A 72,089-nucleotide genomic window follows, 5' to 3' on the forward strand; every position below is an offset into this window, starting at 1 on the left:
GCTGAAGTCCCGTAGACACAATCCCACACTGCTGAAGTCTTGCAGACTCAACCCCAGCTGCTGGCTGACAGATTCCCGAACTGTCAACACCAAAATAACACCCAATTAATAATTGGGTTCCACTATATAACCATGAGTACATACTTGGATAATTACTACATTACCCCAAGCTTGGCTTTATTCAAGCCCAAGGCCCAATCCATAGGCCCAAAGTCAATTAGAAATCAAAGCCCAACACATGGCCCAATTTTCCAAATTGGGCCTAGGCCTATACATGGTCTCATTCTAAGGCCCAACATCATATAATCATTAAAGCCCCGACTATGGCCCATCTATGGCCCAATTTTCTAAATTGGGCCCAAACCCCTTACATGGGCCTTACCCTAGGCCCATTAAATTATTCTAGACCATTTGCTTGATCTCGGATAGCCCATTTAATAACGCAATCATCAAGGCCCAATAGAAGGCCCAATAATACACCCATGTGAAATTAGGGTTTCACATAAAATGACGATTAGGGTTAAGTGTTTCTCACTTAACCCATTAAGGACTTAATCCATTAAGGACTTAATCCATTAAGTCCATCATTCATCTAAATAAGTCATATGGTGTGATTGGGCTTAATCACACATTCCATTATTCCAATGGCCCAAAAGTGGGTCCCAATAAGTTCAAGCCCATAAATCCAATATTAGGGTTTCCAACCCCATCTTAGTCCATTAGGCCAAATTGATATGTCTTTTAACCAATTAAGGTTTACTAGACTTATTAAGGTTTCACTAGGCCCATTAGTCATCTGTTTGGGCTTTTAGGTCCATTAATCTTCATTATGCCCATTAGGGTTTATTAGACCCATTAAGCCTCATTGGGCCCATTAGGGTTTGTTAGTCCCTTTGTCCAAACATCCAAACAAGTCACGATCCAACAAGGCACACCGCCACCCGACACGGCGGCCGGTGGCGGCAGCCACCACCCTAAGGTGGTGGTTTTCAATTCCTTTTCATTATACTTTAGCTAATTACTCTTTACAATGCCTTAACCAAAATAAATAAACACACACTAACTACATTAAACACACACAATGGTGGTTCATGGTGGCAGCCACCACTTCACGGTGGTGGCAGTGGCGGTTCTTGGTTTTCCAGCCACGCAAACCCAACTCCACATCACTGAAATAAACAAACACAAGCACTCTTGTCCGGAACAGCAACACAGCCACCCACCTGGTGGCGTACATGGCGGTGATGGCACGAGATGGAGGCAGCAGCGGCAATTTTGCTTCGACAGCCACCACCTCGCGGTGGTGGCGGCGTTTCCTCACGTTCCACAACCCATCAACACTTCAGCCCACGTGAGTATAACACATGAACGCAAGCCCGGTCGTAAGCCACGCATCCTCCGTGCTCACTTTGGGTGACAGCATCAGGCAATCGGAGAAGAAATAACGACGATGGAACATCACAGGAGCTGAACGACGTCGAGAAGGAGATTGGCGGTGCGAAACCCACCGAGCGAAGCAGCAGCAGCAGCGGCGGAGAGACTTCACGGTCCTCGCCGACGATTGGAGTGACGACAGTGTATGGAGGCTGTTCGACGGCGCTAGGTGGTCGGAGAATGGACGTAATGAACGTTAGCGCCGCCCATTCAACTCCCATAGCCCCATCATCCGACGTCTTTAACCCGTTGAAGTCATCCTCGCCGGCCGCAAGCACGATGGAAGTCCCGTGGTCACGGTGGTTGCTTGGCTGATCGGAGATAGGATGGTAGTGGCGCCGGTGGGGAGCTATAAGGTTGGGAGGCGGCTGTAACATTCTCTTTTAGGGTTAGGTTTCGCATTGTATAAATACCCGACACCCCCTTCAAACTTTATTCCATAATGCCATAAATAGCCCCTCCCCACAAGATTCTTTTCACAGAAAGTCCATAATTTACTCTTTCCACCCCTGCTTACATAATTCCTTACATATGTAGTCCCATAGTTACCATTCGGCCCCTCCAGCCAGAATTTATTTCAAAGTAAATCCCATATTTACCTTTTTAGCCCTCAACCTTAAAATTCCTTACAAATTGCGTATAATACTTACCAAACAGCCCCCTTCTCTTCAAGATGTTTTCAAATATGGTCCATTTGTTACTCTTTTAACCCCCAATCTCTTAAAGTGTGACAATTAACTCCTCGAGACCAACCTTTGACCTATAATTATTTATTTTAGGGCTACTATTCGTTCATTAATTAAATAAATAAACAGGGTGTTACAACTCTCCCCCACTTAAATTAGATTTCGTCCTCGAAATCATTCCTTACCATTCCTTACTCTCCCAACCACTCTAGTAGCATGGTCACCAACTTAGGCACACCCTAGCCTTCCCAGGGTAGCCATGACCAATCCTCGTAAAGCCCTAAAATCCACAGGTAAACGAATTCCTCGCAACAAGATCTCATTTACCCCGTCTGAAATCTGTTGTCTCGAGATGATCTAAATCCCTGACAGATCACTCTTAATGAATCATCATCGTCGAATCTAGCCCACTTATCTTTCATCTGATTACTCAGTCCCTGATAACTCGAGGTTCCTACTGAAAATCGGGACCACAAGCCCAATTACCTTTGCAGGTCACTTATACTCGGCTAAGGCTCAAATAACCCCGCTGTGAGTGACTTGCCACTTCCCAATCAACCAGCTATTTCGTCCGTATTTGCAACCTGAAACGCAAATACTAACACTGCCCAAACGCAGAAACTGCCCGAACACTGAAATGCCTGAAGCAGTATGCTGCTACATAGTTGCTTCCCAAAATCTATCGAGACCTCTTGGGTCTCAATTCGCATGCCAATCATCTGAAATATCGGGTTTCTGCCCGGCTGTAGAGCCAAAGGACTCCCACTTAATCGTCTCACACGACTTCTGAACGTGATCCTTCTCTGAAACTAGTTGCGACTAGTTATCCTGCCACTGTGGCTATAACAACCTCCTGATCTAACCGATCGGGTCCATGCGTCGCATCCTGTCATCATCCAATCCAAGACTAAAAGTGATTGCTACCTAACCAATGGTAGCCTTACATCACAAACGCCCTTAAGCAGTCCATTACTTCCCTGATCTCATAACTGTAGTGGCGTTCCTACAGTCTTATCACTGGCTCAACCAGATCTAATCCATCTAGGTAATACCGAAATCCAATATGTGGATTTCCATATCCTCACTGCTGCACCCGAACTGGTGGGTACTACTGTTCCTCCCTTGTTCTAACAACACGCTCATGCCATCTACCAACCTAGTGAATGCTACGGCTACACCCGCAGTCTTACAACACTCTAATACTATCTGGCTGCTAGTGAATGCTACGGCTACACCCGCAGACTTACAACACTCTAATACTACCTGGCTGCTAGTGAATGCTACGGCTACACCCGCAGACTTACAACACTCTAACACTATCTGGCAACCTGGTGAATGCTACGGCTACACCCGCAGACTTACAACACCCTAACACTATCTGCCAACCTGGTGAATGCTACGGCTACACCCGCAGACTTACAACACCCTAACACTATCTGCCAACCTGGTGAATGCTACGGCTACACCCGTAGACTTACAACACCCTAACACTATCTGCCAACATGGTGAATGTTACGGCTACACCCGCAGACTTTCAACACCCTAACACTATCTGCCAACCTGGTGAATGCTACGGCTACACCCTCAGACTTACAACACCCCTCACACTATCTGCTGACCTAGTGAATGCTACGGCTACACCCGCAGACTTACAACACCTCTCACACCGGGTCGAACACGCACTCGACCTAACCCTCAACTGAACTTGAGTCCTAACCGGAACTCTAACCTGGTTCCCGAAACCTGCTATCACGTGACCCCACTGTACCAGTACCGCACCCATGCCCGTGATCAAAGTGTCACCGTAAACCACAAAATCATCTACACCCTCTGGCAGGGTGAGAATCGGTGCCTCGCACAACCGTTGTCTGAGAGTCTCGAAGGCTGCCTGCTGCTCAGGCCCCCAACGAAAGGCCATCGACTTCTTGGTCCGTCGGGCAAAAGGAACCACAATCTCGAAGAAGACCCGTATAAATCTCTGGTAATAACCTGCTAAACCCAGGGAACTCCGAATCTCAGATGGAGACCTCGGAATCTCCCATTGCATCACGGCCTCTATCTTGGCCGGATCAACTAGAATACCCTTCTGGTTGACAAGGTGGCCAAGAGATTGCACCCCGCGCAACCAGAACTCACATTTGGAGAACCTTATAAAAAGTCTCTCCCCCACTTAGATTCAACTAAGTCTTCACGGCCTGCGAGAATTGAGGGATTCCCAATCCCTCTCGCTTTCTAATATCCCACTGATGACAACCTGTGCTTACCAATGCTAGCGTTTAATCACCAATTAAACCTTAAGATCTTCCATCCTCTGAAATCTTGAAGAGTACTCTTGAAATCTGGTCCAATCTGACACCTCAATCCATATCCCATGCTGTCAATTGAAGGTCTCAATCTTTACTCTGGCTGACGAATCCTCGTTCCCACTTCCAATCTTGCAGTACCACTGAACTCTAACCGAACACAGCCCATGCGAAAATACAATTCTTTTGAACATGCGATGACCAACCACTTATACATCTAACACCCGCGACTGACACTACCCTTTTCATGTCACCAGCTCTGTCCTACCAACAGTAGTGCCTTGGACTCCAAAGTTCATCCATAGACAGTTACCGACCATACTTGAACAATGATAGAACCCCTGAACGCCGACTTCACTGGAGAACAATCACTCCAACCCTGATCGAGTATCCTCTAAACAATATTCCTGCACAGATCTCGACAAAGATCCGGAATAATAACGGTACGCGCGGAACCCACTCCGCAAGATGTGTCCCTCTGTGGGTTCATCAAGGACCTTTCGGCATGCAGGATGGCATATATGATCCTTGGTAACCCAAACACTAGCAGAAAAACCGACCCGAGGTCTGACTTATCCAAACTCACTCACAATTCCCAAGCGGTACGTATTCCAAACATCCACCTAATAGCATAGAAGTTGACATACCCGCAACATCTGGAGGAATAGTGATCCCCTTCTGCTGACATGACCAACCCGCTACCCTGTAGCAGCCTAAACCCTTGGAGTGACAAACTCCCTCGTGTACTTCTCATACGCGCTGCACTGACTCAGGCCCTGCTGGCCTTTCACCCGATGATCAGAAGTCATGGGTCTCTTCCCGGGACCCTCTACTATACGCACCTGGCACGCACCTCTCTTTCCAGGGTGCACCCAAATCGATCCCGCATCTGCAACTCTTGGAAATCATAACCTTCAGGGTCTGACACCCTGTCACGCTCACTAACTCGCTTGCCAATAGCTAAGCTGCAACACTGGAACATCCTCTGTCCCCAAACCGGGTCACAAACTTCTCCCCGAAGCTTCTCAGATTCACCGAGACTCTCACCGATTCGAGTATGGATCTTGTGTTTTCAGTAGTACGGGCCCAATACTACCTTCCACACCTATCCATACTTTCCTCAGCAATCCTCCCGAATCCTCCAAGTTACTTCCTCAAACTGGGAAACCCAAGTCTAACTGAGCCTCACTACTAACCCACTGAAACATATCCTAGGCTTTCCTAGGTTCCCGTACCTACCCAATCCTCAGCTGCTGAAAGATTTCCAGTAATGTCAACTAGCTACCTCATGCATATAGCCACATGCAACAGAGATCAGATAATCCTTCGAGTAATAGACCCATCCCTAGAACGGTTGGACTCAAACAAGAGCTGTGCAATAGGATCAAATCTATCACTCTGAGATTATCCAGCCTGTGCCACATGTGACTTAGCATATTCACTTAATAGTTAGCTCACATTACTAAAAGTCCCACAAAGCACAAAGCACGCAGCATTCAGATAATGGAAAATCTAACCCTTATATTCCAATCAAAATCATTCTATCCTCTAATCAGGAATCTGTACATGCAATTCAAAGGCTCATAAAATCAGGCATAACCTAAACAGACTATCCTATCACTGACTGATCAGTACTAGCATGCAAGTCTACAAGCACATACAATAGGCATATAAGGCATCCTCCTAGATCCTTAGCCCTAATCTAGCATGCAATTCTCATAATCATACCATAACATGTATGGGTATCTTGGGGAAAACTTACTTGAGCTCGGCTGATTGCACGCATCACACACTTTGTTCTTTTCAAATTCCTGTTCTCTTTTCAAACATCTTTTATAAAAGATTTTACTTTTAAAAATTTTCATACCGAGTCCTTAGTTTGAGTTCATACACACCCGGGAGTGTGCCCGAATCCCTCAAACCAAGGCTCTGATACCAACTTGTAACATCCCAAAATTCAAGGCCAAAAATTTCATTTTTAAATAAGTTATTACATAAAACCATCAGTATAAAAACATTCATAATAATATCTCGTGTCAAGCCTACGCGTCAGTAATCAAAACATATTATCATAAAACCATATCAGAGTGTAATCCCAAAGATCTCATGTGCGGAAAAACATAGTGTGATGCGCTGCGATCAAGCCAGCTCCTTTCCTTTGAAAACGAGTACCTGAAACCAAAACTGTAAACCGTAAGCACGAAGCTTAGTGAGTTCCCCCATCATACCACATACCATACAATCACATAGCATACATACTGCCGGGCAATTCTGGGGTGCCCGACCTACCCGATACGGCCATCCTGGGGTGCCGACCTACCCGGTACGGCCATTCTGGGGTGCCGACCTACCCATGTCAAGCCATTCTGGGGTGCTGACCTACCCATGTCAAGCCATTCTGGGGTGCTGACCTACCCGTCGGTCCTAACAACCGACCCTCGGGGACTATTCCACCCCCTACTGCTACTATCACATATATCATAACATAAACATACTATCAGACATATCTGGGGTGTCCGAACTACCCTTCGGTCCTAACAACCGAACTTGGGGACTATTCCCCTCCTACTACCACTATCACATATAACATATCATGCCAGCATATAAACATATCATCACATACGGTCAGACATATCTGGGGTGTCTGACCTACCCTTCGGTCCTAACAACCGAACTCTACTACTATCACATATAACATATCCTGCCAGCATATAACATATCAGGTAGTAGCAAAACTAGATGATATCACAAAGACAGTCATCTAACATACAACTCCTACTGGTGGGCCGACATTGTGGCCGTAGACCCACCGCTACTGGAAGGTAACTCACCTCACACTGCTGAAGTCCCGTAGACACAATCCCACACTGCTGAAGTCTTGCAGACTCAACCCCAGCTGCTGGCTGACAGATTCCCGAACTGTCAACACCAAAATAACACCCAATTAATAATTGGGTTCCACTATATAACCATGAGTACATACTTGGATAATTACTACATTACCCCAAGCTTGGCTTTATTCAAGCCCAAGGCCCAATCCATAGGCCCAAAGTCAATTAGAAATCAAAGCCCAACACATGGCCCAATTTTCCAAATTGGGCCTAGGCCTATACATGGTCTCATTCTAAGGCCCAACATCATATAATCATTAAAGCCCCGACTATGGCCCATCTATGGCCCAATTTTCTAAATTGGGCCCAAACCCCTTACATGGGCCTTACCCTAGGCCCATTAAATTATTCTAGACCATTTGCTTGATCTCGGATAGCCCATTTAATAACGCAATCATCAAGGCCCAATAGAAGGCCCAATAATACACCCATGTGAAATTAGGGTTTCACATAAAATGACGATTAGGGTTAAGTGTTTCTCACTTAACCCATTAAGGACTTAATCCATTAAGGACTTAATCCATTAAGTCCATCATTCTTCTAAATAAGTCATATGGTGTGATTGGGCTTAATCACACAATTCCATTATTCCAATGGCCCAAAAGTGGGTCCCAATAAGTTCAAGCCCATAAATCCAATATTAGGGTTTCCAACCCCATCTTAGTCCATTAGGCCCAATTGATATGTCTTTTAACCAATTAAGGTTCACTAGACTCATTAAGGTTTCACTAGGCCCATTAGTCATCTGTTTGGGCTTTTAGGTCCATTAATCTTCATTATGCCCATTAGGGTTTATTAGACCCATTAAGCCTCATTGGGCCCATTAGGGTTTGTTAGTCCCTTTGTCCAAACATCCAAACAAGTCACGATCCAACAAGGCACACCGCCACCCGACACGGCGGCCAGTGGCGGCAAGAGGCGGCAGCCACCACCCTAAGGTGGTGGTTTTCAATTCCTTTTCATTACACTTTAGCTAATTATGCTTTACAATGCCTTAACAAAAAAAAAAGCACACACTAACTACATTAAACACATACAATGGTGGTTTGTGGTGGCAGTGGCGGTTCTTGGTTTTCCAGCCACGCAAACCCAACTCCACATCACTGAAATAAACAAACACAAGCACTCTTGTCCGGAACAGCAACATAGCCACCCACCTGGTGGCGTACATGGCGGTGATGGCACGAGATGGAGGCAGCAGCGGCAATTTTGCTTCGACAGCCACCACCTCGCGGTGGTGGCGGCGTTTCCTCACGTTCCACAACCCATCAGCACTTCAGCCTACGCGAGTAGAACACATGAACGCAAGCCCGGTCGTAAGCCACACATCCTCCATGCTCACTTTGGGTGACAGCATCAGGCAATCGGAGAAGAAATAACGACGATGGAACATCACAGGAGCTGAACGACGTCGAGAAGGAGATTGGCGGTGCGAAACCCACCGAGCGAAGCAGCAGCAGCAGCGGCGGAGAGACATCACGGTCCTCGCCGGCGATTGGAGTGACGACAGTGTATGGAGGCTATTCGACGGCGCTAGGTGGTCGGAGAATGGACGTAATGAACGTTAGCGCCGCCCATTCAACTCCCACAGCCCCATCATCCGACGTCTTTAACCCGTTGAAGTCATCCTCGCCGACCGCAAGCACGATGGAAGTCCGGTGGTCACAGTGGTTGCTTGGCTGATCGGAGATAGGATGGTAGCGGTGCCGGTGGGGAGCTATAAGGTTGGGAGGCGGCTGTAACATTCTCTTTTAGGGTTAGGGTTCGCATTGTATAAATACCCGACACCCCCTTCAAACTTTATTCCATAATGCCATAAATAGCCCCTCCCCACAAGATTTTTTTCACAGAAAGTCCATAATTTACTCTTTCCACCCCTGCTCACATAATTCCTTACATATGTAGTCCCATAGTTACCATTCGGCCCCTCCAGCCAGAAATTATTTCAAAATAAATCCCATATTTACCTTTTTAGCCCTCAACCTTAAAATTCCTTACAAATTGCGTATAATACTTACCAAACAGCCCCCTTCTCTTCAAGATCTTTTCAAATAAGGTCCATTTGTTACTCTTTTAACCCCCAATCTCTTAAAGTGTGACAATTAACTCCTCGAGACCAACCTTTGACCTATAATTATTTATTTTAGGGCTACTATTCGTTCATTAATTAATTTATTCATTAATTAAATAAACAGGGTGTTACAAAGTTTTTTTTTAGTACAATGTAACGATGTGTCATATTCTAATGACCTATCATCGTATGTTGCCACGCTTAGACTCATGTCTCTTAGAGTCTTCCAGAACAGACTATATTTTCGTTCATGTTCTAATCTCATCTTAAAAGGTAGCATTTCTAGCTACAAGCAACTTTTCGCGATACTTCTACTGATCGCTTTTTATTTCAATCTTCCGTCTTAAGTCAGATGCTACATCGAACTTGATTCTCTGAACCACATAACATACTCAGCGTAGTCGGACTCAATTTGATATGACCACTAGGGTCGGAATAACAATCATCTTCTTAGTCATTACCGAAACGATGGTAACGACATAATTGAATAAAACAAAATCAATTACAAGCTCCTTCGTAACCTTGTGACTTTCCCTGATCCAAGTGTGAGTCCTGTGCTTCCGATAGTATAGGCCTCTACTACCATTCACACCTACTCATACTCGTCCCAAGTATTATCTCGCAGTTCTCCAAGTCATTATCACAAAAACAATTTTAACACATACAAATGTGTCCAAACAATCATATAATTTTCCCTAGACTCTACTAGGACTTCTTCCATGCGTATCTTCAATCATCAATTCTGCTTCAACTCAGTTGGTGATGGAAATGTCAGACGATGGGATAACTTCATGGATAATCTTTCTTTCTACTAATCGAAAGTGTGCTTCTCCCGTACTAGACGTATTATTTATTAAACTCATTCTAAAGGAATGATATCACTCTTACGATATCTTCCGATAGGTACCATTCAATATCGTAAGCCTTCTCATTTCCTCCATTTACTCAATTCACTACGAGTCTTCACCATGATGTTCTACATACCAAAGCAGTTGTTTGGTGTATCGAGACGAGAGTATAGATAGAGGAAGTTTTAGACGCGTATACCTCCTTATTACTTCGAAAAGTTACATGTCAGTTCTAATATCGTAATTAAACGTTTAGAAATCTGAACACACAAAGTTTCCAGATCCGGTCGGCAACAGACCATAGATCCGATCAAACGATAGCATCATAAAGCATCACAAATCATTTAGCACATAAAAGCAATTTAGACATCTTCCCTAAATGAGCTAGTGCTCGCCTAAATGAGCTAGTGCTCGTGTCTATTTATGTGTACTTCCTAAAATATATTAGACACACTCCTCACGATCATCGCTTAGCATTCTAAGTTTAAGTCTAGAAATAAATCCTTATTCCTAGTTCGCTTAAACTAATGCTCTGATACCAACTGTGACATCCCCATTTTCACGGCCAGAAAAGACCGATTTTGTTTATGCTTTATAAAAATCAAAGTACCTCTTTTAATAAAAGATGAAAGGGACTATGCACTCACTTGATAAGGTGGTGACTCGGTACTCGGACAACGCTTCGTTTACTTTAAAGTAATTTCCTTCGACGAAACCTAGTATTATTACCACTAGATTTTAGTCTAATATTTACCGTGACTAATTATTAGTCTTATTATTATTATTATTATTATATAAGCGTTTAAACAATATTTTCCAACCACTATGTACAGACAGGGGCCAGACATAAAACACCGGAGGGCAGGATCATTTTGGCATATAGCACTTTTGAAATCCAACAACCCAGGCGGACCTTCAAACCGGATTCCCCGTACCGCGAGTGGTTAAAAAGATATTATAACGACACTTATAGAACTCATAATAATAGCTAAAATAATTATTATAAGGTCCTAATAACGTTACTATATTTAAATAAAAGCTATATTAAAAATTAGGTAGGCATATCTTACCTACGAGGGGGTTTGGCTCGAAGCCGCGCTCTGCAGGGGCAGAACTTCCGGGCCGAAAGCTCTTCTTCTCGGAGCCGTCGAGCGCTCTGGGGCTTTCTTCTAGCGCTAGGGGAGTTTTGGGAGGTTTAGAGAGAGAGTAGAGAGAGAAGAGTGGAGGTGTGAAGAAATGATGGTGGAAGGGGTTGTATTTATAGGGTGAAATATGGCTGAAATTAGTGTCACATGTCACCACCTAGTGGCAAGCCTTGGGGAGAAAGCAATGGCCAAGATTGTGCCACGTCACCCCTTTTGCAGCAGCACCCTGCCGACTTCTAAACCCCGTAACTTTCACATACGAGCTCCGTTTTCGACCGATCTTAAATTTAACAGTACGAGGAGATTATACTGTTAAATGTCCGCGTAAAATTCATAACTTCTACATACGGACTCCATTTTCGTCTGTCTTTTTACCGTGGAGTTCCTATTAATGATATCTTCAACTATCATTTAGGTCGCGTAGGCCAAAAACCGCTCGATCTAAAATTCGAGTTTCAAGTCGTGCACTGTTATGCCAAATCTTAGAAAATTCATAACTTTCTCATACGAAGTCAGATTTGGGTGTTCTTTTTTTTGTACGTTATCTGTTTAACGTATACTATAACTTTTGTTTAGATTTCTAAGGCTAAAAAGTCATCCATCGTAAATTCACTATTTACGTCTCCCGGTGCCGTGCCGGTTTTGCCGAAAAACTTCGACGAGCCATATCTTCTTCGTTATAACTCGGATTTCGGCGTTCTTTATATGTACGGAACCCTTGTAACATATACTATGACTTGGTTAAGATTATTCATTCTAAATAATCTTCTATTAAAAAGTCATTTTTGACGCTTATCGTCTCTAAATAGATTAGCTCGAATCTACGGGCGTTACATGAGTCAACCCAGTCGAGTCAACCCAGCCGAGTCAACTCAACCGAGTCGACACAAAACACGTACACGGGGCGTACTACAAGGGTACGCGGGGCGTACACAGATCTTGACCGCAAACGAGGGAGTTGACCACGTACGAGCTACATACTCAGATTACGCAGGGCATACACCCTGACTCCACAAACTTCATTAAGGGCTTAATGCCTTAAGCTCCTACGTCCAAATTTCAAATCTACGGCTAAATCATCCTCAAGATTCATAAAGTTTCCAACTTTATGACTTTGTATGTCCATTAAGTGCTTAACTCAACATCTTAATACATTAAGACCTTATAAAGAGTGCATGGAGAAAAACCAACCATTAAGACCTCATTTTTATGACTCAAGACCCTTCCAAATGTCTGAAAGGACGACTTAATGGGTCAAGAACATGTCATGCTCAAGATTCACCATTTTGGGACCAAAAAGTGTCATAAAAGAACAAGAATCTAGATCTACAAGATGGCGTGGTAAAGTTGCAAGCTTTATACCTACGGGAGGTTGCAATCAAGGTAGAAATCACAGATCCAATGTGCTTCCCAACTCCAAGCTCTTCACACTTCACTATTCACCTTCAAGAACTCCTCTAAACACTCTAATGGGCTCCAAAAAAGGCACTTTTTCACTTAGGGTGGCTTGGGGGTCGTTCTCATAGAGGGTGGTTGAAGAAGGAAGGGGACATGAGGTTATAATGACGTTTATATAGGGCCAAAACCATAAAAATTAGGGTTTGCATTATCTTCACGTACGCCCTGCGTACGAGGTGTATGCCCAGCGTACTAAGGCGCACCTTAGTATGCTTAGTGTACACACGTACACTCATCGTACTCCCCAAAATATGAAATTACCAAGATGCCACTATGGGCCCTTTTTCACTCCTTCTTTTACTTAGGGACCAAAATGAGATAAATTTCAATAGAAGGATCAAATATGAAAGTACCTCAAAACAAGATGTTACAATTCTCCCCCACTTGACTTAGACTTTGTCCTCGAAGTCTGCTACAACGAATAACTTAGGATAATGCTTTCTCATCTCAGCCTTCGGCTCCCTGGTCCACTCGGAGCCCCTCCGATATTGCCAATGACCCTTTACCAAAGGTATTTCCTTTTTGCGTAGGACCTTCATCTTCCTTTCCAAAGGAATCACTATCTCTCTTTCCAACACACACTTCCACAACTGAGAGACATGGAAATTGTTGTGGATCTAACTGAGCTCACTCGACAAATCCAACCAGTAAGTCATTATGCCTACCGTGCCGATCACACAGAAAGGTCCAACATACCGGGGACCCAATTTCCCCTCTTCCTGAAGCGAATCACACCCTTCCAAGGTGAGACCTTCAGTAATACCATATCTCCGACCTGAAACTCGAACTCTACTCGGAACCGTTCAGCATAGCTCTCCTGCCAACTCTGAGCGATCTGCAGTTTCTGCCTGATCTGCTGAATAAGCTCCATGGTCTAAAGGAGTACTTCGGTCCTTCTCATGACCCTATGACCAACCTCTCCCCAACATACTGGGATACAATATCTTAGACTATACAAGATGTTAAAAGGTGGGGCGCCAATGCTGGAGTGATAACTATTATTGTAGGAGAACTCCACAAGAGGTAGGTAGGAATCCCAAATTCTACCGAAATCAATAACACAGGCCCACAACATATCCTCAAGGGTCTGGACGGTCCGTTCACTCTGACCGTCGGTCTGCAGATGATAAGCAGTGCTGAAATGCAACCTTGTGCCCAGTTCCTCGTGGAACTTCTGCCAGAATCGGGAAGTGAACCGAACATCCAGGTCTGAAACAATGGAGACCGAAACCCCCTGACGAGCAATAATCTCCCGAACATACACATCGGCCAAATTTTCGGCCGAAGAGCTCTCCCGGATGGCCAAAAAGTGGGCACTCTTGGTCAATCGATCCATGATGACCCATATAACATCAAAACCCTTGGCCATCTTCGGCAACTTGGTGATAAAATCCATGGTGATCTGTTCCCACTTCTATATGGGAACCTCCAACGGCTACAGCTTGCCATGCGGCCTCTGATGCTCGACCTTGACCATCCTACATGTCAATCACCTCTCGACATACCAGGCTATCTCCCTCTTCATACACGACCACTAGTAACTCAATCTCATATCCTGGTACATCTTGGTGGCCCCTGGGTATATAGAAAAGCAAGACTTATGAGCCTCCTCCAACACTGTCTGCCTGATCCCACCAGAAACCGGAACCCAAACCCGACCACACCGGGTCAACAACCCTCGACTATCAGTGAAAAACCTGTCGATCTTGCCCCTGATCCTCTCCTGTTTCCAGTTCTCCTTCCGAACTCCCTATGCCTAAGCCTCCCTGATCAAACCCAAAAGCGTAGAATCAACGGATATCCTCATACACACCTCCCCAACTGAATACCCAGCTGACTTACGGCTCAATGCATCCGCTACTACATTTGCTTTACCCGGATGGTAAAGGATCTCGCTGTCATAATCCTTGACCACAGCTAGCCACCTGCGCCGCCTCATGTTCAGGTTCGGCTGATCCATAAGATATCTCAAACTCTTGTGATCCGTGTACACAGTCCAACGGACCCTATAAAGATAATGCCTCTAAATCTTGAGGGAAAACACCACTGCCCCCAAATCCAGGTCCTGAGTAGGATATCGCGTCTCATGCGGCTTCAGCTGCTGCGAAGAATAAGCAATCACGCGTCCGCTCTGCATAAGAACCGCCCCCAAACTGGTGATGGATGCATCAGAAAATACCACAAAATCCTTGACATCCTCTGGAACGGTCAATACCGGGGCCTCACATAACCTCTGCCTAAGAGTCTCAAATGTCGAGTGTTGTTTAGGGCCCCATCGGAAATCCACTCCCTTCCTCTTCAGACGAGTGAGGGGTACCGCAATCCTGGAGAATCCTAAATAAATCTCTAATAGTATCCCCCCAAATCCAAGGAACTCCTGATCTCTAAGTCAGATTTCGGAACCTCCTGCTGCATCACAACCTCGATCTTGGCCGGATCGACCAAAATCCCATCCTGCTTAACGAGGTTCCCCAGGAACTGGACCTCTCGTAACCAAAACTCACACTTCGAGAACTTGGCATACAGTCGTTCTCATCTCAATACTCCCAAAATCTCTTGAAGGTGCTCCTCATGCTACTCTTGGGGCTTGGAATACTAAGATATCATCAATGAATACTATAACAGATCGGTCGAGCATCAGACTACACACCCGATTCATCAAATCCATAAACACCGCAGGCGCATTGGTGAGCCCACATGGTATCACCACGAAATCATAATGCCCACAACGAGTTCAGAACACGGTCTTCTCCACGTCCTCCTCTATTACTCTCACCTGATGATACCCGGACCTCAGATCGATCTTGGAGAACCAAGATGCACCCTACAACTGATCAAATAGGTCATCAACCCATGGAAGGGGATAACGGTTCTTCATCGTTAACTTGTTCAACTCCCGGTAATCAATGCACATCCAGTGTGAACCATCCTTCTCCTTAACAAACAGTATCGACACTCCCCACGGTGAACTGCTCGATCTGATGAACTGCTTGCCTAACATATCCTAAAGCTGAGAGGACAAATCCTGCATCTCAGGCGGCGCCAAGTGGTACTACGCCTTGGAGATCGGATCCGCACCTGGCACTAGATCAATCCGGAACTTAACCTGCCTCTCGGGGAGGCACACAGGGTAACTCCTCCAGGAAGACATCGGCAAACTCCCTGACAACTGGCACCTCTAAAACTGAAGTCTTCTCCCCAATACGAGTATCAACCACATAAGCCAGGTAACCCGCACACCCATGCTGAATATACTGCCAATCCTAGGCTGCAGAACAAAACCCTGAACCAACCCTGGTGCCCTCTTCATAGATAACCAGTTCTCCCCCACTTTGGGTTCGAACTACCACTCGTTGGCCCTTGCAATCTATCATGGCACCAAAACTGTTCAGCCAGTCCATACCCACTATCACACATCTCCAATACACAACCCTGGTACACACTGGATGCAGAAACCCCGTTTTCGTTGGCGATAGAAACCTGCAACGGACACTCTAACTCCCTAATAGGCATGTCAAACGCCCTACTGAATGATCGATACATAAAGGACCGACTCGCAACCGAGTCAAATAACACAAGAGCAGCCAAAGAGTTCACTAATAACGTACCTATTATGAGCATAAAAATGAGCATACGATAAATATAATCAACTGAATAATAACGAGAAACATATCAGCCACGACGTCTGGTGCCGCCATGGCCTCCTCTGCCATGAGTAGAAAATCGCAACCGCGAGCCCTCAGGGTGTAGTTGTTATTAATCGAGTGCAAGAAACGGAATCAAAGTATATAAAGAATCATGAACACACGGAGTAAATATGATCTGGTTGGCTCGATTATGCTTTTGAAAGATACAGAGAAAATATAGAGTACAAGTAGCGAAGACTCCAAAAGATTACTCTAACTCTAGTACCTATCCCCTATTTATAGGGATGCAAAAAGCATATAAAAAATACATAATGGATTAAACATTAACGCTTCGACATACAAATACCCTTATGCAAAACATACAAGACAACTTCGATACTAATACAGAACAAAGGACGCTTCGACACCTTACAACTATTTCGACCCCAACATTCTCCCCCTTTGTAAGCAGTGCCGAACCCTAAGTCATCAACATCTGGGCTGCTTGATGTATAACCCTCCTTATCTCAACATACCAGTTGATTGTTTTTCGAATTTCTGCTTTGTCACAATCATTGTTCTTTTTGCAGCTATTCATACGAACAAGAAGATTCGTATACTAAGAACTTGTATATCTTTCCACATCACAAGCTTGAAAAAGGAGCTTAGTGTTTTTCTCTTTCTTGTTTTTCCCCATAAAAACAATTCCAAATGGCTTCATACAGATCTCTCCATCTTCATAACTTTTCAGACTTCCTTTACCCTTTAACATAGATTGGGGCACTGTTACTTGTTTTCCCACTGCCAAATCCAATTCCACATTAGTTTGTGCAAGACAATCAAAGTAATTGTCAATGAACAACTTAATGTGAGCAAACCCAATCAAGAAGTATTATTTGTTTTTCATTTGTAGCTTCGAAACACCTACTCCTTTAAAAAATTTTGCTACACTGATGAGATCATTAAGATTCATCAATGGAAAGTCTGCTACCGAGAAGGCGAATGCAACACTGTTAGCTCGAACAACATAATAACGAAAATTTTGCAACATCCCTTCGAACAAGACATCCTTGGAAATGTTGAGAACTCTGACAATCTTAACCAATGACCATATCTCTTCTTCTCTTTTTGCAAGAACAACATGCAATCGAAGCTTCAACCTCTTGTATTAATCTTTATATTCAAACTTGTCAACTATCTGATACTGAGCAGACATGAACATCATCTCGTTATATGAAAGTCCAACTGATTAAAATCAGTTTTCTCGGTATCGTAGCTTTTCTTGGGAACTTTTTCAAATTCGTGCATCACTCCACTGAAGACTGATGCTTCGATGGTCTCATAACAGTAGGGCTTTGTTGGATCACCCTTCTCTAGACTAGGAGGGTCTATTTGTCTTTGTCGAAGAATGCTTTGTGTTTGCCTTTTCCTTTCCATTTCTTTTTCTAAGGCCTTCTTCTTCTCTTCAGTAGTTGGTTCGTTTAGGACCCCCTTTCCTTTCCCTTTCAATTGTTCTGTTGTCAAAAATGGCTTCGAACCTGATCCACCTGTAGATGAACCAATAACTACTCCTTTTGTCAAGGGCCTTGTTGTTGTTGTTGTTGTAGATGTTATTGGAACAGTGGTCTTGAGTAACGAAGTGGGAATTTGTGTTGACATAACTTTCCCAATAACTTTTGCATCATCTCCATCTTTTGATGATCCACTTCCAGCAACTTTTTACGAACTCATGCCAACATTTGTCCTCCTTTCTCCCCCTTGCACCCCTGTGTGAATAGGTGGGGCATTAGATGGCATGAGATTGATTAACTTCATCAATGGTACTAAATCAGCTTTGATCGAAGTCTCCAATGATGAGAACATTGTAGACAACGAATCTGAAGAAATTGAAGATTATTGTAAAGAACCAAGCTTCGAAACAAGCTCTTTCAAATTCCCCAAAAGCTTTTCAAGTTTTGCAAAACTTTGACCATCAGACTCAGACTTCGAATCCACCTTAGGAACTAAAGAGTTGTAGAACTCAACAACCCTGGTCATAGCATCAACAATAATATCTACCTTCCTGTTGAGAGATGAATAATTGTGATTAAGCTGTGTAACCTCCTTTGTCATGTCAGTTCGAAGTTCTTTAAGCTTGAAATTGTCATCTTCACGAACTTTCTTGACATCTTGAACAAACAGGGCATGTCTTTCTCTGGCAACAGCTTGCAACTCTTTAACTTCATGATTAAAGGAGTCAGATTGAGATTTCACCCGCAACTCATTATTATTATCCACTTGATCTATCATATTTTTCAATCGAATCTCCTGAGCCTTAAGCATCACATCAACTTCAATTCCCGAAACATGATTGCTACTACCAGCATATGCGTGAAGTTGTAACAAGGAATTGAGCTTTCTGTTGAGAATCTTGAATTGCTTACTAGACATCAGCATGCTATCGGGTATGTTCTCCTCTTCTGGATCAAACTGTATTTCAGAAAAAGACACCATGTCATCCTCGTCTTTTGTGGTATCATCCGGAATAGATTTATGTCCTTCAGTAGATTTAGAAGGAAGTAAAGAGGTGATTGGTTACTCCAGGATGTTTTGAAAAGTGGGTGAATTTGTGGACTGAGGTAATGTTGTAGAGATGGGCGAATGAAATGGTGGTAGCAAAGTAGATGTGTCAATACCAGATGTTTCGAAGGTAGATGAAACAACAATAGTATCCGAATCTCCTTGGGCTTGAGAAGTCGATAGCCCATCACCCTTATTGACATTTGCGTCCATATCATATATGTTCGCAGGGATGCCTGAAGTTCGCACCTCCTCCATATTGGACTCAACAAGCGAAACTTCGAGTGATATGACCATAGTCTGCTCAGGGATGGATATATGCGAAGGATCATCCAGATTAGTGGTTGTGTCAACATGAGATGTGTCCACATTGCCACCAAGACTTCCAGTCACCTCGAAAGTCGACTTGACTGGAGAGTCCCTCTGGAATGAATCGAAGCCCATATCATCATAACGAAGTGGTGATTGAGACTTACCACTGTCCTCAAAGTCGGTTTCGATAACTACCTCATCCAAATTATTCTCCACTTGTTTGCACTTTTTGTTGATTTTCTTCACCATATCTTTAGCTCTTCGTTTCTTGGATGATGGAGAAATAGGAGCCGAAATTTCTCTAATAAACACCCCCTTGCGATTGAGCTGAGGTTTGCGAATTTTTTTGACCTTTGATGTGAAAGTATCTTTAGGAGAAGAAATAGATTGCTCAAGAACTGGTTCGATAATAGGGTAGAAGATCCACAAGTACGACACTAGAGAGACACTCGGGAGTCATTGGCATGAATTTTTAAGAGAGAGAGAGAGATGTGTTGAGGTGTGAGAAAGGATCAGCCGAGACTTTCTATTTATATGGGTTTTGAGTTGCATGCCGCATAAATACGCGCAAACCGCACAATGTTGCCACGTGTCATCTCCTCAGTGTGCCACATCACTTCGTATCTAAATGTATCAAGTGTCAGGTGCGCGCACGGCATTACGCGAGCACGTGTGGCGAAAATATTAAACTTTGAAATTCCGTAACTCTCACGTACGAACTCCGTTTTCTACGACTTTTATATATCCTTGTAGATCTCATCGTTCTCTACAACTTTTCCTTTTGGTCGTTTTTGCTGGTTTTGACTTTCGTTTTTCGACTAGTTTTTATTACTGTTAAAAATCATATCTTCCTCATATGATTTCCGTTTTTGGCGTTCTTTGTTCCATAATTCCTACTTTATGTAGTGCTACGTTTGCCTAGTTTGCGACTTTTCCCAAAAGTCGACCATCTCCTTGTAGTTTCCGTTGTTGTAACTTTTTAAGTATGACAGACATTTATTTACTATAAATGTCATATCTCACCCATACTGTGTCGGATTCTTGCGAAATCTATATTTCTATAATCACGGTAACGTGTAGAATCTAAATGTGTTAACATACTCGCAAAGTGGCGCGATTTTTTGGACACTTATTTTTGAGCCTATGGTTTGATGTTAATAAGAGTGATGTTTAAAAATTTAGGCGTTCACAAGATTGTATTATCGTGTTTTGACATTTGTTGTCGATGGGGGCTAATGATGTATTCTCTAGGTTGTCACATGCATGGGGCTATTGATTCTTATCGTCACTGCGCCCTCGACTGTTTGGTTTCTTTGGACTTGTACTTTGGATAGGTCTTGTGTTCTAAATGTCGTAACTTCTTTATACGATCTCGGATTTTAACGATCTTTATATCCAGGCGTTCGTTTTTTTGTATAGAATACTAAAAAATGAACGCATGGATATAAAGACCGTTAAAATCCGAGATCGTATGAAGTTACGACGTCCAGAACACAAGACCTATCCAAAGCACAAGTCCTAAGCATACAAGCATCTGAGGATGTGGTGGCGATAAGCATCAACAACCCTGAACACATCATTAATGATTGTCTCACGTATGATACCGTAAGTAAAACTTGAAGAAACTGGTTATAAGTACTGAATGTGTACAAATACAACAAGAACTTATTTTGCAACAAAAAAGTATTAAGGACTAAATATGAAAAAAGATGTTAATGACAAAATGTGTAAAATGAGAAATATATTACCCTATTAAGTTATTTTTCCGACTTATATGAAGTAGCCGGTCATAAAGATTGAATGTGTACAGTTAAATAAATTAAAGGGACAAATATAGACGAAAAAAACTAAATGAACAAATATATACAGATCGAAAAATATGTTATCCTTTTAAGTAATTATCCCTTTTTACATTCCAATAAATACACATACATTATATATATATATATATATATATATATATATATATATATATATATATATATATATATATATATATATATATATATATAGGGTTAGGTTATAATGTGGATGAACAACTATTGTGTGGACGTGTGGACAATGATATTCTATGAGAATTATTAGGAGAATAGGTTGTTTAGTAATGTGAATATGTTCAACCTCACACAACTATCGTCATTTTCATGCATTCTCACTAATTCTTATTTATTTTTGTTCTCACGCATCGTTTTTCACTCATTTTTATTCTTCCAGAATACGACTCAATAAATATTCTGACAACATTCTGACATAATGAGAATAATAATAAAAAGTCTATAATAACCTCATAGACGATTTAATTAGTGAGAATGTGTGATAATGACAATAGTTATGTAAGATTGAACGTATTCATATTATCAAACAACATATTTTCTTTATCGTTCTCACATAATAACATTGTCCACACGTCCGCACAATAGATGTCAATCCACATTTGAACCTAGCTCTCTCTCTCTCTCTCTCTCTCTCTTTTTCTCTCTCTCTCTCTCTCTCTCTCTCTATATATATATATATATATATATATATATATATATATATATATATATATATATATATATATATATATATATATGAGAAAAGTGAATATACCCTTAAGAGTATATAAGATTAGGTACCCAATGCTTAAAACTATGTAGTTTTGATTGGTGGTTTAATTTTATTGAAAAAAATTACAATTTCCTTAAACACTATTGTTTCCTTATTGAAAAAAAAAATAACAACTAAAGTCGATCCCTCTTGATTTTCTGCTTCCATAATCGCCTTCTTCCTTTAGCCGGTTGTGAATTTTTTTTTTCCATACTATCACTAATAGGTAGCCGTCATTCTTGCATCACAGGTTCGTTCCACTTCATTCATTATCTTTTTCTCTATTATGAAATTCCATTCATTGTTAATTAGTTATTGTTATCAATTTGAGTATTTAACTTCTTGAATATAACATTCTTAAATTCCCTTCGCATGCACTATTCATCCAATATATTGCAGGTGTTTTTTTTATTCTTTTATTAGTTACATAAATCATTATCAAAAGGATTTAGTCATAAATTATGTAATTTACACCCTTCTAAATCTTTAACTAGTTGATATAAAAAATTTATATTTATATTGTGATGATGGTATCTAACTATTAAATGTAAAATTTCAGATTCTTCAAAAACGATTTCAAAGAAATCGAAATTCATAGGCAAAGCAATTTATAGAAAAATTTTGGTGTTAATTTTTTGGTGTATCAAATTAGTCGAAAAATTTTGGTGTTAATTTTTTCGTTGAAATTCATAGGCAAAGCAATTTATAATTCACCAATGATTTCACTTTTAACTATTAATATTGCATATGTTTCTAGTTTCGATTGTCAAAACCAAAGTGTCAAGAAAACTATATTAGAGTGTAATCCCAAAGATCTCATGTGCGGAAAACATAGTGTGACGCGCTGCGATCGAGCCGACTCCTTTACTTTGAAAACGAAGTACCTGAAACCAAAATTGAAAACAGTAAGCACGAAGCTTAGTGAGTTCCCCCATACAGTCAGACAATTCTGGGGTGCCCGACCTACCTGTCAGGCCATTCTGTGGTGCCCGACCTACCCTGCCAGGCAATTCTGGGGTGCCTGACCTACCCTTCGGTCCTTACGACCGTGACACGGGGACTATTCCCCCTACTACCACTATCACATAACATCATATCATGCTAGCACATATAACATATCAAGTAGTAGCAAACCTAGATAATTATCACAAAGATAATCTTCTAACAATCAACTCCTACTAGTGGGCCGTCATTGTGGTCGTAGACCCAATTCTACTGGAAGGTAACTCACCTCACACCGCTGAAGTCCATTGCAGGAAATCTTTAGCTGCTGTCCTGGCAACTCCCTGGGCTATCAATACCAAAACATCACCCAATTAGCAATTGGGTTCCAAACCATGGTCCATAATCCTTACTTGGGTAAAATAACCTGGGCCATAAGATACTTAGCTAAGGCCCAAGTCCAAAATCAATCAAGTCTAAAACTCCAAAATCCATAAGAGCCCACCAATGGCTCACTATTGGCCCAATTTTCCAAATTGGGCCCCAACCCTTACATGGGACAACCCTCTAGCATCCATTCCGAACTTCATAACCCTCTAAGGGTCAACCTCGGTCAAAGTAAACGTCAAAGTCAACATTATGGTCAAAATCAACATTCTGGTTGACTCAACTCGCTGAGTTGGTCCATCAACTCGTCGAGTTCCTGATCCATGAAACTCTGGAAATCTCGATCCTACTCGTCGAGTTTTGTCATGAACTCGTCGAGTTCCCCTTCAAATCGAGTCGGGACATTTTACTCACAACTCGCCGAGTTCCTCCTTGGACTCGTCGAGTTCTCCTTCAAACAGAGTCGAGACAAACCGGAACAACTTGTCGAGTTCTTCATTGCACTCGACGAGTTCCTCAGTCTTCAAAACTCGGAGAACCTTAACCAATCACTGAGTCATCTCCTAGGCTCACTGGTTTGCTCCGGAGTCAGAAAAGTAGGGAGTCACAATCCAACTCGCCGAGTTGCATGAGCAACTCGTCGAGTTCCTCTTAGCCCTCACTCATTTAGTCGATTCCAATCGAGTCTAATGCTTCTAAATCACAGATCTGGTTCCCTAGGGCTAGGATAACACGTAAAGTTGCTAACTTTACGTCCTTACATGGTGTTATGAGCTTGAAACACCAAGAACCAAGCTAAAAAGAAGATCTAGGGCATGGAGAAAGGCCATGGGCTAATAAAGCTGGCAACTTTGAGCTTCATGAGCTCATATGTGCCTAGATCTGAAGTCACAACTCCACAAAACACTCAAATCCCGAAAGTGACTTCAAAATGGCCCAAAAGTGACAACATACTAACCTAAATGAGGATCTAAGTGATAGGAAGTCAAGGTATAAGCTTTTTACCTCAAATGAGTCTGAAATGAAGCTTGAACTCTGGATCTACTGCCTCCTTCTAGAATCCTCAAGCTTTTCCTTCCTTCTCAAGCTTCAAAGTCACCAAGAACACACAATAATGGCTCCAAAACACTCAAGGGTGGAATAGGGTTTTGTATCTAGGGTTTATGACGACGGAGGCAGCAAATGAGGCCAACAAGTGGAGAATAAGATGCTTAAATAGGGTGCAAAACCCCAAAATTAGGGTTTCATGCTCCAGCTCCAACTTATCAAGTTGGTCCTCCCCAACTCGTCGAGTAGGTTTCTCAACCCGCGTCCAAACTTATTCCCACTTCTACTCGACGAGTTTAGGGCCTCCAACTTGTCGAGTCCCTTTGCAAAAATGAGAATTCTTCTTTAAAATACCTACCAGGAACCGGGCGTTACATGAAGGATATTTTCTTTGCTGGTATGACCACAACCAGACGAAGTGAGAGTATCAATTCATTTTTTGATGGATTTGTTAACTCGAGGACCATGTTGAATGAATTCGTTGTGCAATACGACAAAGCAGTTGAGTCACGAAGGGTTGCCAAAGAAGATGAAGACTTCAAGACTATAAACTCAAGGCCGGTTCTTTCTTTAGTGCATCCAATCGAAGCAAAAGCAAGTCAATGTTATACTAGAAAGATGTTTGATACTTTCAATAAAGAATGGACCAAAGCTATTACCAATTTGACTCATGAGACTCTAACAAAAACTACAGAAGAAAGCACATATAGAGTTGGGCAATTGGATGTTGATAAAAAAATATTGGCGTATTGTTACCTTTCGTTCTTTAAATCAAGTCAACGTCACATGTTCGTGTTGTATGTATGAGACAAATGGGATTTTATGAAAGCATAGATTATATGTGATGAAGAAGAATCATGTTCAAGAAAGTACATTGAGTGTATTTAAATGACATTGCTGAGTTTGTAGATTCATTGAGAAGTAAAATTAGGATGCTACAATAAATTAATCAAAGAAAGTACATTTCTATTTCTTTCATTTAATCTTGATGAAATGTCATGAGCAATAGCATGTTGAATCATACAAACCTGGTGATGCATATTGAGATACCATAGTTCGAAACTTCGAATATAAAATTACCATTATTATTGTGACTACCCTATATGACTGGTCCATTACTTAATTATATATTTTTCTGGTTTTCTCACCCACATGGACCTCAATCATTGGCTGTTTGGCATGGTTTTTATATGAAACTGGAAAAGTCATGATAAATGGTATTGAGTTTATCAGTTTGGGAACATAAATATTACATTGTTTATCGTCTTTTAACAAATCAGTTAATCAACTGAAACTGGTTGCATTTATTCTAATTCTTTCCTCAACTTCTCAAACAAAATAGATGATACATACCTCTCTCCAAAATTTTGTACTTTTTTTTCACAAATCAGTACTTTTTTTTTTCATAAAAATCGCAATGTTTAGTATGTTAATAGAAGTATGTAACTATTGATTGATTTGTAAAACATCCTTTTCAAATAAACATAAAGTTGGAAATTTTGTATTAAATATGTATAAGTGGTTTGCAATTTTAACATCGGGGAATTTTGTATTAAATATGTATAGGGTCCTTCTTTTAAGGCCAATTCTCTAGCCATGTTAATTGCATCTTCACTAGAAACTTGTAACAAATCCTTATAGAGGTTAAACTCTTTCAAAAATAATAATAACCAAAATCAAATTATGGCCTTTTTTTCTAGTCTACAAATATAACAAAAATCATTAAGTAACAGTAGCTGAGTAGCATGATTAAAATATTAAGTTTGTGTCTCAATGGAGCATATCCAATAACCAAAGGTACATCAAGAGGGCTATTTGGAAATTTACTACCACCACCTGTTATGAAATAAAGAATTAGGACACAGTTGTTCTTGCTAACTGTATAAAATCAGTTTCACAACCAAGCATAATGAATTTGAAAATCAAAAGTGAAATTGAGAGTCAAGATTACCAGCAATGTGAACCAAATGGGCAAGCTTACGGTGTATAAAAACACGTTCCTGTTGTACGATTAAAAAACCAAATAATATAATTAGAAAAATACCAATTACAAGACAAAAATTAAAGTTAAACACATAAGAACAATCTTGCCTTGTTGGACGATTTTGCCCCTATCCATGGCTTCGGACTACAATTGCTTAATTTATTGAGTTGATGAAGGGATATAACATGTGTGGATGTTGAGTACTGTTTGTGTGTGCTTGGGAGTCTTTTGGATTAGGCTTGTAGTCTTTTGCTACTTTCCTAAAACATCTTTGAAGTGTACCTTATATCAAGAAAAAAAAAATCTAAAAAAAAAAGCAGTCTTCTTTTAACAGCTCGTATCAAATATCTATGAGGTAGTAAATGAAGTAGATAAAATACTTGGTTGCAATTCCATGCCCTTGGTTTCTGCAAATATAAAGAATACCAACATCATGAAATGAGAATCATATATAAGATTCAATGATGATGAAGTCATTATTACTCACCCCATATAGAGAGCCATATTAGAAAAACTTGAAGTTATGATTGGGAACATAGCAAGCACAACCACTGCAAACATCCAAGTATTGACAAAAAATTGTATTGCTTGAAGTTAAATTCATAGTTGATGCTCCTGTTGCTCGTGTAGTTGATCATACAAAGTTTAATAACTTAAGGGGTTGAAGAGTAGTGATGCAATTCAAATCACATAAATTTGAAAGAAAATAATCAACCTGAGTTCTGAGATGGGTTGCGTTCTGTTGTAGATGATGATGACGATGGAGGTGATGATCTTATAGACTAAGAAGTATTTTGGATTGTCATCGGTTCCACTACAAAATCAGGGTCCTGATAGGGATATAGATTCTGAGTACAATAGGAAATGATACATAAATGATAAATATCAGTTTACATAAAAGAGTGAACTGAATCTTTTATATTAACAATTTCAAATAACGCTAACTCTAGTACAAATAAAACCATGTCCATGAATATTCAAGAAGAACATCATGAAGAAGAGCCTGCAATGAGTGTTCTTGATCCTGACTTTCAAAGATGTAGGGTGCCATAATTCATATTTCACAAATAAAAGAAGTATGTAGGTCTAAGAATTTGAGTTTATTTATAAAAATGAGATTCCATAATTCATATAGAAAGAGCTAATGGGCTGTCAAAATTATATAACTAGATTCAACTATTACATGTGTTTGACTACATCAAACTCTAGTTTAAAAAAAAGGAAATAAAAAAAAGATGGAGAAAGAATCGATCAAGCATTCAAGTTCCAGTTTTCTGAATTTGGGCATTTCATCGAGCACCTTATGTGCACAAATTGCCTTCTTCCCCTACTTACCTGATCAGCATACACAATCAAAAGTACCTTATCTTGTTATGATGGATTGGAGGCTGGGGGATGCCTGCTTCGTCTCGCCGGGCTGACCTGAAGATGCCTTGCTTCGTAGGTGAGATATTCGGCAACAGGGGAAGGGCTTCGATTGTATACAACGGGGGATGCCCAGATGTGTGAATGTCGAGGCTAGTACTGGAAGAGACGAAGATGTGTGAAGTAAATCGAAAAACATGTTTGTGGGATTAATCAGGAACAAATGATGTGAAATCAGAAAAATATCTTCGTGTTCGATGATATCAGTCGATTATGGAAATTGTTTTTTTTTTCAGAAAATTAATGAAGATATCAAAACATCATAGTTTTTGTAGATCGGGTACGTAACCTTAAGGTATATTCACTTTTTTCATATATATATATATATATATATATATATATATATATATATATATATATATATATATAAATTTTTTTTTGTATATCAGTCGATTATGGAAATTGTTTTTTTTTCACTTTTTTCATGTTTTTTTAATTGATTAAATTTTTTTGATGTTTTCTGTTTGCGTCAATAGGAGGAGGAAGAGAAAGCAAAAGAGAAGCAGGAAGCAGGTAAATGATATGTTTAAGATTGTTGTTACTCAGCCCAAGCTTCTAATCTGTATAGATTTCATTCCTTTCTGTTTCATGATTTAGGGTTATGCTTGAGAAATACTTCTTTTTGTGCTTTGATCATTTTGTTCTACTTTGTTGCAGCAAAAGCCTTCTTTTGAGTTGGCTAGAAAGCTTGTAGCTGAGATCAATTGATTCAAGGGTGAGTGAGTCTTTTGTTCACTTCTTCCTTCTCGCTTTTTATATAGATAACACAAACAGATTTTCGAGAAAATAAATTAATATGATAAATAATGGTTTAATTGACACTGTTGTTTACTCAGCCACCACATGCACGGAAACCAGAAATAAGATGGAGGCTTTATGTTTTTAAGGGTGGTGAAGTGTTTAATGGTAGGCTTGATAATTTCCTTTTGTTTTTTAAAGTCAAAAAATGATTTTGTGGGACTTTTAACAGATTTTATTTAAAAAATTTGGGACTTGAGTTATGTTTGATTTCGTTAATTTTGTTTGTTAGCTTAGGGATTTTACTCTACTATTTTTATTGCTTGATGGTGTTTTCAAATGCAGTTGTTTGTGAGTTTATATGATGTGTTATGTGTATTGGAAAAAATACAGATTGATTCTATGTCAGTGTTGCAGACGGATTTCTTCTACCAATTTTGTGGTGTTTAGGCTTTTAAAAGAAAAATCTGGGAGTTGGATTTTGTTTGATTTCATAATTCTTAGTCTAATAATTTTGTGGATTGATGATGTCTTTCTTTATTTTCTTGAATTGCAGTAGTGAAATGTGGGATTGGGAAGGTGAAGATTATGGTTTGCAAATAAGTGAGACTCATCACTTGTAGTGCACCCACCATTGCAGTTCACCTATCAGAGAAGGAGGCACAAAAAGATTCCCACTTCTGTGGGGACCAGAAATACCCACGATGGCAGTACCAGGTTGGTGGGACAGCAGGGGTAAATTGGGAAATAAGGCAGACCCTCTGTTATGGTCAGCCTTTTTAAGGAAGAGTCCCTCTCAGTTAGAGGCAGGCAGAATATTAGAAGTTTCTTCTTCTTTTGGAGACCATAGCATCTCGAATAGCTATATCTTATTGTTTAATTCCTCTTTTCTCATTGTTCTTGTTATGAACTTGAATACTATATAGAGGCTGCCATTGTTTCATTGATAAATTGATAATTTGTGTGTTGAGTTCATAACAAATTGGTATCAGAGCAATCATTTGGGATCATGGCTGGAGGAAAAGAAGTCGGAGGAACCCAACTCAAGAGGGTTGAATCCTTGGAGGCAGAGTTAGGGCATTTGAACGACAGAATGGAGAATCAAGGACACCAGATCCAACAACAGGCTGACTCTATCGCTTCAATACAGATGAAGATGGACCAGAAGTTTGAAGAGGTATTAAGGGCCCATCGGTAGAGGAAAGAAGTCAACAGAAGGAGAATCGTTCGACGAACCTGTTATCTCCACGATGGAAACCCCGAAGGATAACAGTGGAGGATCAAAACCGACGGGGAGCGGTGGTTCAGGTACGGGTGGAAGCAGCGACGGCGGGGGCCGGTCACAGGGAGGCGAGTACGGTAGAGGAACCAATTGGAGGTTCAGGAAACTGGATATGCCCTTGTTTGACGGTGAAAATTCGGACGGCTGAATCTTGAGGGCAGAACGATACTTCAACTTTTACAGACTCTCAGAGGCGGATAAGCTGGAGGCAGCGGTGGTAGCCCTTGAAGGCGACACCCTTCTGTGGTTTCAGTGGGAACACACTCGTCGACCGGTGACGCGATGGAAGGAGATGAAATCGCTGTTATTGAGGCAGTTTCGACCGACTAACGCAAGTACGTTACATCAACAATGGCTCGCCCTAACTCAGACCGGGTCGATTTTAGAGTACCAGCGGGCATTTATTGAACGACTTGCACCGCTAAGCAACATACCCGAAGACATCACTTTGGGCCAATTCCTCAATGGGCTAAATGGTGAAATTAGGTCGGAGGTCCAGTTATTGAGCCCCATGTCCGTTGAAAACGTCATGACGATGGCTATCAAGGTCGAACAGAAGCTTCAATCCCAACTTAAACGCAAACCACATCCCTCTCCTGTCACCCAGCGAACGAACACCACTGGAAGCATATCAGGAACACCCTTGATTACTCCCATTAAAACTACCATCTACTCTTCCAAGAGCATAGCGCCACCTCCAATTTATACCCCGGCGAGCCAGACGGTGAACAATCGAGTATCAGGGGAAGTAAGAAGGTTGACGGATAAGGAACTACAACACAAGAAGGAGAAGGGGTTGTGTTATCGATGTGATGATAAACGGAACCCGGGCCATCAATGCAAAAAGAAGGAGTTGAGTGTCTTGCTCATGCAGGAAGAAGAGAGAGAGGAAACGGACCCTCAATCGGAAGAGACAGAAATTCCTCCCCAAGAAATCACAACCTTATCAGGCATCTGCCTCAATTCAGTGATGGGGCTAACAAACCCAAAAACTCTCAAACTCAAAGGAACCATAGCAGAATCAGAAGTGGTGGTCCTTATTGATCCCGGGGCAACTCATAATTTTCTCTCTCTGCAAACCATTAACCAGCTCTACATACCTGTCATACCAACCGCTGAGTTTGGAGTTTCCTTGGGGACAGGGAAGGCAGTTTCAGGAACAGGAAGGTGCCAAGGGATTCTTCTACAGGTGCAGGGCTTGGATATCAGGGAGGATTTCCTTCCTCTCACTCTTGGCAATTCCGATGTTATCTTAGGAATTCAATGGCTAGAGAAGTTGGGAGCGGTTACTACTAATTGGAAGACTCAAATAATGAAGTTTCAGGTGAATGGGCAGTGGGTCACCTTACGGGGGGATCCTTCCTTGGAACGAGCTAGAATTTCCTTAAAGACCATGGTGAGAACTCTTGGGGCAGTTGGGGGAGGATACTTGGTCCAATACAGCCACCTGGAGATGCAGGCCCCGACTCCAGACGTACCACCAGCTCCACCGTATCTATTCCATTTGGTCCGGAATTTCGCTAAGGTGTTTAATTGGAAGGGTGGTCTTCCACCACCAAGGAACCAACAACATGCAATCCAATTGAAGGCTGGTGCCGGACCGGTTTCAGTAAGGCCCTACAGGTATTCTTACGCCCAAAAAACAGAGATTGAAAGGTTGTTACGTGATATGCTCCAATCGGGAATCATACAACCTTCCCGTAGTCCCTTCTCGAGCCCGGTTTTGTTAGTCAAAAAAAAAGATGGGTCATGGAGATTTTGTGTGGATTATAGAAGTCTTAACAAGATCACCGTTAAACACAAGTTTCCAATCCCAGTTATAGACGAGCTTTTGGATGAATTGCACGGGTCGAGAATCTTTTCAAAACTGGATTTAAAATCCGGGTACCGCCAAATTCGGATGAAGGAAGAGGATGTGCCAAAAACCGCTTTTAGGACCCACGAAGGTCATTATGAGTTTAATGTCATGCCTTTCGGCTTGACGAATGCCCCAGCCACGTTCCAATCTGTCATGAATGAGATCTTTAAGCCCTTCCTTCGGCGGTTCGTATTAGTCTTCTTTGATGACATTCTAATATATAGTCAAACGGAAGAGCAACACGTCAGGCATTTGGAAATAGTGTTGGAGATTCTTGTCAAACATGAATTGTATGCCAATCCGAGCAAATACGAATTGGGTAGATGTAGGATAGCATATCTGGGTCATGTGGTGTCGGAACATGGTGTGGCGGTAGATGATGAAAAAATTAAGGCTGTGGTGGCCTGGCCTCTTCCGACAACTGTTAAGGAGCTGAGAGGATTTTTAGGACTCACGGGGTATTACAGGAAGTTTATAGCTGGCTACGCGAGAATTGCAACCCCATTGACCGACCAGCTGAGGAAGGACTGTTTCAGTTGGAGTAAGGAGGCCACAGAGGCTTTTATGGCTCTGAAATCCGCTCTCACAAATACGCCCATCCTAGCACTACCTAACTTTTCTAAGGTTTTTAGTGTGGAAACGGACGCATCTGGAACTGGTCTTGGGGCCGTCTTAACACAAGATGGACATCCCGTTGCGTACTACAGCCAAGTCCTTAGAGTAAGGAATCGACTCAAGTCCATTTATGAGAAAGAACTAATGGCTATAGTCCTGGCGGTAAGGAAATGGAGACACTATTTGATGGGAAGACACTTCATCATCAAAACTGATCAACGAAGTCTAAAGTTTCTAATGGAGAAAAGGGAGGTTGGCCCAGAATACCAGAAATGGATGTACAAGCTGATGGGGTTTGATTTTGAAATTCACTACAAGCCGGGTCCCACGAATAAGGTAGCGGACGCTCTCTCACGAAGGAATGATTCTAACCCAGAATTACATGTGCTCCATTAAACATGGTCCTTACCCTTGGAGAAGCTTAATGAAGAAATCGGGGGTGATCCATTCATTCAACAAGTGAAGTTAGACATCACTGAAGGCAACAAGGGCCATGTCGGGTATTCAGTGGAGAATAATAGACTTTTATACAAGGGTAGGTTGGTAATTCCCCACAATTCCACATTGATACCGAGCCTGCTACACGAATTCCATGATTCTGTGATCGGGGGACACGCGGGTGAACTGAGAACATATCAAAGGTTGGCCTTCGAATGGTTCTGGGTAGGAATGAGAAAAACGGTTCAAAAGTATGTGCGGGAATGTCAAATTTGTCAAACACATAAATCATTAAACACCCACCCAGCTGGACTTCTACAACCTCTTCCAGTCCCAGATCAGGTATGGGATGACATTTCTATGGACTTCATAGAAGGGCTTCCGAATTCGAATGGGTACAATTCCATTCTCGTGGTGGTGGACCGACTCAGCAAATATTCACACTTCATAGCTTTGAAACACCCGTTCACAGCAGTTTCGGTGGCAGCCATATTCATCAAGGAAGTTGTGAGGCTTCATGGGTTTCCCAAGTCCATTGTTTTTGATCGGGACAAGGTTTTTTTGAGTGTGTTTTGGCGCGAATTATTTAAACTGCAGGGCACCAACTTGCTCAGGAGCACCGCCTACCACCCGCAAACAGATGGCCAATCGGAGATAGTTAACAAATTAGTGGAACTCTACCTTCGTTGCTTCATTCAAGGGAATCCCCGGTCTTAGTCGAAATGGTTACATTGGGCGGAGTTTTGGCATAATACAGCTTATCACACGTCTGGAAAGATCACTCCCTTTAAGGCTTTATATGGTCGAGATCCACCCCAAATCCTTAGGATGCAAAAAGGACAGACAGTTGTATCCTCGGTAGAAGAACAACTCCTGGAAAGAGATGCAATCCTTGATGATCTTAAGGAACATCTCACACAAGCTCAGCATAAAATGAAAAGGTTGGCTGATAGAAATCGCAAGGACGTGTCATTCAATGAAGGGGAGTGGGTGTTCCTGAAACTACAACCGTACCGACATCGATCGATGGCTCACAGACCATTCCAGAAGTTAGCAGCTCGGTACTATGGACCTTATTTGATCATCAAAAAGATTGGGTTGGTCGCTTATCAGCTCCAGTTACCTGGTCTGCCAAAATTCACCCGGTGTTCCACGTTTCGCAACTAAGGAGAGCCATTGGAGATGTCGTGGCAAGGCCCACCTTACCAGCTCATCTATCGGAAGAAATGATACTCAATTGGGAACCAGAAACAGTTCTAGGGGTGAGGAACCAAGTGGAAGAGTATGGGCCCAAAATGGAGGTATTGATCAAGTGGAAAGACGTTCCGGAATTTGAATCAACCTGGGAGGATTTTATGACAATCCAACAAACATTTCCGGAATTTGACCTTGAGGACAAGGTCAACCTTTGGGGAAGGAGTAATGTAGTGCACCCACCATTGCAGTTCACCTATCAGAGAAGGAGGCACAAAAAGATTCCCACTTCTGTGGGGACCAGAAATACCCACGATGGCAGTACCAGGTTGGTGGGACAGCAGGGGTAAATTGGGAAATAAGGCAGACCCTCTGTTATGGTCAGTCTTTTTAAGGAAGAGTCCCTCTCAGTTAGAGGCAGGCAGAATATTAGAAGTTTCTTCTTCTTTTGGAGACCATAGCATCTCGAATAGCTATATCTTATTGTTTAATTCCTCATTTCTCGTTGTTCTTGTTATGAACTTGAATACCATATAGAGGCTGCCATTGTTTCATTGATAAATTGATAATTTGTGTGTTGAGTTCATAACATCACTCAACACAAAATTCTTTATCTTTCTTAAACATGATATATATATAGTATATAGGCTATTGACATTTATTATTTATGAGTTGTTAAAATGGTTGTAAGCAGATGCTTCTAATAGCCTATGGAGCAATACAAACGACAATGAAGATGATCTTACTTATGTGTTTAATGAAACTACCCCAGCAATGTCCTTTGAGGATTTGGCTTATCAAGACAATGGTAATCTATATCATTGAAAGAAGAAAAAAAAAACATTCATTTTTTTAAAGGTTAGTTTTGGTAAGATTTAAGGACAAGCAAGATGCATGAAAGTTTATTGAGTTGATGAATGGAAGATGGTAGTTTTTTTAATTTATAAATAATGAATGTATTTGGTTTTGAGTGTTTTCAAAGCAGGGAATCTTCACTAGTTAAGGTATTAAGGTGAAGTAAACGATTTATTAACAATTTTATTGATAAATAGGTTTATTTAATAATTTTAGTTGTATAACGAACGGATTATGCTGGATGGGCTTGGGCCGTGTTAAAGGTCCCCCAATGGAAAGATTTGAGCAATGAGTATGTGTCCTTGTAAAGATTCTAAGTAAATGTATTATTCACCACAAAGGGACGGGGGGCTTAAACTTGTGTTGGCCGTTTGGGCAGATAAGTTCGATTATTTTTTGAAATTTTTTTTTTTGAATTGTTGTTTTGTTAAGCCAATCTGCCAAAGTAACCTATAAATTAGCTTTTTAAAAAATTATTTCATTCATTTCAAAAGTTTTTATTTTTAAATTTTCAAATATATTTTGACCAAAACTGTCAAAATGTATATTAATAATTTCTAATCTACACACGCACACGCAGCAGTGCCCAAATAAACATAAAACTATGAACCACCAACCAAGCAAAAAGCACCAGACCCCTTAGGGGTTATCCTGGAAGAGTCTAGAATGATGTACCTCTAAGCTAATTACAGATACAGAAACAAAATCTCTACGAAAACAACCTCCTTAATTACCTCCTACAGTTCCATCGAAACCCTCGGGTGCCATCCGGAGGAAAAGATCGTTACTCTCTTGAAGATGGAGGCTCACAAGTACATCCCCCATCGAGGGCCTATCTTCCCCCTTGTCAGCAAGACACGCGATGGCAGTTTCAGCATACAACTTGAAGCATTGCGGCCTGATTTCACCCATGAGATACGGGTCGATATTCTGCTGAAGAATGTTGTTTCTGTAACAGTGTATAGCCCTTTCAGACAACAACTGTTGCTCCGTGGGACGTGTCTCGTCCAAGGCAAGGCGGGCAAACAAGATTTCGAAAAGCACCACACCAAAAGAGTACACGTCCGACTTCTCGGTCAATCTATGTCGCCGGTAGTATTCTGGGTCTAGATACCCGAAACTACCCTTCACAGCACTGCTTAGCTGAGCGTTATCCACAGCAGGGCGCTCTCTTGATAGCCCGAAATCAGCCACTTTGGCATTGAGGTTTTTGTCCAAGAGAATGTTGGAGGATTTAACATCGCGATGAATAATGGGGCTCTGGAATCCCGTATGAAGGTAATGCAAACCGCTTGCTGAATGTATTGCAATGTTTAGCCGTTGGATCCACGTTAACGGATCGTGAGTTGGTAAGGGGCTGTCTATGTCATAAAGATGCTGACGGAGGGTTCCGCTTTCCATGTACTCGTATACGAGGATCATCTCGGAGTTTTCTGAACAATAACCGAGTAAAGAAATGAGGTGAAAATGACGGAGCCTCAAAAGCATTGAAATCTCGGCTTCGAATTCCTTCTTGCCTTGGTTGCGACCTGTGCCCCCGTGTTTGATAGCTACGGTGGTCCCATCGTTGAGTGTTCCAATGTAGACCTTCCCGAATCCACCCTCGCCGATAACTTGAGCTTTGTCAAAGTTTTTAGTTGCGTTCACAATCTCGCTGAAAGGAAAGCTAGTGTAGGTGGGTCCGCCTTCATATTCCCAGTTACTTAGCCTAACACTCTCGTGTAGTCTTCTTGTTCTACGCGTACATAGGTACCAAACAAGAAGATTGAGAATGATAAGGAGAAGGACAGAAGCAGTAACAACACCACCGATCACCCAAGGTTTGTTGTTGTTAACCGGGGTTGTATAGCTGCTTCTGGAGCATCAGTTGCAGATAAAACCATATCCATTACAAAACCAAGTAGCAGAACACGAGAAAAGTAGGCTCGCAGGTGATACGTATCGTGAATCACCCCACGGATACCCGCTATTATTCTTTCTACACGATACGTATCACCTGCGAGCCTACTTTTCTCGTGTTCTGGTACTTGGTTTTGTAATGGATATGGTTTTATTTGCAACTGATGCTCCAGAAGCAGCTATCACAACCCACGGATACCCGCTATTATTCTTTCTACATGATCATCAATATACAAAAAGACAAATGCAACATATTCCACTGCCTGCAATATCCAATCAACCATCACCATGGGTTCGCCAGGCCATTGTATTGCGGGCAGCGGATTCCCCAACAAACTTTCGCCCTAGGTATCAAAGCATCATAACACAATCATTAAATCTTCAATACTCATAAGTCATAATAAACCAATAAATAAACCCACAAACACCAAAAGCAATTTCGATCTCCATTAAAAAGAATAACAACCTACAAAATTACCTTCTCAAACTCAATCTATGAAATTAATCATACTACCAACACACACACACACACACACACATGTATTGTTTAGGTTCCGAAACAATGAAACTTATGAAAGCTAAGCTGATACGTTCCTATGGGAGGGTGTATTGGCCTAAATGGTAATACGAGCTTTGTAAAGCAGTGAGGTTAACCCCAAAGCATATAATATTTGACCCGGCTGGCTTAAAAATTAAAGCAATCAGAAAGCAATAAAATTCTCATTTATCAACAATAAGGCATAGGGATTTAGTAACCCATCCTATCATTCTTCGCATTAAATGATCTAATCAATTCTCAACATAAAACATATTCGGTCTCATTAATAAAACAATAAATAAATAAATTGTCGATATTCAAATTGTGCTATAACTCTGATATTAGACAAGTGAATAAAGAGAATCTTATCAGGGAGGGGTAATTTAGGTATTTTATCTATTTAGTTTTTTGCATTATGATACGTTTAGAGGGTAGCGGGAAGGAGAGGGGGCGAGCTTTTGTGTGAAATCTGGTCTAGTGAACTAGAACTCTCGAAATTCTAGTAAATCATTAGGGTTTTCTTGTGTTATTTTGAGTAATTCAATCAATACTGGAAAGCAATTGTTCTCTGTTCTTGTTTTGATTCTATTTTACAAGTCAAGTCTTAGCAAAATTGTCATTTCTTAATCGATTAATTAAATTAAAGGCTATACTACTTTATACTAACAAAATTAGCAAGAAACCAGAAGCGGATCAAATCCAATCAATCGCTAAATTGTCTACTTATTGTGAGTTAGAAGAATTAGAGTTTCAGTTGTGTTTCTTTAATTTCCACATGTAAACAAATGCCAAACAAGTAGATCTAAGATTTCAAAAAATAAAAATAAAAATGAATACGTGAAGTTTGCTCAAATTCTAGTCGATCCAAAGAACAAAGAAGAACTTCCTTATTTGAATTATTACCTTCAGGATAACAGTTCGGTTGAAAACGCCCACTGTGTTACACGCTCGAAAACCTACGAACGAACGATCGCGCTTACCCGGACAAGAAGAACGATATCAGAAACCCTAACTAAGCAGACATTAAGGGTTTATACTTTATATGGCCAAATTTGGGGCAAAAGACACTGTGAACAGTGATAGCACCGGAATGCAAATTTGTGACCAATTTCTTTTCGTTATTTTCTTTATTTTAAACTCGAAAACATGGGAGTTAAGTATTAGTGGGATTGATCACGGTAAGTCCAGTGACTGGGATTGATCACAGTAAGTTCAGTGACATTAGCCCTACATTATCATTGTTTACCAAAATTGGATTTAACTAGCTAGATATATGACCTTGTTATTAGAAGGATCAAATGGTCACTTACATTTGTTCTGTGGGATTGATCACAGTAAGTTCAGTGACATTAACCCTACATCATCATTGTTTACCGAAATTGGATTTAACTAGACAGATATATGACCTTGTTATGAGAATGATTTGTTAGATAGTAAATTGGTTGATTCTTAAAACACAATTACATAAGAATATAGACAAAATTGCAAAAATGGTCTCTATAGTATGCATTTTTTTAGGGTTTTAGTCCAAATCACGACTTTTTTGGATTGGTGGTCATTTTGAACTAGTTTCGTTGCGTTTTTGGTTCCTCCAAATAGTGAAATGACTGTAATACCCTTGGGGTATTTATTTTCCATTTTTCTTTCATTTTTTTAAAATCTAATACTAATTTATCTATTTTAATAATTAAAAAAAATAAAAAAGGGCCCTCTCTCTCTCTCTCTCTCTCTCTCTCTCTCTCTCTCTCTCTCTCTCTCTCCTACACAAGAGTCATCTTCCTATTATTTTGATTTTTACTCCTTGTCAATACCACCACTACCATCGATCAACAACACCATCATTGGTTAAGAACTCCTTAGTCGTCGGAGTCGGTGTTTTTCATGCTGGAGTTAGGGTTTTTAGACTATCCTCTTTGTTTCTCTCTAATCTTCTTCATGTGTTCTTCAATTCCACTAAGAAAAACAAACACAGTTCTCGAAGACGAAGCTGCCAGGTCAAACCACAATACATGGGTTTGCAACTATCATCGTTCAGATCTATAGTGCCATTGTTATCATCGTTCTTCTACAAGACTCATCTTCTACGCACACTGATTCAAAGAAGAACAAAGGAGGGGGACACGATTGACATTTGAGTCAATAATTGGAAAGATTGCAAAAATTTCTAGGTTTTAAATCGTAATCCCTTTCATCTGTAAATCACAATCCTGTTCACCTATAAATCGTGATCCCAAACAGCTTCACGGTCTCAAGTTGCTACTTAGCTCTGACGTTCTTCGTCACCGGATTGTAGATCGAGGGGTGGATTTGAAGAGAAAGCGGCCAAATATTCCAAACAACAACTGGTTCGAGCATCTTCACGCAACTTGGATTAACCACAGACTTCAAAATCATATCTTTGGGATGAACCATCCATCGCATCAACATCATCTGTAATCGATTCCAAAATCAGCCATCACATCTTTAATAGTCCAGATTTGGGAGGTTGAAGTGGTAAGGATGAAGGTTCGTAATACCCCCAATTTGGCATATTCAATCCATCATCCTCCAGATACATGGCTCTCTACATGTTTTTTTTTTATCTAAACTTGATTTTGACGAGGATTTTGGTTTTTTTTCTAGATTGGGAGGAAGATTTGAAAATCTGGGGGCTTTATTTTCTACTTCGATTCCCAGATACGTGGCTTTATGTATCTGTGTTTATTAACTAACTGTAGAGGGATAGTGAGGGTATGAAACGAGACCAAAGAAGAAGATGATGAAGTTGTGTGTGTGTGTTTTAATTTCCAGGAAGAAATTTTAGAGAGAGAGAGAGAGAGGGGTGGGGTGGGCCCCACTTTATTTTTTATTACACTAATATTAAATAAAGGATAAAATGCTTAAGAAAATGAGAAAAACAAATTAAAAGGGTATATTAGTAATTTTATGTTTAAGGGGGACCATTTCTACATAGAAACATTGCCAAAAGGACCACCAATCCAAAAAAGTCGTGGTTTGGACTAAAACCCCAAAAAAATGAATACCACAAGGACCATTTTTGCAATTTTGTTAAGAATATACAGAGAATACCTAAAGCCTAATGGCTAAACCCTAAAGGGCTTGGGGCTAAACCCTAATCACTAACATGATCAAATGGTCATTTACATTTGTACTCTGGGATTGATCACAGTAAGTTCAGTGAGATTAGCTATAACATTTGCATTTCGGGAAGAGAAACTCTTGGAAGTTGCATTGGTGTGGTTAGAGCTTGTGGATCTAGAATCATCATCATCTTGGAAAGCTATTTGAGGTATAAAGCTCTTAACTTAATGGTTCATTTTGTTAGATCAAGTTAGGGATTGTTTTTGTGTTTTTTAAGGTCCTTTAAGTCATGCATTAGAGTATGAGCTACTCAAGAAGATAAGGATGATATATATTAGCATTTTTGAGGTCCCTTGTTCATAAAAATGCAATCTTGATGAGTTATAATGGACCATGCATGAGTTAGTTCTTATTTTGGATTGTATTGAGTGTTGGGTCCCATTAAGACATGCAAAGGAGTAAAGTTGCCAACTTTACGTGTTAAGATATTATTTATGATCATATCTGAGAATTTGACATAGTTGCTTAACTAATTAAACACTTAATGGTGATATGGGTTGGTTGTGGAGTACGTTGGGCGTACCCAGCTCGTACGCCAAGCGTACTGGCCAAAGATGGCGTATGTTGGGCGTAAGTCTGAGTACGTCGGGCGTACTCAGCGGTCGTTGACTTTTGTTGACTTTTGACTTTTGGGCCTGTAACGTCCCAAAAATAAGGCCATAAAAATTTCATTTTTAATCAAATAAAAACAGTGCTCCAAACATTATCCATACAAGTTTAATAAAGAAAGTGTATGAGTATTATTTCAAATCAGAGTAAATTATAAAATGCGGAAACATGTGGTGCGTGCCCTGCAATCATCCGAAGCTCCCTTGTCTGAAAATTGGCATACCTGAAACCAAAACTAAAAACTGTAAGCACAAAGCTTAGTGAGTTCCCCCAACATACCCCAAACCATACATACATAACAATCAAGCATATATGGGTGGTTGCAACCCCTTCGGTCTCTTTCAACCGGTATTGGGTATATTTCAACCCCTTCGGTCTCTTTCAACCGGTATTGGGTATATTTCAACCCCTTCGACCCGACCCGGCATGGTCCATTTGGGTTGCACTTCACCGGCACAATTTATATGGATAGTATTTTGAGAATAGTATATTTATGATTTATATTAATATATTATAAGTTCTAATATATTAATATGGAATCATATTATTTAATTAGTATTGATCAAGAATTAATTTAGAATTAATTAAGTGATCAAAAAGAACTAATTAAATATGGACTCTTATATATATGGAATGGGCCAAGTTCATTTAGGTTGGGCTAAGCTTTCATGGATGGTCCATGGAGCTTTTAACCCATGGATCCTATGTAAATGAAAGGTCATGGGTATTAGGGTTTACATGGATGTAACCCTAATCCTCCATAATATATAAAGGGGTCCTTGGCTCACAAAATTGGCACAAGTGTGTGAAAATAAGAGTGGGCCGATTTTAGTGTGCATACATATTCTCTCAAGTTCTTCCAAGGTGTTTTGGTGATTTGTGATTCCATTTGAGGCTTCCACACTATTGGGGCTAAGCTCTTAAGGCTTGAAGACATCAAGCTACATCAAAAGGTATGTCATCTAACTAGAACTTTGTAGTATAGGTGCTTCATAATATGCTAGTTAGGATGAAACCTTGGAATAGTTAATATTTGCATGTATAATAGAGAAAACAGAGATCCAAGGTTTATAGGGTTGCATGTACACCATAAGAGTGTTAGAATGCTCAAAACCCAATAGTGGTATCAGAGCCATGGGTTGTTTTCTGTTATATTGATGCAAATGTTTTATTTTCAAGTTGGAAAAAAAAGGAAAAAAAAACATGACGTTTGTCAAATTTTAAGATAATTACTTGTTTTGTGAAAAACGAATTATTTGTAAAATTTGAATCATTTGTTATATGAGTTGAATTAGGTCAAATTTAATAAAAGATAAAATGATATGATTATTTTATTAGTTTTAAAAGTTTGATCTAAATGTTTTAAGGAGTTACATATTTTGTCATAAAATTTTGGAGCTCAATAGTTTTTTTTTTTAAAGTTGTGATCTTAAGGGTTTTTGAAACTTTCATAAGTTATGGATATGAAAGTTTTTTTTTTTTTTTTAAAAAAAAATTTATTCAAAGTTTTTATGGAGTTACAAAATTTGGTGTTAATGTTTTAAAGAATTCCATAACTTGTTCTTAAGTTATGGAACATGGAAAGTTTCATCATAAAACACCATTAATTCCATAAGTTATGGAATCCAAAGGTTTTCAAGAATTACAAAACTTGCCCTCAAGTTTTGGAATTTGAGAAAAGTTTTTTATGAAAAAAAAAATTGAATTCTAAAACTCTTGGGTTCATAACTTAAACAATTAATTAAATGGTTTTAATTTTGAGTTTAATAATTGGAATTATGATGTTTTGTTGAATAGTTCAAATTAACTTTTATGGACTTTATTAATAGTTAATTAAAGCGTTTAATTCAAAGAGTATTATTAATCCATAAATATATGGTTTGAGTTTAATTAAATTAAAAGTCTAGTTTAATTAATAGATTAAACCACCAAGTATTTTAAATGTCTACATTACACCCTTTCACTATTATAATATTAAAAGTTTAATATATTATATGTATAAGAGCAAGTCGTCTTACCATTAGTAGGCCTCATTCACGAAGCCGGTCTATAAGGGGGGTATAAGGTTACTGCCTATAAAATGGCAGTTTAATGGGTGTCCACTCTCACTCACCGCTTCCTTGACCGGTGGAGGGTTGTTAGCCGAACAGGTAGGACAAGGACTATAATTCTCCTTTCATTATAAGTATAATGATAAATACTAAGTAACTAAACACTTATAAATTCCCAATCTTAGTTACTTAGGAAAATGTGAATAAGGTGCTAATCCATGAAATTACACTTTGCACTTTGTTTAAGCTGTTAGTGGAGCGTGTGTGGTTAACCGGCACACTAACCTAGACTTAACAAGGTAGGCAAAGGGTAACTTACTGTTTATCATAGTATCGTTGGAGCGTGTGTGGTTAACCGGCACATCGATTGAGGGGTAAATATTAAGGGTACCAAGTATATTTGCATGGTTACTTCACACCTTGTTTTGTGATCCTCGGCATCCCAGTCACAAAACCTGAAGGGCACACTCGAGATTGAAACATGCCATTGAAAAGTTCAATGAATCTCAAAAGAATCTAGGAGTTTCAAAACCAATTAAAACCTAATAATACATTTCGTTTATCTTGGTGGAAATTGGTGAATCGTCATTCACCTACCTTCAAATATTTTATAGCTTGGATTACGACATCCCTCTTCCAAGTTATAAAATATTTTGTTGGGTCCTAGCCTTAATATATCATATTGGGTGTTATATTAAGGACTTAAATCAACTTTACGTGAATTTCTCCCATTGTTGATGTCTGGTTTAGACAACAATGATCTTCCCAAACCAAGCTTTCCTAATGAATATGACTTCCCGAGTTTGGCTCATGGAAGTCATACTTCTCTTCCTCCACCTCCTCTAATTATTCTCCCTAACCCACAAGTTCAAGGTCACTCAAGCCCTAATGGCAAGCAAGGTCTATGTGTGATCACATCTTAGAGATGAAGTCACATATTGACAAGCCGGGAGAGTTGGGTGTCAAAGTCTTGAGAAAGTTGGATGTTCAATCACTTTCTAAGTCACATAGTGAGTTCCTTGGGACTACTATGAAACAGACTATGACATGAACCTTAATGATCATATCTATTTGCTTGGTGCTGCTGAATCACCAATGATTTGGAACGATAGTAAAGCAAATTTGATTAGAAGATCAACTTCCCAAAAACTTTATGGATAGTGACAATGGTGACACTGGAAATCCAGAAAAAGCATTCTCTTCCCAATAGAAAGGGATTGGCCATAGTCAACCCGGTTGACCAAATGGTAAAGAGAAAGGCTAAGTCTGAGATAGTCCCATTACCAAAGCGTCCATATGTTTATTTTGCCAAAGGAAGGGGCGTTGATTGCAAAGCTGCCAAATTTACCTAAGGATGTTAAAGTCAATAAGTTTGACTCTACATCAGGTAGAGCCCATTATCTAACTCTGTTAAGTTCTATTCTGAGATCCTCATTACATGATGTGACTCGGTCACATGTTGATGTTTTAAGAATCAAAGAATAAAGAGAAATCTTAAATGAAGTATATGCTGATTCTGATCGCGAAGGTGGATTTCGATCGCATCAGAATTTTGAGCAGTTGCTTAAGAAGTTATGATATATTGCTAAGGAATAGATAACAACAATTTTCCATGTGGATTGTAAGGATAAGTTTTTCCGCAAAGTTTTAAAATAAAAGAAAATTGTTTAATTTTATTTATTTGAAGTATCCTTACAATGACATTTGTGGAAAATTGTTGCTTATATGATTTCACTGACAGTAATATTGGAAAATGGATTTGATTCTTTCATTTGTGGTAGTGTCTAAATTTACCAAATCAGGAAAGTTCCTCATCACCCAAGTTTCAATTGGACCGAAACTTGGAATCATGCAAGTTGAATAGTATGATGAATGAGAACTTTCAAGCATTGGAAAATCAAGACTAATTACTTGTTCACATGGATGTGTGAGTCAAGTGAAGGACTAAAGGGATCGAGTACACATTCTTGTGCACTGGTCATGTCCACCACAAAGCTCGTTAAGACTATTTGATTTACTAAAGTTTAGTAAATATGGTTATACTTACAAGTTTAAGTATAATTCTGAAACATTGGAAAAGTCTCAATGTATGGCAGAACGAATGGGAAGAATCAAATTAGGCAGAAAGATAAAAGTTTCTCAAATCTGAAAAGATGGGAGAGTACTTTAGTATCATGTTTGTGATCATCTTAATGATTTAGAAATCATATCACAATTAGTCCTCTAAAGGTCATCTTAGTGCATTCTTATGACTAAGAAGAGGAGTCATGAATTGTTGAAATGGTTAGATCAGGAAGATGAGTCATACTTCGTTCCAAAACAATTCTTAGAGTCATACTCCAAGATTGTAAATTGAGTGACATATCTTAAAGAAAGGTTTAAAACACTTGTCAAATGTAAGAGTAAAAGTGTCCTACTCTTGTACATTTGAATTTGGTAAGTTGTGATGTTTTGGATAAAACAAAGACCAACTAAGGCCAATTGTGTGAAGTGTTTGTCTTGATAAAGAATCCGCACTATCTCTTGAATATTTGGCAAGATAGTCTTATATGTCAAGAGGATAGTGGGAGTCTTAAAGATCCTAAAAAGAATTTCAAGAACTAATCAAGAATAAAACCTGAGGTTCTTCACTAGCACACGACTTGAGGTTTATAACCTATCGTGTTGACATATTCTGTGCCCATTCCAGTTAAAGTTGGCTTTGCATAGGAGTTTTGAAAGTTCTCAATTGGTTGCATAACAACTTGGAAGCAATGGCAGGCCCTGTACTGCCAGGTGGCAAGAAGTTAAGATTGCATAAGTTCAGTCCATATGAGTTTGGATTTGTCATTATCCTTGTCTTGTGACTATGGTTTTGACGATTCACATGGATAAGAACACATACACCATAATATCTAAGGGTCATAAGGTTTCTCTCCGATTCATGAAAATGATGGTGAGGAAACACTTCCACCAAGTAGATTTGAAGCAGATGGCAAAAGGTCTAAACAATTGAGACTATGATTACGACATCCCTTTTCATAGTTCTGAAATTGTTTAGACACACATGCATGCTATCTAAGGAAAGGTGTATGATTTTGATAAAGTTTTATCAAAGCATCTCGTATCAGAAATCTGAACTTTGGTAAGAAAGTCAATAAAGTATTGATTTCTAGAAGTCCAGCTGATTTCTGAGTACATGTCAAAGCTAGTGGGAGCATAAGTGCTATGCTAATAATCATCATGTAAGTGGGAGCATGATAATTATTGTTAGTGTTGCAAGTTAGCAATGTTAATTATAGAAAACAAAAGTTTCAATTCGTGAGGCTGCAGGGATTGAAAAAGTTGTTTTGCTATAATTAAGGGAGAGGATATACTTCATTTCAGTTCTAAAGGCTTAGATTGAGACCTTAATCATCTTTAGTCAAGAATATATATATAAATTTCATGTTGGATTGGTTCAACTTAAGGAAATTCTATATATTGCGTTCTCAAAATTCGATTTTGATTACGGCATCCCTCTTCATAGTCAAATTTTGAAACCATGGCAAATAAAAATATTGTAGCAAAAGACTGGTCTAGAATCATGTCTTTATGTGAGACATCATGAATCGTGTACCATTTGCTTTGGGTACAGGATCGATTGCATGTGCTATAATATTTGCCATTTCTAAATTTTTCCAAATGCCCAGAGGCATTAAGAAGGGAAAAGGTCTAGAATTGGATATGACTAAAATGATTAAGCAATTGTCGAGGACAATCTGAGGTTTACCAAAGATTGGTTGCTCAGGGACAGTTGGAAGTATAGTGCTAATTTTGGAAGGACCATATTGACATATTCTGAAAAGAGGCATCTCTTATTCAGAAGTGATAGTCAAAATGAGAATATGGAGTTGTCTCCATAGGTGGAAGTTATCTGTGTAAGATTAGAAAACTTAATGCAAGAAGCATGTCCAAAGCAATGTACTTTGAATACGAGACTTAGTTTCCATCGAGTTGATCTCCATTGGAATACCTTATAATGACTGTTGACAAGTCTTTGTGACTTTGTACATATTCATTACAGGAGGGTCAGTGCATATAAGTTTAAAATCTAAACAGATTTCGATAAATGATAGGAATTTGAAATTCTCACATTTTTCGATAAGGATTTGGGAGTGTGAAATTAGAATCATTGAAATTATGTTCAATTGGTTTATTTCACAAAGTAAGGATCATAGACAAACATAGAGTACATACTTGGTGTATGGCAAAGCTATTGTTTAAGAAAAACATAGTGTACATGCTTGGAGCATGGGACAACTAGTGTTTTTAATTCAAGTATAAAGTTGATAAAACTGAAACAATGAATAATGAGTAATTAGTATGGTGATAAATAAAAGTGTTTATTTATATTCATAGGGTTTGATACCATATTTGATTCATTTATTCTTGTGTTTCACTTTGCATGTTTTGACTTCCAGAATAACTAAGTCGCTCTTCCTGAATGATTAAGTTATTCAAACCATCCACAGTCGGTCATATGTTGGAAGTAGATATGAATCAAGACTGTCATGGGTTGGTTTGTAGAGGTCCAAGTTGGTGGACAAAGTGGTGCTACAACACTCATGAGTGCTCATAAGTTCTGAGTATTGGATTCAACCCACGCTCATTTGAATCACTTCATGGATTTTATCACGAGTGATCATGAGACGATAATATCTTATATTCTTCAAACCTAGAGATATGAGTTGTTACTATAAGTTGGTTATACATTGATTACACGAAAACGCATTGGTAACTCGATGTTATAAAACGTGCCTTTGTGTATGATTCAACAAGTAGTAGAACAAGCCATATGAGTCGAAGTTTATCCATTCCTTTTACCTTCGGGATAAAAGCGATATCTGTGGGCCCCTCGATGATTTAGCGATGACACATGTGAGTGCTTGGCCAAGCCAGGACTGATTTGATTTGTTCAATCAGTCAGTCATCATAAATCGAAAATCAGGAAACAACAAATGGACAGAGAGAATGCTTATAATCCATGTCTCAGTCCATATGATATCTAGAATGGAGGAATATATGATCCCTTATCTAATGGACAAGTCATTGACAAGGTCAGAGTTCGACAGCGGCTTTAAGAGCTACGATTGCCAGTTAGATTTTGAAGTCATACTCAATAATAGTTTTAGACTTATCCAAGTGGGACACTGTTGGATTAATGTCTAAGTCCATAACTATATTTGGTATGTACTTGACCCGACCCGACATGGTCCATTTGGGTTGCACTTCACCGGCACAATTTATATGGATAGTCTTTTGAGAATAGTATATTTATGATTTATATTAATATATTATAAGTTCTAATATATTAATATGGAATCATATTATTTAATTAGTATTGATCAAGAATTAATTTAGAATTAATTAAGTGATCAAAAAGAACTAATTAAATATGGACTCTTATATATATGGAATGGGCCAAGTTCATTTAGGTTGGGCTAAGCTTTCATGGATGGTCCATGGGGCTTTTAACCCATGGATCCTATGTAAATGAAAGGTCATGGGTATTAGGGTTTACATGGATGTAACCCTAATCCTCCATAATATATAAAGGGGTCCTTGGCTCACAAAATTGGCACAAGTGTGTGAAAATAAGAGTGGGCCGATTTTAGTGTGCATACATATTCTCTCAAGTTCTTCCAAGGTGTTTTGGTGATTTGTGATTCCATTTGAGGCTTCCACACTATTGGGGCTAAGCTCTTAAAGCTTGAAGACATCAAGCTACATCAAAAGGTATGTCATCTAACTAGAACTTTGTAGTATAGGTGCTTCATAATATGCTAGTTAGGATGAAACCTTGGAATAGTTAATATTTGCGTGTATAATAGAGAAAACAGAGATCCAAGGTTTATAGGGTTGCATGTACACCATAAGAGTGTTAGAATGCTCAAAACCCAACAATAATAACATACATACACATACATAAACATTCCGGTCAGGCATATATGGGTGCCCGACCTACCCCTTCAGTCTATTTCAACCAGTTACGGGGTCTATTTCACCCCCACTACCACATAATAATATAGCAGTAAACACATAAATCTGAACAGATAGTGGCACACCAGACAATTATCACAAAGACAATCATCTCTCCTATAAACAACTACTAGTGGGCCGACATTGGTGCCTTCGACCCACTGATACAGGAAAGGTAACTCACCTCGCATTGCTGAAGTCCCGCAGATAAAACTCTAGCTGTTGGATGACATATTCTCGAACTGTCAACATCAAAACAACACCCAATTAATAATTGGGTTCTAATATGTAACCATAAGTCCATGCTTGGGGTAAAAAGACTACTTTACCCCCAACCTAGCTTGATCCCAGCCCAAGACCCAAACACACACTCTGAAGGCCCAAAAGCCAAGCAATGAACCAAGGCCCACCATGGAAAATTAGGCCCAAACCTCTCACATGGGCCTTACCCTAAAGCACATCCAAATACCATAGTCCTTATACTTGCTCTTAGATGGCCCATCAAGAATTCAAACATCTAAGCCCAACAGAAAAGCCCAACTCAAAACCCAGCACAATTAGGGTTTTCACATAAAATGACGATTAGGGTTAATTAAAAACACTTAACCCATTAAGTACTTAATCCATTAAGTCCATCAATCTACTAGGTCAATCATACGGTGTGGTCGGGCGTAATTCATAATTCAATTCCAACGGTCCAAAACGCGGGTCTTGACCAATCCAAAACTAACATCTCCAAAATTAGGGTTTTCTAAACCCTAATTAGGTTTTCCAACCCAATCACAAGCCAATTAGTCCAATGGTTAAGTTTTTACATTAATTAGCATCTAATAAGTCAGGCACCACCCACTACCACCTCGGGTAGTGATGGTCAACGGCGGCTCACGGCGGCGGCCACCACCTCGTGGTGGTGGTAGTTATGATTTTAGACCAAAAGATGTCCAAGCATCTCAAATAGAAATCCAATCACACATAATACACACCGCCACCCAACACGGCGGCTGGTGGCGGCAGCCACCACCTCATGGTGGTGGTGGTGGGTTTCTTCGGATTTTTAGGCCATACAATGTACATACAACATAACACCACAAACCTCACACAAGTTACACTAAACACACACACACACACACAGCCACCCATACACGCTGGCTGATGGTGGCAGAAAAGAAAAAGTGGCGGCAACCACCATGGTGGTTTTTCTCGTTCTCCGGCTGTCACAACTAGCATTTTTGGCTAGGAAATTCTATCTATGTATGGTCAACTCTTGATGTATCATGTAACTCCAAGTTTGATTTTATACATATTACTCATTTCAAAAACAACCATTCAAGTCAAAACTCACTCGTGAAGCCCTAAACCTAATTCAATGCACTATATTCACTCTACTTTGGGTTGTAATCCTAGTTTCCCGATTTAAACTCTTATTGCACCAGGATTCTCTTATTGGGCCTAATGGGCCAATAAACCCTCAACTTGATTATTTTGGTTTAAAAAACCCCATTTGGGCCCTAGTTGGACCCACATTCATTAGACTATAGGATTTGTGGGTCATAAGACTCTTCATAGGCTTTATTGGGCCTAAAATTTCCTTCTTTGATTCTAATGGTCTGAAAACCCATTCCTTTTATTATTTTTGGGCCGTAAACACATATGTGGGCCCAATGGGCCAAAAATTCTTATTGGGCTATATGCTTTCGATGTCTAGCAAGCTCAAGCCCAATGTTTATTCCTTTCTTTTCTTTAATTCTCGGCTATTATATGAAAAAAGAGAGAAAACCTAATTAAGTTGAACACTTGACACCTCAATGTTGCATGGTGGTAATCCATGCACAATAACCACCATACAACAAGTCAAATCCCATACTTCTATGCAAGACTCTCTCACTCCCTCTCTTCTCTTCATATTCTCGGCCATAGGCCGGAAACTCCTTCAATCTTCTCACCAAAACCGATCCATTACCCAAAGTGAGTTCATACCCCATTGTTTTCGGTTTTTACTATATTTTGGGGGAGGATACAAGTTGCTTTTGTGTTAGATCTATGTATTTATGCATGTATATGTGTGTTTTCATGTTATATTTTGTGATTATGCTATGAAAACTTGTTAAAACTTCATAAAAACTCGAGATCTACTAAAGTTTGGTGATGTTTGTAAACTAAATCATCATATGCAACTTACTATGAAGTTGAAAGGATTAAACATGTTAAGGAGCACCAAAAAAACTAAACAAAACCATAAAAGGGGCCATATTTGAAAAGTAAACCAAAAGTAAAGTCTTTTGACAACTCACGGTTTTGAGACGACCAAAAGAGTTAGTTTTAGATAAAAAAAAATGGATCTTTATGCCATCCACGGTTTTAAAGGGGCCAAAAATGTAAATTTTTACAAAATGGGCTTCTATTTGGGCCTTCACGGTTTAATGGGCTAAACTTGTCAATTTTCACAAAAATGGGTCTTATTTAGAAACTCACGATTTCATGGGCCTAAAAAGGTAATTATTGACTTTTTATGGATTAAATTGTCATTTTAAACAAACATGGGCCAAAAATGTAAATTTTCGGTCAAATGGGCTGAAAATGTCATTTCCATTAAATTTGGGTCGAAAATGTTATTTCTATCAAAAGTGGGATGAAAATGTTATTTTATACAAAATGAGCCCTTAAAAGTAAACTTTTGGTCTTAATGGGCCTAAAGTGTCATTTTTACCAAAAATGTGCCTTAATTGTAAATTTTCGGCTTAATGGGCCAAGAATGTCATTTTTACAAAAAATGGACCTCTTATGTCATTTTGGTAAATAATTGAGCTAAAACAAGCAATATAATAACACACGGGTTAATTACGTCATTTTCACTCTTATTGGGCTTTGTTTACCCATTTTCATGTTATTGGGCCTTCGTGGTCCATTTACATGCTTGTTGGGCCTGATACATTCATTACATGTTTATTGGGCCTTAGTGACCCATTTACATGCTTGATAGGTCTTGTATACTCTTTACATGTTTATCGGGCTTAGTGACCCATTTACATGCTCAACGGACCTTGTATACACAATTCATGCTAATTGGGCCTCATTCATTCATATACATACACATTGGGCCTTGTAACCTAAATACATACATGGAACATTATTTAAAACATTAAATAGTGTGTTAAACTATTCGCGTAAATTCAGTTAAGGTTATTGTGAGACATTCTTTCATTCTTACCTACCTAGTGTACAACCTTAAGTCTTGTAGTTATAACCAGAGTCTCCTAGAGGGAAAGCGAGAGTTTGTGTATAGATCTATACGGGGTTGACAGCCCCGCACAGTTTGCTACAGCTAGACTAGGCCAATCTAGGGTGACAAATGTCTTACCTTAAACAAGTCGACGCCTGAATAACGTCACGGCAGGCAGTTCGGTCATATCAAGCATGGTTATAACGACTCACATAGAGATTAACTCCACTGTAAATTTACGGAATACAGATACCTTCCTACTATTACAAAAACCATACAAACACCATTTTTCGGTCTTAGATTTTTAAGACCACAACACTTTTACAAACAGAGAATATAGGATTTTCTAGGATACTCTCTTTATACATTTTCAAAACAGAAACACACATGCTTTAATACAAGATTTGATACAAAACTTTCAAACCATTTTTATTGAAAATATCGGATTTTCTGGTGTTTACAAAGTGATACAAAACTTTTCATACAAACGTGCTTATGAACTCACCAACATTATATATGTTGACCGTTTTCAAAATAACTTGTATTCTCAGGAAATCGTTAAGCGGGTGGGTCATCAAGAACACATGGATTTTGTTGTATTTTTGTTATCATCATACACTTATTATTTTGGAATGTAATTTATAATCCAACACACTTATGTAAACAATGATGGTTGTATTATTGTATGTGTGATGATGATGTTGTCTTGATTCAATTATTTACACTGTGATGATATTACAAGATGAAGTCACCCAACCCCCGGACGTTTCCACCGTTCCGGTTCGGGGGTGTGACAGATTGGTATCAGAGCAATGTTTATAATGAACTGGCATATCTAATCATACAAGATATGCAACTATAAATACATTGGGACTAAACTACTCTGAACAAAAGTAAAATACATACCTATGTGTGCATTATCACAATAACAATAACAGTTTTGGAGGAATTGAACATCGTGGTTAAACCCGGACAGTTATGTAGTCGTATTGGGGATGAATATAGCCTGATCAACTATATTTATTCAAAATACGACCAACATGTGTTTGGAAGTGATCATGGTGGGCAATGAATCTAGAAACTTACCAACCTCGTATCCAAAAAGTTTTTAAGGAAACTCAAACATAAACAATTAAAATACTATATGATTATTTTAAAATGCTATCTTTGTACCCCCTTACACACTTCTCACACCTCCAATTCTCGCGCAAACATCATGGCTGAATACCAGCAAGGTGACCTTTACTATCAGGCCCTGGTGGCCCAAGGATGGATGGAGGAGGAACCTGCAATGGTTCAAGAGACAGATCCAGGAGTAGGACCTGAAGAGTATCTAGAGACAGATTACAAGGATGAGGGATCCGAAGAGGATACAGAAAAGGAAGAGGGCGTTAGGGAAGTTCCTAGTGAATCCCACCCTTCAGTGAATTGGCACTTCTATGCCCGATTATGATCACCTCAGAAGGAAAGAAGATTGAGCGGTTCATTTGGGGACTAACTTCTCCAATCCAAGGAAATGTAATAGCAGCAAACCCTGAGATTTATGACAGTGCGAAAAGGCTAGCTAAGAAGCTTTATGACCATGGAAACAAGAAAGGAGCCAAAACTGCTGAGACTGGGGCCAAGGAGGGGAATAACAAGAAAATTGGGGACAATAAACGAAAGGGACGACAAAACTAGGGATCCTCTAAAAAGCAGCAAGCAGTAGCAGTCCACGCTGCTACCGCCCAAGTTGCGCCAACACCAGCTGCTCCAGCCTCATCTGCACAAACAACTACCAAGCTTTACTCTGGAACCTTACCAAAGTGTAACAAATGCAACTACCACCACAATGGCGAGTGCAGAGACCTGCAGTGTACCAACTGCAACTGCAAGGGGCACATGGCCAGGTACTGCAGATCTCAACCCCAACAGAACCAACAGCCAAACAACAACAACAACAACAACAACAATAACGTCGGGGCCAGTCATACTTTTTATGGATGTGGAGGAACTGGGCATTTTAGGCGAAATTGCCCCAAGGCCAACAACCAAGGAGCAGGAGGATCAGGCAGGGTCCTAACATTGGGTCAATGAGAGGCAATTCAAGACTCGACGGTTGTTACTGGTACGTTTCCCCTCAACAACACTTACGCATGCATTCTATTCGATAGTGGGGCTGAGCGGAGTTTCGTGAGTAATAAATTCAAACACTTACTAAAACAACAACCCCAAAAGCTAAGCGAAGCCTTCATGGTGGAGATGGGTAATGGGAAAACCGAATCAACCAAAGATATATACATAGGGTGCACTCTCACGCTAAATAATCATTCGTTTCAAATCGATTTGATGCCTGTAAATATTAGGAGTTTTGATGTGATAACCGGCATGGATTGGTTAAGCCCCCACCATGCTGATATTATGTGCCACGAGAAGGCCGTTCGCCTTCACCTCCCCAATCACGAAACCCTAATAATCTACAGTGATAAACCTGGCACCAATCTCCGTCTTATCTCGTGCATCAAGGCACAAAAATGTCTGCACAAGAAAAATTATGCCTTCCTCGCCCATGTTGTGGATAAAACAAAAGAGGAAATAAACATCAAAGATATCCCAGTGGCATGTGACTATCCGGATGTATTTCCTGAAGACCTTTCGGGAATACCCCCAGAAAGACAGGTCTAATTTCGAATTGACCTAATACCGGGAGCCACATCAATTGCCAAATCATCCTACAGGTTAGCTCCCACCAAAATGCAGGAGTTATCCAGTCAAGTAAGCGAACTTTTGAGCAAAGGATTCATCAGGCCGAGCTGCTCACCCTGGGGAGCTCCGGTCTTGTTTGTCAAGAAGAAGGACAGATCCTTCAGAATGTGCATCGACTACCGGGAGTTGAACAAACTCACCATCAAAAATCGATATCCACTCCCTCGGATTGATGATCTATTTGACCAGCTTCAAGGAGCCAGTTATTTTTCTAAAATAGATTTAAGATCCGGTTATCATCAGCTCCGAGTCCGGGAAGAAGATATTCCTAAAACTGCTTTCTGAACTCGATATGGGCATTTTGAATTCGTTGTTATGCCTTTCGGTCTGACAAATGCTCCCACAACATTTATGGACCTCATGAATCGAGTCTGCCGCCCATTCCTCGACAATTTTTTAATCATTTTCATTGACGACATACTCATATACTCTCAAAGTAAGGAAGAGCACAGTTAGCATCTACGCCAGATCTTGGAAACTCTGAGAGCTAAAAAGCTATATGCAAAACTCTCCAAATGCGAGTTCTGGATTCACAGTGTGAATTTCTTGGGTCATGTAGTCAGTGAGGAGGGAATGCATGTGGATCCCTCAAAGATCAAAGCCATTGAAGGCTGGGCAACTCCAAGGACGCCAACGGAGATCAGGAAATTCTTGGGCCTTGTAGGCTACTACCGAAGGTTTATTCAGAACTTCTCCAAGATTGCCAAGCCCCTCACCACTCTAACACAAAAAGGTGTACCCTTCAACTGGACTGACAAACAAGAAGCTGCTTTTCAAACCCTGAAGCAAGACATCTGCAGTGCTCCGGTACTTTCTCCGCCAGAGGGAACGGATGACTTTGTGGTGTATTGTGACGCTTCAAATCAAGTTTAGGCTGTGTCCTGATGCAGCATGGAAAAGTAATAACATACACGTCCATACAATTGAAGACACACGAGGTAAATTACACCACCCATGATCTCAAGCTGGGAGCTGTGGTCTTCGCCCTGAAAATTTGGAGGACCTTTATGGTACAAAGTGCACCATCTTCACGGACCACAAAAGCCTCCAACACATTCTAAATCAAAAGGAGCTAAACATGAGGCAACGAAGGTGGGTTGAGCTGCTAAATGATTATGAATGTAAGATCAAGTATCACCCCGACAAGGCTAACGTGGTGGCCGATGCCTTAAGCAGGAAAGAATACTCGGGTCGCGGAGTAAGAACATTAACCATAACCATCCAGTCCCACCCGACCTCACAAATCAAGGAAGCTCAATTAGAGGCCTTGAAAATGGAAAATGCTGCAAACGAAGCGCTACGTGGGATGGAGAAAAATCTTGAAATCAAGGAGGACAGAGCCTACTATTTCATGAGTTGAATCTGGGTCCCGAAATTTGGAGGGTTCAGAGACGTATTCATGAACAAAGCTCATAAGACGCGATATTCCGTCCATCCAGGTTCCGATAAGATGTACCTGGACATTAAACAACATTATTGGTGGCCAAAGATGAAAGCAGAAATTGCCACTTACGTAAGCAAGTGCCTCACTTGCGCCAAGGTTAAAGTGGAATATCAGAAGCCCTCGGGATTACTGCAACAACCCGAAATCCCCGAGTGGAAATGGGAAAGGGTTACAATGGATTTCATAACCAATATACCTAAGACAGAGGACGGATTGGATGCTATCTGGGTGATTATCGATTGGTTAACCAAATCCGCCCATTTCCTGCTAATAAAGGAGTCATACAAAATGGAAAGGTTAACACGAATCTATGTAAACGATGTGGTGAGGCTTCATGGGGTGCCGGTATCTATTATCTCGGATCGAGATAATAGATTTACTTCATTATTTTGGCAGTCGCTCCAAAAGGCATTGGGAACACAACTAGACATGAGCTCTGCCTACCACCCTCAAACCGACGGCCAAAGCAAGCAAACCATTCAAACGCTTGAAAATATGCTCCGATCCTGTGTGATTGATTTTGGAAAGGCATTGGATACCCACTTGCCCTTAATCGAGTTCTCATACAATAACAACTATCACACAAGCATTAAGGTTGCTCCTTTCGAAGCTTTGTATGGCCGCAAATGTAGGTCACCTCTCTGCTGGGATGAGGTGGGAGACACTTAGTTGGAAAGAGGAAAAACACAGAACAACACTCTTACAGGACCCGAGATCATTCGGGAAACGACGGAGAAAATAGTTCAAATCAAGGCACGACTCCATGCATCGCGAGACCGACAAAAGAGCTATGCTGAGAAACGGCGAAAGCCTCTGGAATTTCAAGTTGGAGATCGGGTGCTATTGAAGGTCTCTCTATGGAAAGGGATGATCTATTTTGGGAAGCGGGGAAAACTAAATCAACGATACATCGGACCATTCGAGATTCTTGCCCGAATTGGTCCGGTGGCATATAAGCTGCAGCTCCCTGCGGAGCTCAGCAACGTACACCCCGTGTTCCACGTGTTGAATCTGAAAAAGTGCTTATCAGATGAAACCCTTGTCGTTCCCCTGGATTAGATCGAAGTAAACGAGAATCTCCTGTTCGTCGAAGAGCAAGTTGAGATAATGGACAGGGAAGTGAAGCGTACAAAACAAAGCCGCATTCCGATTGTGATGGTTCGATAGAACGCTAAGCGTGGACTGGAATTCACATGGGAACGTGAAGACCAAATGATGCAAAAGTACCCTCACCTTTTCTCTAGATCCTAAGAATAACTTTCAAAAGAATTTCGGGACGAAATTCCCTCTAACGGGGGATGATGTCAAACCTAGCATTTTTGGCTAGGAAATTCTATCTATGTATGGTCAACTCTTGATGTATCATGTAACTCCAAGTTTGATTTTATACATATTACTCATTTCAAAAACAACCATTCAAGTCAAAACTCACTCGTGAAGCCCTAAAGCTAATTCAATGCACTATATTCACTCTACTTTGGGTTGTAACCCTAATTTCCCGATTCAAACTCTTATTGGACCAGAATTCTCTTATTGGGCCTAATGGGCCAATAAACCCTCAACTTGATTATTTTGGTTTAAGAAACCCCATTTGGGCCCTAGTTGGATCCACATTCATTAAACTATAGGATTTTTGGGCCATAAGACTCTTCATGGGCATTATTGGGCCTAAAATTTCCTTCTTTGATTCTAATGGGCCGAAAACCCATTCCTTTTATTATTTTTGGGCCATAAACACATATGTGGACCCAATGGGTCGAAAATTCTTATTGGGCTATATGCTTTCGATGGCTAGCAAGTTCAAGCCCGATGTTTATTCCTTTCTTCTCTCTAATTCTCGGTTATTCCTTTCTTCTCTCTATCCTTAAACCACTCTCATTTCGTGTTCATGCTCCTAGAACCATCTTGGTTACGAAAAATCTCCTCAAGAAACAAGCAAGGCCGAAAACTCCTTGAATCTTCTCACCAAAACCGATCCATTACCCAAAGTGAGTTCATACGCCCTTGTTTTCGGTTTTTACTACGTTTTGGGGGAGGATACAAGTTTCTTTTGTGTTAGATCTATATATTTATGCATGTATATGTGTGTTTTCATGTTATATTTTGTGATTATGCTATGAAAACTTGTTAAAACTTCATAAAAACTCGAGATCTACTAAAGTTTGGTGATGTTTGTAAACTAAATCATCATATGCAACTTACTATGAAGTTGAAAGGATTAAACATGTTAAGGAGCACCAGAAAACTAAACAAAACCATAAAAGGGGCCATATTTGACAAATAAACCAAAAGTAAAGTCTTTTGACAACTCACGGTTTTGAGACGACCAAAAGAGTTATTTTTAGATAAAAAAAATGGATCTTTATGCCATCCACGGTTTTAAAGGGGCCAAAAATGTAAATTTTTACAAAATGGGCTTCTATTTGGGCCTTCACGGTTTAATGGGCTAAACTTGTCAATTTTCACAAAAATGGGTCTTATTTAGAAACTCACGATTTCATGGGCCTAAAAAGGTAATTATTGACTTTTTATGGATTAAATTGTCATTTTAAACAAACATGGGCCAAAAATGTAAATTTTCGGTCAAATGGGCTGAAAATGTCATTTCCATTAAATTTTGGTCGAAAATGTTATTTCTATCAAAAGTGGGATGAAAATTTCATTTTATACAAAATGAGCCCTTAAAAGTAAACTTTTGGTCTTAATGGGCCTAAAGTGTCATGTTTACCAAAAATGTGCCTTAATTGTAAATTTTCGGCTTAATGGGCCAAGAATGTCATTTTTACAAAAAATGGACCTCTTATGTCATTTTGGTAAATAATTGAGCTAAAACAAGCAATATAATAACAAACGGGCTAATTACGTCATTTTCACTCTTATTGGGCTTTGTTTACCCATTTTCATGTTATTGGGCCTTCGTGGTCCATTTACAAGCTTGTTGGGCCTGATACATTCATTACATGTTTATTGGGCCTTAGTGACCCATTTACATGCTTGATAGGTCTTGAATACTCTTTACATGTTTATCGGGCTTATTGACCCATTTACATGCTCGACGGACCTTGTATACACAATTCATGCTAATTGGGCCTCATTCATTCATATACATACACATTGGGCCTTGTAACCTAAATACATACATGGAACATTATTTAAAACATTAAATAGTGTGTTAAACTATTCGCGTAAATTCAGTTAAGGTTATTGTGAGACATTCTTTCATTCTTATCTACCTAGTGTACAACCTTAAGTCTTGTAGTTATAACCAGAGTCTCCTAGAGGGAGAGCGAGAGTTTGTGTATAGATCTATACGGGGTTGACAGCCCCGCACAGTTTGCTACAGCTAGACTAGGCCAATCTAGGGTGACAAATGTCTTACCTTAAACAAGTCGACGCCTGAATAACGTCACGGCAGGCAGATCGGTCATATCAAGCATGGTTATAACGACTCACATAGAGATTAACTCCACTGTAAATTTACGGAATACAGATACCTTCCTACTATTACAAAAACCATACAAACACCATTTTTCGGTCTTAGATTTTTAAGACCACAACACTTTTACAAACAGAGAATATAGGATTTTCTGGGATACTCTCTTTATACATTTTCAAAACAGAAACACACATGCTTTAATACAAGATTTGATACAAAACTTTCAAACCATTTTTATTGAAAATATCGGATTTTATGGTGTTTACAAAGTGATACAAAACTTTTCATACAAACGTGCTTATGAACTCACCAACATTATATATGTTGACCGTTTTCAAAATAACTTGTATTCTCAGGAAATCGTTAAGCGGGTGGGTCATCAAGAACACATGGATTTTGTTGTATTTTTGTTATCATCATACACTTATTATTTTGGAATGTAATTTATAATCCAACACACTTATGTAAACAATGATGGTTGTATTATTGTATGTGTGATGATGATGTTGTCTTGATTCAATTATTTACACTGTGATGATATTACAAGATGAAGTCACCCAACCCCCGGACGTTTCCGCCGTTCCGGTTCGGGGGTGTGACACCGGCCAACAACACCCGCCAAGGATACTAGAACTCACGTACACACAAGTAGAAATACCCACCGCGCAGCTGCACAACGGTCTTGAGGAGGACGGTGACGGAAATAGCTACAGCAGCGGCGGCGGCGACTGCTGGGCAGAAAGATGGGGAAGAATAGGCGCGACCGGCGATGGCTTCGTCTTCACGAAAGCGGTAGTGTAGCGACGGAAAAGGCAGAGGAGGGAGAGGGTTAGCGTTCTAACTAGCAAACAGCGGCAACAACACCCACAAATTTGTTTCCCGGCCATCCCTGATTAACACGACGTCGGGTTCAAGGTTTTTCGTCTTCGCGGGCAGCGGAGACAGCACTATGATGTCCGGTGGCCCATGGTGGCGACGCAATCGGCGGCGGCGGCTGGAAATGAGAGAAGTGAGGGTGGCGGCTGACTTCATACACGATTAGGGTTAGGGTTTGAAGAAGCAACGAGGGGATGGGAGGCACGATCTTAACCCCGACTCCATATAAAACTTCATTCCATATTGACACAACCAGTCCCTCTCACTCATAATCTTTTCAAAACAACTCCATAAATTACCATTCAGCCCTCAGCATTCCAAAATCCTTTCAATTTAAGTCTAATATTTACCAAACACCCCCTGACTTATGAAAATCTTTACAAAACCAATCCAGAACTGAAACTTTTAACCCCCAAAATCCAAATTATATCATTTAACTCCCCGAAACCAACACCCCGCTAAATATGATTTACATTTCGGGGTTAAGAATTTATTATTTGTTTACTTATTTAATTAAATTTCAAACGGAATGTTACAGGGCCATTTTTGGACTATTAGGGTTTTGGGCCTTGTTAGGCCACTAGTCTTTCTGACTTTGGGCCATTGTTAGGCCTTGGGCCTTCTTGGATCTGGGGGATTAATTACATACTCTAATTTTCTTTTATGGTTTTATGAACATGTTATGGATGATGATTTTATTATTATAAAAATGACATTTTTGATCTTAAATTTTGGGAAGTTACAAGTTGGTATCAGAGCCTTGGTTTGAGGGATTCAGGCACACTCTCGGGTGTGTCTGAACTCAAACTCAGGATTTGGTAGATTTTTCATAAAAAAGAATATTTTATAAAAAGAATTTTCTAACAAAATAAAGGGGTGTGGTGCATGCAATCGAATGAGCTCACACATGATAGATTAGGGCTAAGGATATGCTCAGGATTGCATGATAGAATGCTAGGAGAGATGTCTTTGTATGTCTACTGTATGAGCTTGTAGACTTGCATGCTACTACTGATCAGTCAGTGATAGGATTGCCTGATTAGGTTATGCTTGTTTCCGATTACTAGGTTCTCGAATGATGTTTGTTTTTTACTTTTAGGAGTTCCCATTAACTTCAGCTAACTAGTAAGAGAATATGCTAAGTTACATATTATTGAGACTAGATAATTATAGAAGGTTAGGTTTTAACTCTATTGCACAGATCTTGTTTGAGTCCAACTGTTGTAGTGTGTGACCTTTCATTCAAAGAATTATCTGGTGTCGGTGATATGTAAATGTCTTTGTGAGCTAGTTAGAGGGTGTTAGGGGAGTTCCTTCTGAATTGAAGGCGGAGAGTAGTGTGGGGATTGCCCTAGGAAGACCTAGGAGGTGATTCGGTGTGAGATCCTTGTCATAATGTGAATTGTTGGTTTGATAAGTAAGTGACCTGGAGGACTTGGGGAGATTCTTTAGGAAAGTACGGATAGATGCGGAAGGTAGTATGGGCCCGTACTACTGGAAGTAGATGATTCATACTCAATTCTAGGAAAGCTGCAATGATACTAGGAAGCTTTTAGAGTATGGGATACCTCTCTCTCTCTCTCTGTATATATATATATATATATATATATATATATATATATATATATATATATATATATATATATATATATTTGTGTGTGTTATGATGGTTTGAATGGTCTATTTTGAGTATGGTGGTCACTCGAGGAGGATCTGGTAGTGGTTCTAGTGTCGGTGAGGGTTCGGGTTCAGCCTCTGGGGCCGGACATTTGGATGATCAGATGCGGGAGTTCATTTCATCAGAGATTGCCCACATCATTCTAGAGCAGACTCATGTGATCTTTGGTACGATTAAGGAGGGTATCATGGAGATTTTGGATGAGCGCACGGGCGCTTTTCATTCCAAGATGGTGGCGATGATAGGAGCTTGAAATTTGACTTTCCGTGAGTTCCGGGCATGTGTAGCCCCGAAATTCTTCGGGATGAAGGACCCGATTGTGAGCAGGCATTGGTTGGCAGACGTCATGAATGCCTTCTGATCTAGCCTTTGTCTTGAGGAGGCGTAGGTCCGAATTACATCCTGTCTTCTGAAGGATAGAGCTCGAGACTGGTGGGAAGAGGTTAGGCACGCCTTGCCCTTGTGAGGTGAGGCAATTGAGTCGATGACTTGGGAGGATTTCGTGAAGAGATTTCGGGCTGAGTTCGCACCTGTGATTGAGGTCCAGCAGTTGGCGAGGGAGTTTCAGGACCTTCGCCAGACTATTGAGACGGTAGCGGAGATCACTGCTATGTTCCGTGAGAGGACGTTATTGGTTCCGTAGTATGTGGCGGACGAGGAGATGAAGAAGGAAAGGTACCACGAGAAGTTGAGGAGTGATATCTGGCAGTTTGTGAGGCAATGCAGTTGCAGGACACTAGATGATATGATAATGCGAGCCAGAGAGAGGGAAATTGACTTGGAGATGGAGAGGAAGAGGAATTTGGATCAGGTCCAGAGTTCAGAGGGTTCGGGAAAGAGGCCCAAGGTTTTTGACTCGACGTCGAGGGGCCAACAGGGCTGGGGCCATTGCGTTAAGTGTGGCAAGACGCACGATGGGGCGTGCAGGCTGGGTGGTCCTGACTGCTTCAATTGTGGCAAGACGGGTCATTTCAGCAGGGATTGCACTGGAACCAGCACCACCCAGGTATCTGATTTGATTTGCTTTCATTTCAATCATAGGGGCCATAAGAAGGCTAATTTCCCGAGTTTAGCAGCAGCGGGACCAGTTGCAGCACCCGCTCTACGACCTTATGGATTACAGATGGCCGACAGGGAAAGGCGGAGGCGCCTGTTGTGAGGAGCAGGGCTTTCCAGCTAACAGTTGAGGAGGCTCGTGCAGCACCAGATGTGGTGATGGGGTCGTTCCTTTTGAACAGTATCTCTGATTTGGTATTGTTTGTTTCGGGGGCTACCCGATCCTTTGCATCTCTTGCCCTCAGCAAGAGGTTTGTCGATGCTCCGGGGGAGATGGATTATCCACTAGAGGTTGAGATTGTCAATGATCGTCCTATGCGAGTATCTAGGGTTCATCAGGGTTATGTTCTGGAGTTGTTCAGCGAGCGGTATCCGATCGATTTGGTTCCTATTCCCCTGCGTGAGAGCAAGGTTATAGTGGGGATGGATTGGTTGAGCCCCAATGGGGCAATGATTGATTGCAAGCAACAGTTGGTGCGTATCCGAGCCCCAAGTGGGGGAGAATTGGTGATTCACGGAAAGGATGTTCAGCGTGGGCCGGTTTTATGTTCAGTAACTAGGGACATACGTTATCTTCAACATGGTTGTTCCGGATTTGTCGCCTATGTTATGGATACCCAGGAGAAGGGTAAGGCGACTGCGGATGATGTACCATTTGTTCGGGATTATCCAGATATGTTCCCAGATGACTTTCCAGGAGTGCCTCCGGAGAGGAAAATGGAGTTTCAGATTGACTTGGTTCCCGGGTGCGGCTCCAATAGCCAAAGCACCATATCAGTTAGCACTTCCAGAGATGCAGGAGTTGTCTACATAGTTGTAAGAGCTGTTAGACAAGGGATTTATTCGGCCTAGTAGTTCTACATGGGGAGCACCGATCTTGTATGTAAAGAAAAAGTATGGGTCACATCAGATGTGTATCGACTACCGGGAGCTTAATAAGCTAACGGTAAAGAACCGTTATCCACTCCCGAGGATTAACGATTTATTTGACCAGCTTCAGGGTGCATATTGGTTTTCCAAGATTAATCTGCGTTCGGGTTATCATCAGATGAGATTCATAGAGGAGGATACGCAGAAGACGACCTTCAGGACTCGTTATGGTCATACGAGTTCGTGGTGATGCCCTTCGGGTTCACCAATGCTCCAGCCGCATTCATTGATCTCATGAATCGCGTATGCAGACCCATGTTGGATCGGTCTGTGATTGTGTTTATTGACGACATCCGAGTTTATTCTAATACCCATGAGCCGCATGAGGAGCATCTGAGGTAGGTATTGGAGACTTTGAGGAGGGAGAGCCTGTATGTGAAGTTCTCTAAGTGTGAGTTCTGGTTACGCGAGGTTCAGTTTCTGGGGCACCTTGTCAACCAGAACGGTATTCTGGTCGATCATGTTGGATCTATATGCCCAAGAATCATTATGGAGTGATATTGCTAATAATATATGATCCTATAGGGTCACACCTTTATCAAGTTGGCACATTTTGTATATTTATTATTAATATGATTATTAATAAATAATATCAATTCTTGTATTTTAATAAGGGAATAATTATTGTTTTGTGAAAATAATAATTATAAGAGAGTATTACTAGTTATTATTTCATATGGTATAAATTAATAAGTCATGCACAACATTTTGGACTAGTTGGATTCTTTTGTCTTTTACGTAAAGACAAAGTTTATATCTTATAAACTTGGAGTTTATAAAAAATACAGAATCTTTCCTTTTTTATTAGGCATGGCTGAAACATATAATCATGGAGGTTGTCCGTGCTTTTGTCTCCATGTTTTGTATCCCATGCTTCTAAAGGCTACCATTACTTTAGAGTATTTTAATGGTTAGGCCTTACTTTTTATGGGCTATATAAGATATGTATGAGGCTTGCATTTTTGTAAGAGTGAATCACTTCTTTCTTCCCTTCTTTCACTCTAAAATTGTGAGCATGAAGAAGCTCTCTTCTTTTGAAGTTTGGTGCTTTGATTTGGTGATTAGAAGCCCTCTTGAGTTGTCTCCTTTAGTGCTTATTTGAGTTAAGCACTTAAAGGCTTAAGACACTCAAGAATACAAGAAGGAACTAGCATTCCAAGTGCCTTACTCTTGATGGTGGATACTTGTAGAGAAAATCATGTTCTTTGATCTTTACGTCTTCATCAACACTCCAAAACCAAGTGGGTTCAAAGGCTTCAAAGGTTATCTCTAAAACATACTATGGTTGTTTTTATTTCATTATAATCTCTACAAATGGATCCATGATGGTTTGGTTTTGTTATGAATTAAAATAAACTTGTTATTTTAAAGTCTTCCGTTGTCGGTTTTTGTGAAAAACAAAATCATATTTCGTATCAAACCCCAACAGTGGTATCAGAGCCATCTTTTATATGTTAGAATGATTTTTTATGTTTGATAATCTTTGGTTTTTGGAAAACAAGCATGAATTTCTTTTGGTTAAGAAAAATACATATTTGTCTTCTTTGGCAACTTCTTGGTTAAAATTGTTTATTTTTATATATAACAATTTTTCATGCATTTTGGTTATATAAAAGTTGCCTTAGAAAAAACAAAGAGTTGTTTGTTGTAATATTTGATATGTTTTTGTGTATAAATACGCCATTTGGACCTTTGTGTTGTGTTTGGTTGATATTTATTTATTCGTAAGATGTAATAGATAAATAGGTATTTTTTTTCATTTGTTGATTTGTTGTAATAAATTAGTTAGACTAGTTGTATTTATTTTAAATGTAACATGATGAAGAAATTACCACTTTGAAGATGACTTAACTACTTAAGACCATAATCCCAACCATGAGCTTCTACTCTTGGTTTTGGGCTTAATTATAGTCTTAATGGTTTAAGAGTTGAAACTTTCACAACATGAAGATTTGAAGTCCTTTTGCAAGCAAGAGTTGACTTGGCAAGTGGGAGCTTGAAGACCTTTTGAAGTGTCTCTTAAGTCCTTTAGGAAAGACTTAATAATTCTTGTGATGGCTCACAAAAATTATTACTAGACATGGCTTGGTTAATACACATTATAATGCATGCTTTTGATGTTTATTTTATGTTAAATGTTTTATGTATGAAAATTGTTTTTACATGTAAATAACATTTTTCATAAGATAATGTTACCTGGAGTTTTTGTAAAAAATATTTAAAAGATGACATAAGATGTTTATAAATGGATATTTATAAAAACGTTTTACCGGTTACAGGTTACCGGTTTACCGGTTAAAACTCAATTTTGTTGAAAATAGTTTTATTGTAAAACTTATAAATACGAAACTTTAAAATATTTGAAATTGTTTAACAGATGTTCAAACTTTATATAAACTCCATGTCTTTATAATAAATAAGGAGTTTTTATTAAAAAGACTAAAATCGATTTATAGCGTTATAATGACAAATAATAAACTAGTGATTATTTTTTTTGTTTCGAAACTTAATATATGATATTGGTGTTTTAAACATAACGCAACAAGTTGATATTATATTTTATGTATGCTAAATGAGATTTAAAACATAAGTATCATCACCCATATTTTGGTTTATCAAAATATGACTTTTATCATAAAATGCATAAAATTGAGTTTATAAAATAAAATGAGTTTATTCTATAAATTTATGAAGTCATAAGTTTTTTATTGTTAAAAGGAGATTTAAAATAGTGATTTTATAACTCATCCAAAACTCCAAGTCTTAAGCATAAAATAAAGTTTTATTAAGACTGTTAGCAGTTCTTAAAACTGATCTACGACTAAACTTTAAAATACCAGAGTTTAGTTTATGATTGATCGCGATTAATGGAAAATAAAATGAAATTTTATTTGGAACCTAAAGAACCTCATAACAAGTGATATGAATTTTACAAAAGGGTACATGAATTGTTGGATGCATGCAATATTTATGAGACCATGTTTTTATAAACTATAATTGTAAAACATATATAAATCGTTATTTACAAAACTTCAAATCTATGCTATCCATTTAAAATTAACTTGGGATTTTTGTGCAGTTCATATTGATTTTAGGGTCACCTTGTTCATTTGAGTTGTCAAAAATAGTCAAGGTGTTTTTGTATTTGCTTATGGGATAAAGGTCACCTAACCATTTGTGAAATAGAACTCACATGCTTTTTAAATGGATGATTTGATCAATTTCTTATGTGATAAAGGTCACCTAAGCATAAGAGTTTTGATGCATAGATGGGATGAACATGCCAAGCTAAACAATAGTTGGTTAGGATCCCATAATCTAGGAGTTACATATCATATGCAATTGGTAATCGCTACCTACCGAGTTTGATTAAGTTTATGGGATAAATGTCAACTAACCATTTACTTGTTTCGTTACTTGGATCCTAGACTTTAATAAATTAATTTTTTAAGAAACAATAAAAGGTATTAATTTTTAAAGACTAAATATTGAAAATACTAAATGAAACTTTGTTAAATTCTATTGATAACTGTTAATAATTTTACGCCATGTAAAACATCTCTCTTGTTGAGTTTCAAGAGACAGTAAGATTTGATGGTTATAATTTCTATAACTGGTATAATATCTTGAGGTTCTACCTTTAAGATAAATAGAAATTATATATATTGAAAGATCCCATACCTGAATAACCTCTGCAACCAATTAGTCTGATCATGATACTTTGATAGAAGTATTATTGTGATGATATTGATGTGTCTCACATCATACTGAAGAAATTAACCATGACTTGTAGAAAGTCTTGGATAATTATGAAACATATCATATGTCTCATCAAGCAGATATTCAATCAGAACACTAGAATTAGCTTCAAGTCTATTCAAGCATTGAATAAAAGGAAGTCTAAGAGATTGTACACTCATATAGACTTATAGTTCAGTTAAGGGAAATACAACATGAACCTAGAAATCAAGAAAGGACCAAATGATTAGTGTTGTTTCTATTGTGGAAGAAATTGGACACTAAAGGAGGAATTGCTCCTCTCATATCATCGAGCTGAAGAAGTCTGACTTGGACAGGACTTCAGATATCTATATGATAGAACTATTTATTTTTCTATCATTCACTTGAGTATGTAATACTTCATGTGAAACTAATAATTGATATTATGTGTTGATGATTGGAAGAAATAATCAACTGATTACAAACAAATGATATTTCGTGCTGAAGATATAACAAGTGTTGTTATAGTCTTCTATTTAAACAATAGATGTATTGTACCTATCCTTATAGGGACATGTAATAGTTGTAATTTATGAATAAATCTAGATTTACTTCTCTTTTAATGGATGTTCACATTCATGTTCTGAAACGATGTATTCTGTGTTAAAGAATATTTTATCATAATGTTATTTATGAAGTAAATCTATAATCTTTCATTAAATTAATAGTTCTGATCATAACACCTATATAATCAAATGATATTTGATTGGAACTTATCAATGTCATAAGCATCATGACAATGTAAATAAGAAATACATATACCAACTTCAAAAGGATGGAACTTTTGAAGGCAAATGAACTTGATTCATTTGATATATGTGAATCCTATTTATATGGGAAGATGATTCACAAGTGTCTTTGTCTATTAGTAGTTAAATAACAAAAGGCTTAACAAAGAGTTATACATAAGTGATGTATGTAATCTTTTTCAATCCATGAATAGATTTGGTGATAGATGTTTATTCAATTTCACTGACGACTTTTATTCGTTATTGTTGGAACCTTTGATTTGCTCAAATTGTTTCAAAGTGAAGATTGAAATACAACTTAATGAGACCCTCATTAACCTTTCGTTATGATAAAGAAAATGAGTTTTGTAAACCAAGTCTTCTTGGAACATCTTAGGAATTGTGGAATCAATTCACAAAACACTCACTTGTCATTAGTATGTTTCTTGTGGCACAGGATCACCTGGTCACTTGAATCTAACTTTTGATATTCGAGGTAGCCTTCGTATTCTCTAGTGGGATAGGGTCACCTGACACTAGATGAATGTCGATAGTACAAGTTTTTAGAGAGGATAAAACATAGACCTTGCAGTCTATTATATGATGTTGTAAAGGAACTATTTGTTGGATTAGGTGTCTAAGCCCATAACTATAATTGATATGTACTTGACCCGAGAGTAGCATGGTCCATTTCGGGTTGCCTTCACCAGAACAATTTGATAGGATGGATATTTGAGAAATAGGTTATTTGTGATTTATTAATATATTATAAGTATAATATGTTAAATTGTGAAATCATATTATTTAATTAGTATTGATCAAGAATTAATTTAGTGATCAAAAGATACTAATTAAATTAATGGGGACTGATTAAGTAAATCAGTGATACTTATAGTTTGGGCTAATGGTCCATGTTGATTATGTGGACTAAATCTTTGTGGAGTCCATGAAGATTTAGTCCAAAGGGCTTATCATATGGATTATTGGATTAAAGGCCCAAGGGAGTGGATTAGGGTTTACAAGTTGAAACTCTAGGAATTCCACACTATAAATGTAACCCCTAATGCACCTAAAATTGGGCGAATGATTCCTAGTTGAACCCTAGCCGATTTTAGTGCTTCATGACATCTCTCTCATTATCCTCCAATTGTTCATGGTGTTTGTGACTTGTTTGAGGCATCACACTTGAGGTGTTAAGCTCTTGAAAGGCCAAATTCTTCAAGCTACAATATAGAGGTATTCATCTAACTTGATTTTATGTTTCAAATATCAAATTGTATGCTAGTTGTAGGTTTCATGCTTTGGATAATTTTATTGCATGTATAACTAGAGAAAACTTAGATCCAAAGCATTAGGGTTGTATGTGCACCATAGGAGTGTCATAGTACATAAAACCCAACAGTGGTATCAGAGCCATGGGTGTTTTTCGTTATATAGATGCGTTGGTTCATTATTCCAAGCAAAAGAAAATCGTTTTTTGGAATCTGACAGATGACCACGACGTGGTCATAGTTACCACGACGTGGTGGACCATCTGTGTGCAGATTTTCAAGTTTTTGGCCAAGTTTTGGATTAGAAGCATTACCACAAACTGTTTTGACTACTAAAAAATCGTTTTTTATGATAAGGTAATGATTATCTTCATCCAGTTTAAAGATAAATTGTCAAATTATAAAATAATTACTAGATTATATGATAAACTAATTGTTTGTGTAATTTGATTTGAATTGCCTTGTTATATGAGTCAGATTAGATCAACTTGATGAATAATAAATTATATGACAATTTAATTAGTTGTATTTGATCTAAATGGTTCTTGAAGAGAGTTTCATAACTTGTCCTCAAGTTATGAAATATGAAAAGTCTCATGAACATTAAACTCATAAGTTATGGAAATCAAAAGTTTTTAAGAGTTATAAAACCTGCCCTCAAGTTTTGGAACTTAAAAAGTCTCTTTTATGAAACATTAACTCTAGTAACTGAAAGGTTTCAAAAGATGCAACTCTTGGGTTCATAACTTAAAAATTAATTAAATAGTTTTTAGTTTTGAGTTTTTTTATATTTAGAACCTTGATGTTTTTTTGAATAGTTAAATTACACTCTTATGGATTCTATTAAGTTAATTAAAATGTTTAATTAAGAGAGTATTATTAAATCCATAATCACATGATCTAAGAGTTAATTAAATTAAAAAGTTTAATCCATTAATAAATTAAAACAGCCAGTATTTTAAAAGTGTGAAATACACCCTTATACTATATAAAAATTAAAAGTTTAATATATTATATATGTATAAGTAAAAAGTCAGTCTTACCGTTAGTAGGCCTCATTCACGAAGCTAGTCTATAAGGGGTGTTTAAGGAAGCGGCCTGTAAAATGACCGCCATTAGGTATCCACTCTTACCCACCGCACCCTTGACCAGTGGAGGGTTCGTTAGCCGAACGGGTTTGATAGGACTTTTAAATCCTCATTAAAAGTATAATGAAATATAAAGTAACTAAACTTTTATAAATTCTCAATCTTAGTTACTTTAGGAAAAATGTGAATTTGGTGCTAATCCATGAAATTGCACTTTGCACCTTGCCAAGTCGTTAGTGGAGCGTGTGTGGTTAAGCGACACACTAACTTGGACTAGTAAGGGTAGCAAAGGGTAGCTCGATGTTTGTCATAGATTAATGGAGCGTGTGTGGTTAACCGGCACATTAATTAGGTGATAAATGACATCGATAGTACCAAGCTAATTTGCATGGTTATTCACACCTTGTTTGTGATCCTCGGTATCCCAGTCACAAACTTGAAGGGCATAATCGAGATTAAACATGCCATTGAAAAGTTCACTGAATCTCAAAAGATCTAGGAGTTTCATTTAAAACTTAATTCGTTTAAAAATTTAATTTTCGTGGTGGAATTGGTAAATCGTCATTTACCTACCGACAAATAGTTTACAATTGGATTACGACATCCCTCTTCCGAATTGTGAATTATTGTGTTGGGTCCTAGCCTTAATATTTCATTTGGGTGTTATATTAAGGACTTAAATCATCTAAACTTGAATTTCTCCCTTGTAGATGTCTAGTTCTGACAACTATGGTCTTCCCGAGTCTTTTGGAAAAAGCTTTCCTCATGAAGGTAATGTTCCTAGAAATCATACTTCACTTCCTCCACCTCCTCCAATAATTCTCCCAAGCCCACATGTTCGTCAACTTGAAAAGTTCAAGGTCACTCAAACCCTATTGGAAAGCAAACACCAAAATGGAAGGTCTGTGTGTGCAC

The 72,089-nt window shown here is 39.3% G+C and overlaps 1 long non-coding RNA gene and 1 pseudogene across 3 annotated transcripts; both read right to left on the reverse strand.

The window, feature by feature from the left end:
* Positions 1–26,391: 26,391 nt before the first annotated feature.
* Positions 26,392–38,235, reverse strand: LOC145133023 (uncharacterized). Of its 3 annotated transcripts, none has more exons than XR_013718349.1 (4): positions 38,025–38,235; positions 26,995–27,109; positions 26,767–26,894; positions 26,392–26,686 (listed from the first exon to the last, which is right to left on the reverse strand). It is a non-coding gene; the product is annotated as an uncharacterized LOC145133023 (long non-coding RNA). The 3 variants fall into 3 exon arrangements; XR_013718348.1 differs by having other exon boundaries at positions 26,767–26,830; positions 26,995–27,127; XR_013718347.1 differs by having other exon boundaries at positions 26,995–27,127.
* LOC145128892 (receptor-like protein kinase FERONIA pseudogene) lies at positions 35,268–36,544 on the reverse strand (annotated as a pseudogene).
* Positions 38,236–72,089: the final 33,854 nt, after the last annotated feature.

The sequence above is a fragment of the Lactuca virosa genome, chromosome 8, assembly GCF_052849685.1.
Source record: "Lactuca virosa cultivar CGN04683 chromosome 8, Lactuca_virosa_CGN04683_v6, whole genome shotgun sequence".
NCBI classification, from domain to species: Eukaryota; Viridiplantae; Streptophyta; class Magnoliopsida; order Asterales; family Asteraceae; genus Lactuca; species Lactuca virosa.